General features: G+C 42.5%; 2 protein-coding genes and 1 long non-coding RNA gene across 4 annotated transcripts in view; 1 reads left to right on the plus strand and 2 right to left on the minus strand.

The window, feature by feature from the left end:
- Positions 1–638: 638 nt before the first annotated feature.
- UBE2QL1 (ubiquitin conjugating enzyme E2 QL1) lies at positions 639–18,709 on the minus strand. Of its 2 annotated transcripts, none has more exons than XM_069004084.1 (2): positions 17,286–18,702; positions 639–1,969 (listed from the first exon to the last, which is right to left on the minus strand). In XM_069004084.1, the coding sequence occupies exons 1-2, from the start codon at positions 18,075–18,077 to the stop codon at positions 1,838–1,840; spliced, it is 924 nt and encodes a 307-aa protein (XP_068860185.1). In that variant the 5' UTR covers positions 18,078–18,702; the 3' UTR covers positions 639–1,837. The 2 variants fall into 2 exon arrangements, with proteins under 2 accessions (XP_068860185.1, XP_068860184.1); XM_069004083.1 differs by lacking the exon at positions 639–1,969 and adding an exon at positions 14,035–16,930 and having other exon boundaries at positions 17,286–18,709.
- Positions 18,710–35,107: 16,398 nt separating this feature from the next.
- On the plus strand, positions 35,108–38,890 carry MED10 (mediator complex subunit 10). Its single transcript, XM_069004085.1, has 4 exons — positions 35,108–35,279; positions 35,463–35,546; positions 36,912–37,014; positions 38,104–38,890. The coding sequence occupies exons 1-4, from the start codon at positions 35,158–35,160 to the stop codon at positions 38,197–38,199; spliced, it is 405 nt and encodes a 134-aa protein (XP_068860186.1). The 5' UTR covers positions 35,108–35,157; the 3' UTR covers positions 38,200–38,890.
- A 22,678-nt stretch (positions 38,891–61,568) lies between these two features.
- The window catches only part of LOC138104851 (uncharacterized), a 12,100-nt gene continuing 1,948 nt past the window's right edge, over positions 61,569–71,720 (minus strand). Inside the window, exons 1-3 of the long non-coding RNA XR_011148310.1 lie at positions 63,079–71,720; positions 62,669–62,979; positions 61,569–61,656 (exon numbers count right to left, since the gene is read on the minus strand). The exon at positions 63,079–71,720 is cut by the window's right edge and continues 1,948 nt beyond it. This is a non-coding gene — a long non-coding RNA (uncharacterized lncRNA). The remainder of the gene's footprint in view (positions 61,657–62,668; positions 62,980–63,078) is intronic.

The raw sequence follows: 71,720 nt of genomic DNA on the forward strand, positions 1-71,720 counted from the left end.
AGATAAATGACAGCAAGATCTGGGCAGATTTGTGGTATGAAGCATTTCTCTTTGTAACTGAATTAAGGCACACCACAAATGATCAGAGGAGAAAGAGAAGTGACTACTGATGGAGATCAGAAGTGCAAGAAACCAAGTATGCCCACAAAACTGAGTGGCTCTGACCTGCATATTCCTTTTGGTGAAGGCTTTGATTATTTCTCTTTGTATCTAGCTGACAAAGCTTGACAGCCTAACTGAGCAGTGGTTTTGCACCAGTACAGCAAGAATATCTGCTCTGCTGCTTCTTCTCTTGTGCTTGAACTCCATTGTCCTCCTTTTATTCTTCTATGCTGCTTGTAGTTTTAAATCAAGCTCCAGACCCCCAAGCTCTCTGTATAGTCTCCAGTGTTGCTGTAATACAAACAGAAACTGGTCAACCATTTCGATTTGTTCTTGTGTTAGCCATATAATGGAAAATGCTTCCAAATACACACTGCTTCCCCCCTCCAAATCAGTCTTACAATCGATACTGTCCTACTTTCAATTAAAATACCACCACAACAGATACATCTATATGGTGCTTAGATTGCCACAGCAGAAAATCTATTACTTTGAATACAGAAGCTGGCCAAAATGATTGAATTCCTGAGGCAACAGAATGATACTGGTGATTTTATTCAGCACATGTCCAATACGATTTTCCATTCGGAATCCACATTTTTTAATGCTTTTCTATACCATTCTTAACATTACCTTCAGCTTTTATGGAGTCCCTTAGAAAGTTGTTTTTTTCAATTTGTTTACCAGAAAACTTAAATTTCAATGATTAAATAATAGGACATTTATATACATCAGTGGGTTTTCTCAGATACTGGGCTCTAAGTACATACAATGTCTATTGAGTGAAAATAAAAAAGAAAAATTCCAGTCATGCAAATCATCTTACAAACCATTATCCATTTGACTTGAAAATTTTTACTCTGTTACTGGCATATAATTTCAAAATTAAACAAATAAAATTTTAAGGTTGCTTTGTCCATTTCCACTCGTTTGTTTTGCTGTTTTGAAGAACTGACAGGCCACATGCTACTGCAGAAGGTACCGGCAGGGTAATCATTGTTCTGCTACCACCGACCAACCCCTCTGAGCCCTGGCATGGATGTGTTTTCAAAAACCACCTAACCTTCAGCTAACTGCACTGGTTTATTTCTGAACAGCACATCACAATATCAGCACAGAGAGCACATTGTAACCGGTTGGGTGATTCCACTTAATAATTTTTCAACACTAGGACCTTTCAGCATTTAAATTCTGGTTTCATTTATGAATTAAAGGTCATATATAGAGCACAAATGAGGTCTAAATTTAGTCACAGCAGACCACAGTTCCACATAAAGACAAATCTTCAAGTTATGTTGACCTGCTAGGAGACAAAGATAAACAGCACAGCAAACATGTACCTGCAATGCACTGCTTCCCTATTAAATATTAACTGTTTCATTTACATTTAAATGAACTGAGCAGTAATGGACAGACTTTCCAGTACTGCTGTTTGGTGCTGCTGTCATGGAAAGAAGCTGAAGACAATGTGGGCTGTATGGGGGCAAATGACGCAATCTCAGCATCCGCTCAAGTGACTTCAATGATGACCATTCTCCAGTCTTGAAATATAATCCTACACAGCATTTTTTTCTCTCCCTCTGTAAACACATCTGTTCATAAATAACTTAGATGTCTCCTTGACATTCATGGTATGTAACTGAAGCTGAAGTAGAAAAGGATGGGCGGTGTACAGCACTGAGGAGATGTCACAGTACTTTTGTTCAGCATTTTTGTCAAGTGCAGGTTGCTAACATCAGCCATCAGAGACGGGCGGGGTGACCCACCCATATTTTTCATGGGTCTTCACCAAACTCTTAAATGTTGCTTCAGCTTCCTTTCGACTGAATGACTTTTTTGATTTGCCAGCTTTTCTGCAGATACGGCCCTGCGCCAAACACAAAAAGAAAACCTTCATTAGAGATGTGAACACGCATCTGGAAACCACAGCTTAACTTTCCAACGCATCAGCCCGAGAGGCATCCACTTACGGGTACCAGCAAGCACAGTTCCCCAACTTGAGCAGACAAATGGATTATTAGAGATGATTTAAAATGATATTCAGTGAACGGGTAAAAAGCAAGAAAAAAAAAAAGGCATCTGCCGGGCTGTTTCCTCCCGGCGAGCCCCTGCGCTGGCACGCTGCCCTGCTTACAGCAACCCGCGGCTGCCGCTGCGGCCGTGCCTTAGGGCTCGCCTCCCTCTCGGCTGCACCGGGACCTCCAGCATTCCGTGTGTGGCGGGAGGACCCTCATGCCCACCCCTGCCACCCCTCCTGCCCAGCCGGGGGCAGCCCTGGCAGACAGAGACTGCCCGGGCACGGCTGCTCTCAGGGCTGCCCCTGCCTCAGCCCCGCTGCCACCGCGGAATCGCATCCATCCCGCGGAACAGAACTCCGCTCCTCTTCCTCCGACCTGACCCGTGAGAAATGAACAGCTCCGCCTTTTTTAAAACGAGTGCCTTAAACCAACTTGCTTCCATCTTAAATCAAAAGTTCTAGTTTGTTTATTACGCCTTCATGCCAAGTTTGATAATAAATGAAAATATACCCACTTGCATATACTGCATTTTTATTACTCTGCAATTAGATATTACCTCTAACTGCACAGCCGTATAAAATTCAAATCCTTGTTTGGCGGTAGAGACTTTTACCGAGTTAACAATAGCTTACTTTATTTTTCACATTGGTCTGTGTCAATTACCAACAGAGACAGAAGAAAGAATTACAGCTGCAGATTAATACCACTCTGCAACAATTAATACCTTTAAAAAATGAATAAAATAAAATAAATATCTTTATAAAGTATTTATGCCTACTGGATTTGTTACAAAATAGAGGTTTATTGAAGTCACTAATCTAGTAATTTTAGTAATTGTTTGATAGATAGCATGAAAGCCTTTTTAACAATAAATGGTATTTGATGAGCAGATACCATATTACAGTGTTACAATTATTAAGAACAAAGTTAGTATGTTCTCATTCTTTTCTGTTCAAGTCAGTATGTTGTCATTCTTTTCTGCTCTTTAGCTCAAAAATCATCTTTTGCTTCCCTGATTTTAGTGTCAATTTTGAATTCAACCCAAAAACTGTCATTGGCAATAGAATGCAACAAATACTGAGAAAATAGTCAGCTATATTGAGGGAAAAAAGGGTGAAAATGGGAAAAAAGAAAAAAAAATCTGTCCTCAGAATATCACATTTACTTTTACAGACTAAAAAGAGTGAGATTAGTCTGCAGCATGGACAAACAATTTCTTACTAGAAAGCTGTCACAATATTGCAGAGGCTCTTTTGTGTTCAGCACTGCTTCTGTTATAGCAAAACTATGCACACATGAAAGAAAAAAGCAGCTTCCTACTCCTGCTGTGACAAATTATTTTTTGGTGCAGTTTGAGTTCTCTCTCAGAGCATACTTTAACCAGAGATTATGAACACCCTCCAATTCCCACCTCAACTTATTCACAGTCAGTTTATACCCATTTGGTTTTCCCCAAAACAGCTATTTTACCTGTCGATGTTTTTCGTTGCCTTTCTCCCTGGCTGCCATTTACAGACTAGAAATGTATTTCCTCTTTAAATACCCCTTGGTAGAGCAAACAGCAAGACACCTTCTACATCTCACAGATTTAGCAATTAATATGTCCCAAATAAGGATGATCTGAATGGATCTCAATTGAGCCCCAATCATAAATTTTCTTAGAAAATGCTCATTTTTAGCTGTGACAGATGGAATAATTAAATAAAGCTGGGTAACATATTTTTAAATTTGTATTGAATAATTATCATACATAATTTATATCATATATAATTATCAATCATAGTTATTCTGCAGGAGTATTTTTGTTGTTACAAAACATTTTGTATTTTCTTCCTAATCTGAGGTTTTGTTGGAATCACACTTAGAGAAGCACAAAGATAAAACAAAGTGCAACAGAAGATTAAATCAGCACAGAAAATGCTGTCCTCAAAATCTCACTGATGAAATACTTTCGAAAGGAAATATAAACTTACTCTGCTACTTAATTTCTGGATTAGATCCATTTGCCATCTCCTGTGTTTTGCACATTATTTTTTATATTTTAAGGCTTTGATACCTTTCGGAATTATATGCATAGTACCTAGGACAGTATGATTCACATCTTCCCCAGCTTTAACAAAGTATTAATACTAAGCTGTACCTAGAAATAGAATCTTTGCATTGCAAACAGCTCATGTTTGGTGCTGACTATGTACAGCCTTCAAAGCAGAAAAGTAAGAATCCTCTGGTGCTGTAATGATGTGGTAAATATCATCACATCATGTAAAATGTTACTGGAGCCCTATCAGATGAAAGGAGCATAATTTCATGAGTTTATTCTGAGAGCTTTCTGTTATTAATGCAACGGATCATTAAATCCACTTCCACTCTGGTACCATGTGCAGGTTGTATTGTGAACTGCACCATCAAAGACCAGCTAATTCTACCCCGCTGTAGTCCATGTATTTCTACGCTTATACAGAAACTATGGGTGGTATGGTCAGCACTGTCTCTTATTAACCAATATCCTGTCAGCTGTATATAATTTGGATAAAATTTAACCTCCTGGATTGCAAGTTTCCCTATTTGGTGCCTCAAGTAAACCTGGGGTAAAAAGAAAGAAGGCTGGAATTTCAGCTGACCGAGTTCAGATGCTTTCAAGCCTATACTTGGGTGGCATCTACTGTCTTAATGAGTTTTAGCTTTTTGCCATTCCCAGAAAACTCTTCCCAAGTTTAAGAAAAAAATGTCATTTTGGACACAATTACAGAAGAAACTGTCAAACATTTTACCAGGCACCACTGCCAGCCCTGACTACAGTTTATTTTCAACCTGCTACTTAAACATGCAGTCATTTTAACTCTGGATAGGAGCCTGTGAGCTGCTGCATTCTGTAAACATGATAGTGATGGTAAATACAGTATGTAAATATGTGCTGTCCACAGCTCTGCTGCACACAACTGCATTTTGACCAATCCCCAAACCACATGCGTCACTACTGCCAGGGTAAGGAATACAGATCATTAGCATTGCCGATGTTTTGATGTGTCCAGCACCACACCAAGGAAAGATATCAAACTGATATCTGAACAAGATCAAAACATTCCACAAGAGGTTAAAAACAACAGAGAAAGCCCAAGAAAGCCTTTCATAAAGATATCAGTGTTGACTTCAGCTCCGAGAAGTCACACCAGGAGCTTATTTAAATACTTGCAATACTTTCAGACACTCGCAGAGTGTCTTTCATAAAGGGATAACTGAAAGCCTAATTAAAGAGTTGGAGAGAACGTTTCAGATTTTGCCATCTGCTGTGACTTCATGTACTTATCAAGATATAATTTTAACAAGCTAGAAACATATGAAAGGTGAAAGCAATGCCACAGCACCCAACTGGTTTTTGCAGCCGTGCTGAAGCGCAGGGGGACGTGTGCTGCGCTCAGCCTCCTCCCTCGCTCGTGCTCCTGCTGCGCCCAGCCAGCGCGGCACAGCGAGCAATCGCATGCCACTCATCCAGGCTTTGCCCCAACTAATGAGCTTGCACAAACAGCTGATAAGCATCCAGTCTCTAACCCTGATGATGGCGGGCAGAAAGACCTCCTGGAACACGAGCTGCTGTGGGCATCCTTCTCAGGATCCTGGCTGAACCGAGGGACCAACCACTCCCTCCTGCCACGTTCAGCAAAATACACAAGGAGAATCTCGTGTATGATTTGTCCCCCTGTCTTGGTTTCAGGTGCAATAGAGGTCATTTTCTTTGGTTTGGATTCAGCATGAGAATAATGTTGATAACACCCTGATGTTTTAGCTGATGCTGAGCAATGCTCACACTAAGCCAAGGATTTTTCACAGTGCCTTGTGCTCTACCAGTGAGCAGGTGCACAAGAAGCCAAGAGGGAATATGGCCAGAACAGCAAGCTGAACTGGCCAAAGGGATGTTCCACACCATAGAACATCATGCCCAGTATATTAACAGGGGACAGTTGGCTGGGAGGGGCCAGTCACTGCTTGGGGACAGGGCTGGGCATCTGTCAGTGGGTGGTGAGTAATGTTATTGTGCAGCACTTGGTCTTCTTGTGCTTTTTTGTCTCTCTCTCTCTTTGTAATTACAGTTGGGGTTTTTGTTGTTATTATTATAATTATTAGTATTGTATTTTACTTAGTTTCAATTATCAAACTTCTTATGTCAACCCACAAGTTTTTACTTTTTCTTCTGATTCTCCTCCCCAGCCAGCCAGAGGATGAGGTTGAGAGAGTGACTGCGTAGAATTTGGTTGGCAGCTGAGGTTAGACCATGACACATTCACATCTATGGACCTCTGTGGGCAAATCTGGGAGCTTTTCTACTTCCGAGTGATGCCACAGTAGTCTCTGTGAACACATCTCCCCTTCATAATGCTCTGTGACACTGAAGTGCACCCTCAAAAATACTCAACAACTATTAGCTCTTTAAAATCCGTCAGTACTGCCATCAGCAATGGGCCATGTCGATTCTTCCCCAGCATCGCCAGATCACAAATTAGTTCAAAGAAAGAGTTAAGTCCTGTACAGAATCCAAATATGAAGCCTGAAACTCTTGAGATCACTATGACCATGGATCTGCCAACACCTGGCCTATGGTGTCTAGTGTCATGAAAAGCAGTCTTGACATTTCTTCTGGTCTTTCCGGAGTCAGGACGGCCTGAAGAGGATTTCTCTGGACAAAGTCAGTTCCCTCTCTTGTCAAATCAATGACAGTAGTTCCCAGATCCAAACCCAACAATTTTAGCACAGTACCAGGTGTGCTTCCATGTGTGTCCTGTTGGCACTCCCTAGAAGGACAGCACTATGTAATGGAGGTCAGCTTTCCACAGGATCATACAATCACCAAAAGTATTGGCTGGAAGGGACCTGTGGTGGTCTCCAAGTCCAGCTTAGACACTTGGAGCTGAACTGCCAACACAGGTCAGCTGTGGCACTGCACGGCCAGCTCCTGAACCCTTCAAGGTTGTAGTCAGTCCTCTCCTGATGCCACTTCCTGCTATATTAGGTTCAAATTTTCAGAGATTTATTGTACTCAGCCATCAGCCCTTACAGGACTGATGTTATTGTGGAAATAATGTAAGCCCGTGTGGTATGGATCTCTGAGATGTCACAGCAAACCCTTCAGTCACATCCAGACTTTTTTACCTGGACCAGCCAACAAAAAGCTGTGTACATTTCCAGTAGTGCACAGCTAAGAGACTCAGAAGCAGGCAAACCATCACGTTGTTAGCACAGCTCTTAACACAATCTCCTCAGCCCTGTGTACTTTCATTAGTCCTGACAATGCAAATAACTCCGGGTTGGTCTCCCAAGGGCAAATCATATAAGCCTTCTGCACATGGGGCTAAACTTGGCCCATCCTGTAAGCCAGCATAAGGATACACGAATGGCTACAGTTTCCTTTTCTGCCTCCATCTCTTAACAGATCTCTGTAGCAGGCTCTGCTCACCCATCCCTAGGTAAATGTCAAGAGACAGAAAACAAGCAAAGAGAGAGAAGCACACAAAAGACTGCAGGAAGTCACTGTTCCAGACACAGTATCTGTGGCGATCTGCCCATGGACAGGACGATGATCCACAAGGATATGCCCATTTTCCAAGTCTGTCGTCCCAGGCCTCTCCATGGATGACACAAAATCTATGGATTTCCTAAATATTGAAGCACGCTATGAGTTTCTGGTACGTAGCATGTTCCATAATGTGCCAGTGACTAATGGCTTTGGGCCCCAACTGTTCTATGCAAACAAACATATTCTGATAAGGAACAGAGGTACTCAGTGCTTAAGCCTGAACCAGCCTTATCCTAGAATATTTAAACAAGCTTTCAGAGGAAAATATTTCCACTGGCTTTAGAGAGGCATTCAAAAGCAGAGTGATGCTAAAGTGAGCTACTGTCATGCTCTCAGTGCAGTGATTGCAATGTGTCACAACATTGCTCTTAGAGTGCAATATACACAGTCTCTCCCCCCAATTACATGGTTTATAATTTTTTTCCTTCGTGTACTGATGAGGCACAGTTAATCATGTCTCAAAAACTGCACACAACTTATATTGCACTGTATATGATTATTAGCTATAGCTAAGACAAAGCGGTATAGAACGCGATACAAATACTCATAATGATGCAGCAAAAGTGAATTAAAACTGTGAGGTTTTCCTGCAAATGTGTAATTTCCAAAGCAGTACTTCCATGCCTTTTTTGGTCTCCTTTTTAAGAATAATCCATAAAAGAAGTGAAAACTTAGCAAGTTCCAGCATTAAAGCATCCTATAAATTGTGCCTTCTGGGAGTGTAACTGTTCCTTGTCCAGGAAAAAGAAATCTGAGTTCCAGCTGAGTAATTATTTATGCTCATTTGTCTGTGTGCAGCCTGGTGCCAGTAGCTCTTAATCGATACAAACACTTACAGCCCCAGTCTCCGTCTGACAGCTACAGAGCACTGTGCTGCTCTTCCTCGCCTTTCCCTAAGTCAGCACTGAGCTGGCAGCACAATCTCAGCACAGAGGAGGGTTAAGAAACTCCCTCCCTGCATTTTACAGGTGGGACAAACTCTCTGCTGGCAAAAGAATAAGAAAATTTCTTATTCTCACTGGCCACATTTCTGGTGTCTCAAGCATTTCCAGGTATGACAACATGGTGGGCTTCTGTCAAAAGAGACAATCCCTGTCCCCTGCCACCAGAAGGGTAGTTGTTAGTCTAGGTGACAGAGGGATATTTTCTCTGCAATGTATTCTCAGTCTTTTGCTGAGCTCCCTGGACTACCTCTCTGTGGAATCAGGCACTGGCAGAGTTCCTGAGGACCACTCCATGTGAGAAGGCTGGGAACATGACAGCAACTCTTCGCATAAGCCCACAGGTCCTCCACATCAGGAACCTGAAGTTACCCAAGTCAAACACAGTCACGGGTGTGAACCCAACCAAAGCAAAGCCAACCATCCTTTGTGACAGGCTGTAAAGACAAAGGCACCACAACTATGTCTATCTTCACATTTCCCTAAGTTTTACAATGCTAAAACAAAAACAAGAACAAAACAGTAGTAAAAAGCAGGCTGCCTCTGGGTACATCTAGTCGAGTTAAACCCAAATTTAGTAAGATCAGAGTCACAAGTGGATGTGCTATCCCACTGCTATTTATATGAACGTGCCAATCTCTTGACTGCAGTATGTTTCATACTGATGCACATGGACATCTACTCAGAGAGCCCTCACTTCTGAGTGCTTTAAGCACATGTCCTCAAATGACCTTTGGGAAGACAGTTGTCTGTACTTTACATGTGGGAAAGAGGAATATAGTGAAGTTATATGAGTAGCCCATGACTGCACCTGAAGTCAGTGGCAAAACCTGGAAGCTAAACTTGGATCAGCTCTTCTCAGGCTAAGTGCTCAAACTGTGAAACAACCTCCTCCCGCAAATAATTATAGAACACTTCAATGCCAGGTATACTTTAATGGAAATAATACTGTCAAATTTACAGAAAATTTAATAATTATAGAAATTCACAGAAAATTTTAAAAACTAATAAGATAAATTTTTTTTGTTTCACAATGCTTTTGGTTTTTTCATGGGCATGTACTATGGGAACGAGCCCTATATACTGCAGCTGGGGGCTTGTTACCATTTGTAACACAAGCCTAGAAATGGGAGAAATACCTCCTCATTCCACAGCTCATAAAACCTGACTATGACAAGCATCTGAGCTCCAGGCCATTTCATAACGCAGGCTTATGTCTTCCTTCCTCGGGTTTATTTTCACTCGTCTTTGAATGCAGGTTTGGGATTATAACTGACTTGTAACTCTATCAAGGAGTCACTGCAGAAGTTCCATGGGTTTTGGAGAGCCTGCGCAGCAAAAGGATTAAATCAATGAGGATCATCAATTTTAACAAGGAAAACGCACAATATCGTGAAGCAGATAAAAAGACAGCTTCCAAGGACAGACTCTGCACGTGCATGAGGCAGGCACACATCTGCCACATATGGCTGAGGACAGGCACAGCTGATGTGTCCTTCCTCAGTGTGACTTTTAATGAGAATGGGGCGAATCAGACTGGCACCTTGATCCTGTTTCAGAAGAGGAATCACCTGAACATCTGAAGTGCGGTGCCCACTCACCTGCTCCGTGCAGACTGGACTACAAATTCATTTTCATCAAAGCACACCTATGCTTCTTCCTAGCTCAGGCTCTTTCAATTCCCAGTGCAGTTCTCATTTCACTGCAAGCCAGGTTAGGTAACAGTATCACGTCCTTCCTGTAAAGCTTGTCCTGAGACTTCCAGGATCTACTCTGTTACTCCTGTTTCTAGATGGAGTTAAACACCATAGAGTGCTCAGCACCCTCCAGAAATGACCTGTGGAGTACAACTCAGACCAGACCCTGCACTTCCAAAAAATAGAGTGATATCCAAGAGAAACCTGCTATTCCACTTACAAGTGCAACAACTGGGTCCTGAGCACCTTGCAACTAAGAAACATTCTGAGCCATTCAGCCAGCATAACTACCACAGCATCTTCTCCCTGTTTAACTGCAGAGGAATTGCACCCAGCAATCCTCCCACTGCCCATCTCCCTTTGCAATGAACGTCAGCATTACCTTTCTTGGCATTTACAGGAGAAAACTGGAAACTGCATGTGAAGGACTGAATACGTCAAGGAAAAGAAGAGCCCTTCACTGACTCCCACCAGTCCAAAGGAGCTTAGAGGGGAAAAAGAAACGCAGCAAATATTATGTTACCTAACCACTGTCCCACTTGGTGAGAGCAGATGCCCACAGGGGGACATGCCTCAGATCATGCCTGGCAATCAGACTCCCGAGATACGAGGAGCTGAATTACTGTGGAGTTACAAATCTTCAATCTGGAAGTATCTGGCCATGCACGGAAATCCCTGGGCATTGTGTGGATGCTAGGAAAGCTGCATACTTTCAAGGCTAGCCTGTAAAAGGAAGAGTAAATCCTCCTCACAATAGAAAGTGGGTTATTGAGGTTACTCCTTCAGGACATCACCCTTCGTGACTAGGCTTTCTGCATTTGAAAAAATACAATTTTCAATAAAGTATCTGACAAAGCACCCCAATGCTTCATGGTTCCCTCTGCCTGAACACTTACACTAAAGAAAATGAACATTTATATGATTCAGGGAAGAAGAATCTTGCTCTTTTCAGCAAATTCAATTTTCTCACAAAATCCAAAGCCACAATTCTTTCAAATTCTTATTTAGGAGATCAGCTAATTACTTCTCCCTCCATAAAAGCATGTTTTAAAATTAGTAATTTAGTTCAATTTAGGGATTTAGTTTATTTGATGACTATTTTAACAGTAAGGAGGACAGTTGAAAGTATTTTAAAATTTTCATTTTTATGCTTTGAAGAAGAAAAATGGAGATTATGTTCCCTCTGCTTTTTAAAAGAATTAAACCAACCTCCTATTTCAATGAGTTGGAATCCCTGTGTCTTCATTCCTCTCAGTAGAATACATTTGCATAATAATAGTGGATGGTCAGAACAGCAATATATCAGAGTACACATGAACAATTATTTTTTCCAGCCCGTTCATCAGGCCCAGCATCTCAATACACATGATCTCACTTAAACTTCAGCTTGACAATCCTAGGTTTCTCAAATGAAATAAAAGAGACATCTTAGAAGGCAAAAAAGATCTGATTTTCCTCTGTAGGCAAACAATATTCTGTTACCTCTTTGGCCCATCCATGGGTCATAAAAGATACCTTTTCATGGGAAACAAGTCCCCTAACACAGTCTTTGTCTCCTCTGTCATCTTTGTATATGAGTCGATGTGTTTTTCACCCATGGACCTAAAGCAACATTTCCTCCCTTGAGTATAACCATTATCACTTGCTCAGGCAATCAAAAGCAAAAAGCAAAGCAGTTCTATTTTTTAAGGCCCTAATAGGATACAATGACTCCAAATAATTCAGAGACCACTGTGTCCTCTGTACATTTCTGCAGCCTTTGAGATTAGCTGATTTATTCATGGCTACACTCCTCAAACCCAGCATCTGGAGTATGAAAACCCATGGATTTGCAATCAGTTTCTGCTATACATTTTTGAAAGACCTGGAATCTGCTGACCTCCTGGACACCGTGCAAGTCCCATCTGCTATCTGCTTGCTCACACTTTTGTTTGAAAGGATGAAGAGGGAGTAATTTAGACTATGATTAACAGCTACCTTCTGTAGCTGTTTTTCATAGAACAAGCCCATTTCTGCTGTTTCAATCTGGTAAAAGTCAGCTAGGATATTTGAATCTCTAAAATGGAAAGATAAATCCATTCAATAGTCATACAAGGCACACAGCATTTGAAGCAAATAAACAGGGTTCCACTGAGGTATTTATAATGTTACAATGTGAGGGATCAAAGTACCAGACACCAACAACTTTTATTCGAATTCAGGAACTTTTCCGAGACAAAATCAAAGCTCAACTACAAACTATATTTTGATTTTTATTTAAATCATTATATAGAAGCCCACAACAGCAATACTCAGAATTAGAGGTTCCCTGTTCCTACTGCAATATGTCCTGGAAAAATTTTTATGTTTCTTCTATTCCCTGCAGGAATCCTGGAAAAATTTTTATGCTCCTCCTATTCACTGGAAGAATAAGGGAGTATTTCCCTCAAGACAAAGACCTTTTTTTTCATGACAATCTGCAGAGCTGACAGTTACCTGACAGCTGCCTTTGGCCGGCTGTCCCCAGCCTCCATGGAGAGAACAAGGGACTTGTAAAAAAGAGGACAAGGCATCTACTGGTCAGCACTACTGCAAGCTTACGTCCAAAGTCCCCAAGGCATCAGGTGCAGCTCTGTTTGTTGCTCTCAAAAAAAGAAAAAAAAATCCTGATGCATTATTTGGATGCTGGTAAATATAGCTTTGTCCTCTTTTAAATGTCCATCAAACCACCAGCAAATCATTCCGTCCAGTGAGAAACAATACATATATTGGACAACACAAAAACCTCTCCTATTTTTGGACAAAGTCCGCTCCTTTTCCTTTGGGACCATATCATCTACTACATTTTCAAATGAGAGAGACAACTGCTCCTTGAAACATGGGCATTGGTGTCATCCATGTGCGTTGTCACACAAGGAGAGCCATGATGAACCTTCTGTCATGACATCCCTCTCCTTCAACTGGTACCATTCCCCCTTCCTTCCTTTCTTCAATTATTGATATAATTGTGACAATGACACAATTATCTGGGAGTGGAGAGCAACTAATGTTTAAACCTCTCTCCGAAATTATCAAAAAGTCATTTTAAAGGGCTAAGAAGGAGTAATACTCCAAGGGCCACTCCCACGGCCTGGATAGACACAGAGAGACAGAAAAGGGAAGCTCTGCCTAGACAGACATGTCAAACAGTTGCCTCCAGGATGATAAACAACCAGTATTTAAATTATTTCATTAGCATCACCCCACCTCCTTGGCTGGCACCCCGGCTCTGCAGCGGCTCACGGCAACTCTGTCGCCAGTTCAGCAGGGCCAAGCTCTTGCCTGTGATGCCAGGAGCTAGCAAGCAGCTGACTGTGCAGGAAGCAAGTACAAAGTCATCCCTTTGAAAGCAAGGCTACAGTTGAGTTAAGGACAACACCAAGTTTTTTAAAATAGGATTCTGGATCCCAGACAGATAAACAGTCTTCGGCCTTTGATGTACTGAGAATTCCCCTCAAGATACTGACTAGAGCTGTGTGAATAATTGATTTTCTCAGCTGAATAGCTGAAGCAACCAACCAAACAAACCCCAACTTGTTTGCTAATTAACATTTTTTCCTTGAAAACTGAGGGAAAAAAACCCTTAAATTTGGGACTGCTGAATTGTTATATTCAAACAAAAGTCATCGCTCTTCCATTTTAAACACTTTTATTTACAGACAAAAAATATCTAAAAATACAATGCTAGATTCACAATAGGAAGCTAGGGTGGGCATCCTGTAAGGTAGGGCATCTCTCAAGCAAGGTACCTGAAGTGTATGGTTCCTGCTTGGTGAAATCTAGAGAAACAGCCACCCTGCTTTAAAATCCAAGCTCTGGGAGACACGCTCAGGTTTGGGAACTTGGACACAGGTTTCCCCACATACAATGGCAATGCTTGAAAGTAACAGGGAAGTGGTAACTCTTAATTTCTCTGTTGCACATTTAAGTCTCTGTACAGACTCAATTCCTGAGTGATATCCCATGAGATGTCAGAATGACTTATCTCAATTTCTCTTCTACTCTGCTAAAATGTCTGTGAAATCTGTGAAAAAAAATCTGAGTTTGTCAAGAATCTTAACTGCCTGAAAATATATTTTCAATGTTAATTTTATCTGCTTTTGGATCACTTTGTCAAAAACCAGAAGGTCACACACACTCACAGTTACTATCAGCTCTACCAGCAGACCAAGAAGTGCTGCTTCTCTCTGAAGAACCAGCAGAGAATGACAGTGCCACAGTTGGCTCAGCAAACTGGGACTGACGAAAAATGTCTCATGGAATGAGCCACCTTCGTTCTGTCCCTTGAATTGCCCCAAGGAGGAAGGTGTGCCAGCAGAACATTCAGCCCTGCCCACTCACACTGGCACCCGTGCCAGCCAGGCGCACTCTTGGATGCGTCACAGGCTGGAGTATTCGCGGTGACTTCATGCTACATCATGGTGCTGGGAACCAGTGACATTTCTCTGGAAGGTCCCTTTGACTCACTGGTGGCGGCAGTGCCCCATCTCCCCCTCAGCCTGATGGCTGCTGCCATTTGCTCAGGCAGGTTCATTCTGAGGTGATGGAGAATGGCCCTCACCCTTCCAGCCTTGCTGATGAACAGCATCTTGAATATTTCATGCTATTGCAGGTTGCAGGCTGCTTACAGAAATTACACAATTAACCTGCCGACAGCCACGGCTCTTTGTTCGGGATGGCTCCTTGCAGGCACCAAGACTGCCCACGGCATGGCAGGAGTCACCCAAACCTGGCCACGCAGCGTTGGGGAATGCAGCACCTCAGCCCTCGAAGCTCCGTCAGCTCTGTTTTTAGTTTTAAAAACCAAATGGTCAAAAGTAGATCACCTGTAAAATGAAACGGGGATAGGGGAGTGCCAGTCGTATTTTGAGCCCTATTATGCAATGGAGTGGGGATTACATAACGAGAGGAGTGCAATTACAGAAACGTGGCTCCCATGACACAGAGCCCAGCTACGGTGACAGGCCCGCAAACCCATCACAGGCAACATCTCTCTAACCCAGAAAACAAATTTATTGACCATACTGCCTAATAACCTTTCCACTTGGAATGAACAATCTGAGAGATTGAAACGTGCCATGTTATATCTATTTAACTACTAAGTTACTGTCAGCAGTTTATTTCTGCCTTTTTTTTTAATCCCAGTTCTCTTTCTGTTGCAATTGACTTTGCAAACTTCTGGAAGAATGTTATTGAAACTGTTGCTTTTTAAATGTGTTTATTAACGATGCACACATAAACATCGTCTGGTAATCAAAAATTGCTACTACTTTCTCAAAATCTCTTAAGTGGTTTAGGGAAGAAAATTGTCAGATTATATAGCTGAGAATTTATTACTAATAAAACAATTCAGTGATTCTCTTCACTGAGCCATTTTATGATCCCAGTAAGTATTCATTTAACTCCTTTAAAATTCAACACTGCAGAAAGAGACTGAATTGTTACAAAATGAGAGAATTTAGGATTGTCCTTCTAACAAATAACAAGAACTACGACCTCTCTAAAAAGAGACAGGTTAGCAAACAGTGAGATGCAGCAAGAGCAGTTACAGAACTTCAACGTACCCCAGGCTCCCTGTTAATTAAATTTTTTTTCCTGGTAGATGTTTTTTTATATCCCAAGGTGACCTAGGAAACTTGACCTCTTGAAATGAAGTGCAGAGAAAAATACTATCTGATTTTAAAAAGGAACAGTAGACCCAAATGTTAAAAGGAGGAAAAGCCACTTACAAAAGAGCCTGTTGAAAAATCAAAATTAATTTTCAGTCTTAAGAAAAAACAAGCCTTTACTTCTGCTCAGGCAAGCAGTTCCATAGATGCAAAGAGGAGTAACCTCATTTGTAAGCAAATAAAAAGTATGTTATTATTTACTCTTTCCCCATCTCCTTGCCAAGATACAAATTTAAGAAGTTGCTTAGTATCATTTACTGACAGACACGGAGCTGTGCATGTCCCCCGAGTTCAAGGGCATTCACGAACAGGAAAACCACCCCGTCAGAGCCATGTGTGCATTGCCCACTATAAAAACCATAAAGAGGTACCGCTTACCAGCGCTATTTGCTCATTTATTAAAAACGGCTTATGAAATACTTCTCTTCTACAGATATTCTACAGAAGAAAAAGGGAAAAAAAAAAAAAAGCAGCATAAAATGCATCGATTCAGCTCAGACAAGATCCTCTGCCGAGGGAACCGATCACCTCCTTCGAAGAGAAGAGTTGGCAGGAACCGTCTGGCTGCTGCAGCTGCAGTACCTAGCCCAAATTACTTGTTCTTTCCGGGCCGGACGATTTGAAACCTGCACAAGTTTGCCAGCAGCTTGTGCTGCTGGGGCAGCGATTTCCGGTGTGACCCCACGGCACACCTCAGCGCGGTGTGCCAAGCCCCAAAGCCGGGGTCGCCCCTTGTCCCCGGAGGGATGCTATGCGGGACAGCACAGACAAAGACCTGGGGGCAGCAGCTCCAGCGTCGCGCCCTCCGCCAGCGGCAGCACTGCACGCAAGAGACCAGCGAGTATGGCCGACTGGTTGGGGAAGGGCAGGAGGCTCCAGTCCCAAACCCCACTGGAGCCCGGAGAGCCGCCTTTTGCTGTGGGGCGAAGGATGTGCCCATCAGGGGTAATGGGCACGGTATCTTGGTGTGCCACAGGCGGCAGAGCCAAGCATAGGGACAAAAGCCTGACGGGAGGACACGATGGATGCATGTGCTCCTCGTCCCTCCAAGCTGCCCCGCACCTCTCCCGCACCTGCCCGAGAAGGGACCCCGGAGCCAAACACGTGTGTCCCTGCCTTCGCCCCACCGGTGACACCAGGTCCTCGGGGAGACCGGGCCTGGCCGCGGTCAGCCGCGGGCTGGTCGCCTTTGGGGTTCCCACCCGAACACCGCTCGGACCCGCACCCCGAGCGATGGATGCGTGTGCTCCTCCCCGAGCAGGGAGCCCTACCTGCCCCTTGACCAGGCTGGCGGCGAACTGCCTCATGACGGCCTCCACGGTGTAGGCGCTGGACCAGCCGCGGGGGGTGAGCAGCTCCATGCAGATGGCCCCGCCGTCCAGGACGTAGCCGTTCTCCAGGCGGGGGCTGAGCACCCTCATGAAGGGAGGCGAGAAGGGGAAGTTGTCGGGGAAGGTGAGGTTGAGCAGGATGTACTCCGTGTTGGTCTCCTTCATGTCCTGCCACAGCACCGAGTCCTTGTCCACCTGGTGCAGCTTCACGTTCCAGTCGAAGAGGCTCTCGTCCACCAGCTCCACCGAGATGAAGCGGTCGCTGAGCCGCGCGATGTCCTGCAGCTCCTTCATCAGCCGCCGGGTCCGCACCTGCGTGCAGTGCTGCTGCCGGCCCGCGGGCACCAGCGCCGCCGGCCCCGACCCGCACCCGGGGCCGGAGCCGGGGCCGGGCCGCTGCGCCGCCTCCTTGCCGGCGCCGGGCTCCCTGCCCACCTCCCGCGGCTTCTCCCGGCCGACTCCCGAGCGCGCCTGCTGCGGGGGCTGCTTGGCCGGCTCCGGCGCCTTCTTGTTCTTGTGGTCCCCGGGGCTGCCCTCGCTGCTGCTGCTGCTGCAGCCGCCCCCGGGGGGGGCCTGCGGCTGCGGCTTGTTGCTGCTGTTCTTCTGGTTGCCCCTGCCGCGGAGTGAGGAGCCCTGCTGGCTGCTGCTGCGGTGGTGGTGGTGGTGCTTGGGGTCCTCCGTGTCCCGGCTGTGCAGCCGGATCAGCCCGATTTTCCGCAGCAGAGTGGCCATGTTGAGCGCCGCTCTGCGATCCCTCCCTCCTCTGAGCACCAGTGGGGCTCTAGTGTGGTTATTATCAATTTAAAGCCCGGCTCGGCGGGTTTGCTGTCGGCGGGCGGGCGGCGAAGCCCCTCTCCGCCGGTCCGGGGCGCGGAGAGGCGGCGGCGGCAGTGCCGCCGCGGTGCCGGAGGATGTGCGGCCGCCGCTCAAACGCCTCCCCTGCCTAGAGCTGCGTCGGGGAGCATTGCCGCAACGGGGCTGCTCCCGCGGACATCACGGCCCCGCCGCCGTGGCCATGATCCCGTGAAAAGGAAGGAGGAGGAGGGTTGGGGAGGGGGGGAGGGAGGGGGGTGGGAAAGGTAGGAAGAAAAAAAAGAAAAAAAAAAAAAAAAATCCCCCAGCCGCCCGCACGGGAGAGCCCCCTCCCTCCCCCCGCACAGCAGCGGCGAAACCGCCTGCGCTGCAGATGGCTTCCTCGGCACCTTCGGATCGCGCCCGGCCGAGCCAATCCCCAGCGGCTCCCGGCGGGCCGGGCCCCGCGCCGCTCCGGGCGCCTCCCCCCGGGGCGGGCAGGGGGATCAGAGCCCGCCCGCGCAGCCCCCCTGTGCCCGCGCTCGGCCCTTTGTTCGGGGAGAGCGGCCGCCCGCCCGGGCAGCGCCGCCGCAGCCCCGCCGCGCCCCCCGCGCCGCCTGCGTGCCTGGCGGCACCGCCGCTGCGGGGCTCGGCGGGGCGGCGGCCGGCGGGACCGTCCCGTTCCGCTCCGCCCCGCGCTGCGGCAGCGGCCCCGCCGGCCGGGCGGGCCGGGGGCGGTGACGGCGGGGAGGGGCGCCGGGACAGACCCGCGGGTGCGTGGGCAGGTGTTGCACACGTACGTGTGTGTGTGTGCGCGCGTGTCGGCGCCCACAGGGCCGGGAAGTGGCACCGCGGCAGCTCCGTGCACGTGTGTGTGCACGGACAGAGCCCGCACCTAACGCAGAGACAGAACAGCTCTGTGGTCATGTGTGAGGACACGATGGCATTTAAGTGCAGTTGGTATATGTATTTACACCTACCTGCCTAAACACATAATCACATATATAAGGCCTGTAAAAATCGATAAATAAACATGGTTGAAAAATAGTTCTAAGTACATAACGTGTATACGTGTGTGTGTGTGTGTGTGTGTGTGTGTGTGTGTGCATTTCGATATTTGTTATGTTGGGAATGATGTGACAATCCTGCTTTCTTCAGTACAGGAGATATATATATCCCATCGCTCTCACACCTGCTCCCCTCCGGACCAAGTAGGTCTGACCTCCTGGGACTTTGTATACAGGACGGAACACCTGATTCCCACCACATTCTTTACCTTCAGAGACTGGAAAATAAAAAAAAATACAATAAATGCTCTGGAGAATAGTGAAGGCAGGCCCAAAGTGTGTTTACGTCTGTTGTGCAGAGGATGTAAAGCCATAGGCAGTGTGTGCACATAGCAGCATTACATTCCGTAACACATTTCCCAGTGGAGGATCTGGAGGTTCTCCTCTTGCTCCCTGAAGACTCCACAGAGCAATGTCAGGAGATACTGGCAGAGTTGACCCATGTGTGACACCCAGTGCTTCTCCATCGGCCTGCATTGAACAGGGAGAAGGTGAAGAGCTGTGAGCAAACTGTCAGTGATGGCCTGGGAGGCCCAGGTGCCACAACGCTGTCCTTGTTTGCTCCTGCCCTCTGTCCTGTTGACCTTGCCAATCCAACAGAGGGATAACCCTTGAAGTTGCTCTGATCCATTCCAGTGTGCAGATACGCAGCCGGGTCTGTGCAGGAGGAGAGGTGCTTGCTAAATTGCCTACCCCTGAACAGATCTGTATTGTGAAGTACTGTTGACAGAGTGTTTCCCTGGAGGTCAGATATCCTGGGGAATGTGAAGTGGGTGGAGGCTGAAGTGTCAAAGATGGTTCTGTTCATTCCATGTTCATCTCCTACCTCCTACATTTGCCTGAGCAGTTGAGGCACCAGTTTATAGGGTATTGGAAAGTGTGTCCAAAACTCCCCTCAGCAGCCTTCTGGTGTGGCAGACATGCCACTCCCCTGAACTATTGATATCCCATCCATGGAGCTGGGAAATTTCTGGAGTGCAAACTGCACCCAGACATCTCGTGATGTGTGACGCTTCCAGGAAACACGTAATCTGTGCTTCATTGGGAAAATTACTCCAGCAGGACTTGCAGGGGGAGAAGCTAAGGCAGACATGGAAAATTCTTATTAGCATATGGAACAGGGCACTGAGAAACCTGACGGGACAGGTTGGAAGACTATTCCTGCTCTGGTGCAAAAGCTGGAAGTCACAGAATCTTCACCTGCAGCTTCAGTCCCCACAGGCAGTCAGGTGGAACAAGGCCCTCAGTGGTCACCCCTGGAGGAATACCTAGGGTAAGGCAGGTTGGTGTGGCACAGATGCTGAACTGAACCACACTGCCAGCCAGCACCTTGAGCCTTTGTGTCGGCTACATTAATGTTTTAAACTGAAAGGTCTCTGCATGGTGTTCCTGAGGCAGATGGCAGCAGGAGCTGTGATCATTAATTTACCATTATGGAAGTTACTTACCTGTCTCACATAACTGAGGTATCTACCCAGTGGTGAAGCCAAAAGAAAAGAGGAAGGTCTCTGCAAAGGGAGGCCAGAGCCAAGCAGCCCTTCTGTGGCCTTGCACCAGTGCTCTGTGAAATGGTACAAGATTAATGAAGGAAGCGATGAGAAAGCTGTTTCTGCGACAAGGAAGCTGTAATAGGTGTGCCTGGCCAAACAGGGTTCTGCTGCCACAGGGAGCTGCTCTGGTGGGGCTGAAAGTAGTGAAATTCATCACAGTCTCTGTCCTTACTGTCTGCAGGGTCAAAAAGCTGAAGTGATGGAGTGAACTCTTCTTTTTCATACCCAGGCTTCCTCAGCAAGCAAGTTATTTGGTAAGTCCAGTATGGACTCTGGATGGCTTGAAGTCAAGTCTTGAGGGAAAACAACAGGTAGTTAAACAGCTTGCAGGGGAGACTTCCCCTGTATCTAGACTGTCCTTATCCACATATTCCCTGACTGACAAAAAAATGAACAAATTTGGTCCATGACCTCTCTTTACACATTCCTAATAAATTCCTGTTCCTTAGTATCTTAAATAGTAGAAACATACCTATTAACTTTATTCATTATTATACCTTCTCAGCAGTTTGCCAAGTGCAGGAGTCAAACTGAACTCACCTGCTGTCTCCCCGACAAGACTCTCAGGTCCTTGTCTTGTAGCAGGACTGGCTGATCCACTTACAGTGCAGAAAGACATCCTAGAGTGGTGCAATGACTTTCAAATCAGAGAGACATGTGGTTAGGAAAAATAGACTGATCTTTGGCAGATATTACTCCTACATATTAAGCTGGAGATCTGCTTTCAGGCTTGGCCACTTATTAGTGACACAGGACAGCATTCAAAGCTCAGGTCTGGCAGCAGCCCTCAGCTCCATGTGGAGCAGCATGCAGCTGATGAAGGGCATCTTAGAATCTTCTTGTGGTAGAGAAGCATCTGCCACGAGCTGGAGATTCAGGGCTCTGAACTCCTATTACAATATCAATTTTATGTTGTTTGGGTCTGTCAGGAAGGTGTTGTTTTTTGTCATTTTTTTCCTAGTAGGATAATACTGGCCAGTGATTTTCTTGTTTTACTGAATTTGCAAAAAAGGACTTACCTGTGGTTCAGTAAAAAGTTCGTATGTGTATTGTTTACTTCCATTTAAATGCAGCAGAATTTTAATGCCAAGTGATAGAAAATGTTACTTAAACGGAACAAGTGCACAGAAGCATTTCTAGAATGATTAGAGGAACAAAAGTCATATCTTCAAAGGAGAATGAAAAGATTTTTTCTTGTTTAGCATAGCTCAGCAAAGACTGAATAGGGCCGTGATAACACTTTATAAATATATTTGAGAAGTAAATGTCAGAGAGGGATATTGACTTCATCACATGATCAAATGGCAGTACAGTGAGTAATCCTGAATACATCTGCAGTGGAAATCTAAAGGCTTCCAGGTATATGATGAAGGAAGCGTTTGAATATTCTCCTGAGCACTGGAAGGAATAGCCTGCAGTCTGGTAGCACGAAGCCTGAGAAGTTTATGGGCATAATTGTACAACACAATAGAATAGGAAAATGCCTGAAGAGAGAAAATTAAGCTTATATTATGAGTCCCTGGGCATCTGGTGTGTCAGTATCCCCAAGTGTGTGAGAAAATAAATTAGATCACTGTCAATTTGCATTATAATAATTCCATGCCTCAGGGCTTCCACTGGAGTTGGGAAAGATTTTATTTTATTCTTCCTGATGCATGATTTGTCCTCTACTGCTCTTTTTTTTGCCTTCCTCTGCAGGTCTGAAGATAGATTGTTATAGGTGGCATTAAAATCTTAGGGTTTGTGCATCCTGCGGATATACTCAGCATTAGGCCAGCCTCTAGGCCTGAAACTCTTTCAAAGGAGTTATTTACCTAGGTCAGCTTGGTAGGCTCCATTGATTTAATTTATAGCATGGGACATAGCCTCCTTCCTACAATCAAATGGAATTATATTTAGCTAATTCTTTGCAAACATGCAAACACACACTTTTTCAGCAAGCAAGCTATTTATTAATCTCTCCCTCTTTTGCCTGTCTGAGTTGTCCCAGTGCTTACTAGTATCTCACTGGACACCTTTGACTGTTCATTTTTTTGTTTGCCTCCTTTCATCCTCCAAAGTGACAACATCATTTATTTTTAGAAGGATATTCAGAAGAAAGGCATTTTCAGCAACAAACAGCAAGAATGAAGAAAGACACAAAAATGTTCACTCCTGGAATGTTAAAACCTACAGAGGTATATGTGTGATTCCTACATTCCTGTTGACACATCCTCTGAAATTACCTTCTTCTTGGTGCTGGAAGTCCATCTGGCAGTGTTAATCTCTTTTACTGACTTAGATACACAACATCCTTGTGGTGACCTCCACGCAACAGATATGATAAGCCCAGGTAAATGCAAAGGATACCTGGGTAAATGAATAGCCATTGTATCACAGTGATAGCCTTTAAGAACAAGAAATGTAAACAATATCCATGGAGAATATGGTTGGCTGTCTGATTTTTAAGTCTGCGCACCATTGGAAATGCTCAGGAGAAGCTTTTTATGTTCATGGTGTTCACGTTCATGTATTGCTACTTACTGACTGATAGACATTTGCATCTGGCAATTCTGAATCACGGAACTCTGTGTCAGAGGTGACCTTCTCATATATGAACACAAGTATTTTTAAATTCTTGCACTCATACACAAATTCAAGATGTGGCCAGTACTGTAAAGAGCAGAAATCCCTCACAAATTTCTCCCCAAATAAAGATACAACACATCCTTTACCTTGTTCCACCCTCAGCCTTGATACTGGGCCACATTTTTGTCTTACAGTTTCATCTGTGAAGTAATTCTGTAGCTGCTCAGCAAGGAAGCTGTATCTCATGGAATGGTTGGAGGAATGGCAACTGTATGATGGTTCAACTCCAGATGCAAAAAGTTTTGTTTGTGTGACTCGGAATTCTGACTAGAATTTATAAAGGTCTGAGACCATGAACTTTTCTAAGCTCCTGCATATAACCAGAGAGCCAGGGCTATAGGTGAGGCCTTGCAACAATCCTGCTTTTAACTGGGGGCAAACAATATGAATCTGAGCCCTAGGTAGCCCCTTTTTTGCAGAGTATCCTGTTCATGGACGGCTCTTTACGCCAAGGAAAGTCTGAGTGGTCTCCTCCCTCAGCTGGAGTCCATTCCACATGAAGCTGAGGGCTGCTGCCAGACCTGTCTCAGTGCCCAGCAGCTGAGCCTGAAAGCAGCACTCCAGGTGTTCCAGTACTCTGGTTCACAGCACAAAAAGGACACATGCTTGTCTCTTGTTACCTGCTCAGAGCACCAGATTAACCCCTGGCTTGGCAAAAGCACTGTAGGTCATCTAAGCAACAGCTGGATATCATTGTAAAGCACACAAAATTAACACAGAGAGACCAACTTTAGTTAAACTTTAAAGGCAGAATGCTGGAAATTCATTAACTTAGTCTCAAAGACCTTATGGTGCCATGAATTAAGTTTTGGATCCTGAAGTTTTTAAACTGCATCACAGACCTCTTGCTCCTCTGAAGTGACAGGAACATGATAAAGTTCAAGAGTACGAAGTACAAAGTGCTGAAGGGTCAATGATAAAGAGTTTTTACATAAATCTGGAGAAGCAGACAAAGAAGAAAGAGATAAAGAAAGAAGGATGTGTTGGTAGAAGGGATTAAAAAGATGTGCTGCCAGAGTGATGCAGATTTAAAAGAACAGGTTGATATGACTGAAGATGGCCCTCAATGAAGTATTTTGAGTAAAGACGGGAATGCATTAGAACCTTTGTATAAGATGATGATAAGATCACATTTGGATCCCGGAACAACTCACACTTCTCTTTGATGCCAGCTAAACACTTTTCCTTTGACCCCAGTCAAATCCTTTACCTTCATACTCTCTCAAATCTCAAAATATTCTCTCTTTTTCCTCTTTACAGCACACAGCCATAAGAAAGGTCACTTGCAATGCCTTTATGGGCAATGAACTCTTCCTCCTTTTCCTAAAGTCTTAACATCAGCCTGGTTATCACAACAGTAAGAGACATGTTTTAGCTTCTTGTTTCTCAGTGCCAATTATAAATCCCGAACTACTATGCAAAAAAATTCAAAAGGTGACAAAGCATTAGAGAAGCTAAGTTCTTTTAAAATAGTTAGATTAGCTGCAAGATTACAGATAACGGCTCAGTTTCTTTACAATGGGGAGTGTATATTTGCATACTCTCATACAGTGTTGCCAGGAACTGAGATCAAGTCCTGACATCCTGATCTTGGAGAAGCTGCTGCTGCCACCAGCTGGTAGTTCCCTGGTCCTTGGCTGGAGAGATGAATACCTAGCTTACACAAAGAACTCCCAGGGAGACAGGTGGGCCCTGAAGGAGGCCACGTTTACAGAAAGCTACAGAAGCATTCAACCAGCCCAAAGTATATTTTGGAATATGACAAAAGAGCTGTATTATGTGTAGATGTGGCACTTAAAGACATGGTTTCATGGTGGACTTGGCAGTGCTGCGTTAATGGTTGAACTCAATCATCTTAGAGGTTTTTTTTCCAACCTAAATGATTCTATGATTCCATGTTAACAGGACTAACTGATGATAACATTCCCAGTCCGCAGTTATTCATGGGCATGGCTACAACAGCAAGCCTACTGAATTCAGAGCATCAGGCATGCAACACTGGTTCTTTCTATGATTAGATGACATCATGTGCTTCATCACTTAGGTTCAAGAAATAAATTTTTTGGTGGCAGCTCCATTTGAAGTAGAAATGACAGTTCCTTGCATGATTCACTGCTGCTTCTGCAGAACCAATATAAGGTAGAATCCAGTGAGCGCTGAGTTGTACACCATGTGAAGAACAAATGGTTTGTCACCCTGTGGCTGCAATCATAGATGTAAAAGAAGGGATTTTGCCACGCCTGTGGGATCAGTGCAGGTCAGTGGTCCTTTGTACACATGAAGAGGCACAGAGAGATGGTTTATTACCAGAATCTGCACACAGTTGTAGATCAGCTGCTGGGTTTGTCATTAGCGAGACAAAAAGACAGAGTCTTTTCTCTGTTAGATTTAGGAGCAACAGGCACTTCCTCCTGCAATGTCATCTATAAGAGGATGACAGGAGTAAACCTGTGCTTGAGTCCTGGAAGCACAGGGAGGTACCCTAGCTGCTGGCTTGCTGTGCACTTCAAAGGGGGTTTGTCAGGGCTGGTATGGTTGTACTGTAGAACAAACCTCAGCTGGCTGTTTCATACCTGTTGTTCCTGTGAAAACTAATTTGTTGCAATTAACTAAATTAGAAGAAATCAGTAACTTCTTTTGTTTCTAAAGAATACTGATATATCTGGATTTATGAGACAGAGGATGACCCTGGACATCCTTGTTTCTAGACTGAAATATGGGAAACAGAAACAAAAAATCTTTTAGGGTTTAAGACATGCATTCATATCAAGTTAAATTAGGTCTGTTGTAGACCTAAACCACAACTACAGCTGTGTTGATGGGTAGTGCTAAACACAGCCACTCAGCCATAGCTGGCTATTGCAGTAGAACCCCATGCAACAAGATTCATACATATTCTTGAACCCTGAGCCAGTGGTGGCATTTGTATATGAAATGCAAAAGCAAAAAAATATGTGAAAACTGGAAACGGAGGATCTATCCAGGCATCTAGGTAGGGTGTGTTTGTTGTCAGAAGTGTCTCATGAGGCTTGGCCAAGAACTCATCCCTCTACCTTTGGTACTCATCCAAGGAGGCTGTAACCAGGTCTGACATTGTGGTTCTGGGTCTGGTGAAGGGAAGACAGAGAGTGGAAGGGCTGCTGCCAACCCAGTAGCACCAGGGCCTGGAGCCGTCAGGGGACCAAACACTTCCTGAAGCAGTTTAACTTACTTATTTCCTCCTGTTCTGAGAACAGATGGTCTCTTCCTCTTCCATCAGCCTTTCTCTGGCATCAGGGTAGGCTGTTCCCTACCCATGCACGATCAGTCTTCTCTGCCATGGCCCCTAGAACACACAGTGTCTTCTGTTTCTTCAGTAGATGCCTGCAAAGGTGAAAATCAGGGAAGATATATGGGGCCCCAGCCACAAAACCATGTTGAACTGTCCTCATATGGATTTTCTGACCTCCATCTCTAGGTCCCATTTTGTCCCAGAAGTGTTATTCCTAAACTTAGGGAAACCCCATCCCAGAAGAACTACTGGGGCAGGAGGGCAAACTGGCATTCCCCGGAATGGTGCTCTGAGGTTGTGTCTGAAGACCTGTGCTGGGGGGCAGAAGAGAGGCAGTAGGCACAGAGAAGAGCCAAACTATGGGGTCTGTGAGGTGATCATTGCAAGAATGGGCTTTTCCTTCTCTAGCTTCTCATCCTTCACAGTACAGAAAGCAGTCTTAGAGTGTGTGCTGCTAATTGTTTTGGAAAGTCAGGGGCACTGAAGGACCATGAAAATAGTGTTTTTATTATATGATGATAAGGCTGTGCATGGTACAGCCCACGCCAGGGCTTGTGGAGATATGCAGGGACATGATGCCTGTTGGAATAGCACTGGACTAGTGGCCTGAGCAAGGCAAATCTAACACAAACTCATCCATACAGTTTGTAAAAAGAGGACCCTGGGGCAATCCCTTATGCCAGACTTGACCTGAATTTGCCTCACATCAGGCTGGTCTAATCACTCCAAATTCAGTTTTGGGAGCAATATGACAGACCAGGAGATCTGTTTCCAAGTGGGACTTTATTTGGCAATATTGCCAGCAGAATTGCCAGGGGACTGCTACTGCCATAATTTAATAGTTGTATTGATGATAGGGAGGTAAATAAAAACCTGCAAATAAAAGAAGAGCGAACAGAAAGGCCAGCAAAGTGATAAATAGTGTGGAGGCAGACTGAATTGAATAGCTGTGTTTGTGAAATAAATGTGTTTTAATAAAAAAAAATTGTGAAGTCATCTTACTAGGAGCAAATCATGCAAGTTTATGTAACTGCAGACCATATTCCCTGTAAAAGGAAACATTAATGGAAATTAGGGGTCACTATGTACCAGATCATCACAATCTGGTGGCATTGAGGAATCTTGTGGCACAGAGGAATTTTGCAGCCCTGCAGTGCATAAATAGGAAAGGATACAGAAGAAGCACAAAACAGGGACCAATGCTAGATTGCAATGTGCAGGTCACCTTCCCTTTTCTGCTGATACTGAAAAAAATAGAAACACTGAAAAAGCTGAAATTCCTTAAAAAGGTGTAAAGAATTCATTGTGTTTAATTTACCATATAGAAGTCTGAGAGATGATTCAATTATTTGATTAAAGCACAGAATAGATATGTATACTATCTATATCTAAACTAACTGGGCAATAAAGCAGTTCTTCAGTTAGACAGAGGTGTGAAAAGAATCAATAGATATAAATTAGTCTTCTTCAGGTGACTTCTGTAAATAAAACCTATTTGAAGACTGGATGCTGGGCATGAACAGTGAAGTATTTCTCACAGTGATGCAGGCAGATTGTGGAGACAGTGGGATATCAACATGCAAGAGTGTGAAGAATGAGTTAAAAACTGAAGAGTCACTTGAACGCCCCTCCCAAATAATAGTAGAGAGGCTTTAGTGCACTGCCTGCCTGTCTCCTAGTGCCTTTCAGGAAGGAATTCCTACTGACATGATAAAGTATACTGGAGAACCAACTGGCTAGGACTGTGTCCAAAGAGTCCATGTGACAGGATAGACTGGAGGAGCCATATATTCAAGCCTTTTCCCTCACCATGTTCTGAATTCCCCCAGAGCCTACTGTTGCCCACATATTCATACACCATTATTGGTTTAAGCCTGTGCAGTTCAGAAATAGCTTGGAAGAACTGGTAGTTCCAGTTTGAACTGGAGGCAGCTTGTGGGCACTTCTGTGAACATGAGACGCTTTGTACTGATCAGGCTGAACCCTGTAGTGTTCACTGATTCCAGCCTCTACTACAGGACATCCCCATAAGGCCCAGGACTGTAAAAAAGAGGGAGAGCAACTTTTTTACCCAGGCAGATAGTGAGAGGTACAAGGGGAAATGGTTTTAAACTAAAGAGGAGAGATTTAGATTAGATGTTAGGAAGAAATTCTTCACTGTGAGCGTGGTGAGACACTGGAACAGGTTGCTCAGAGAAGTTGTGGGTGCCCCATCCCTGGAAGTGTTCAAGGCCAGGTTGGATGGGGCTTTGATAAAGCTGGTCTACTGAAAGGTGTCATGCCCATGGAAGGGAAGCCGGAACTAGATGATCTTTAAGGTCCCTTCCAAACCATTCTATGCTTTTATATTCTATCCTTCTATGATACTCCATCCCCAAGTTGGTGGTGCCAGTAGCTCCATACCAGCTGTGACCATGGCTCTGCTCAGTTTGCTGATCCAAACTCTTTTCAGGGGCATAACCCTGAATGCTCAGTAATTTTTCTGATTTTCTGATTTGTCCCTTGGTTTGAACCCATGTGGCCATTACTTCCTTTTTCTTGTACACTGTGACTAACAGATCTACCTTAGAAAAATGAGAAGGACAAAAACACAGGAGCACAGGCACCCACACTGTATAACAGTGACAGAGGTACATACACAGCTTTTTCATCTGGACCACCCATATTCTCCCAGAATTGCTTTCAGGTATATTTCAGGATTTGGAATACAACTAAGGGCTGCTCCATGCCAGCTGGACTCAGTACTAGAAAATGGTCCTAGGTCTTTTTCATTTGCTAGCACACATGTGGTCTGGGTGTCTTAGAAATTCTCACTGCCCAGGATATTCCTATACCTTCTTTCCTGCATCTTTGGTAATGAAAAAAGTATCAGTTTTAAATACAGGGTGCTGCTTATTCTGAGGTACAGGGGAGAAAATAAAAAGCAGTAATAGGCAAATCAACCTTACTTGTTAGTATTGCATAATCAGAAGAGCATTTTTCTAGGAGTATGATTATATATACATATATATATGTATTTCTCACACCTGTGGTAAAAAAAGGCTATTTGATAACTGTTGAAAGCAACTTTGCATTTCAGAAGAGAGGACCTTAATTTTGCTTTAAATGACATATGGCAGTAATACGGATGTAACATAAACTGAGTCTGATGAATAAGTTTAATATTCCAAGGGAAAAACCCAGATAATTCCACTGATTTCTCAGCACAGTTTTGAAAAACAAAATTAAGAATTAATCCTTTATGGAATATTAAAGGTCCTATGAAATAAAAGGTTTCAGTATTGCAGATCCAGATGAGTTATCACTACACTATGATAATAATATTTCTGTCCTGAAACATATATGTAAGTCCTTTGCTGTGTCTTGCTGACCTCCTTGGAGACAGTGTTGTGAGAACAGACTGTCATCCAATGTCCTTTACCATCAATAGAAAGAACCTCATGGGTCTCAGTTATCTTTGGATCAGGTCCCAGAACATTCCCAGATCTGCAGGCCTTGGAAGACCACAAAATTATCTTATGAACAAAATCCTGATCCTGCTGCTTCTTAGATAAATAAATTTAGGTGATCTCAGTAGGACTGAGATCCAGCCATGATGCATAAATGCATCATCCTGCTAATTTGTGGTAAGACGTGTATTGTTTCAAGTCATTAATGAGCACATTACTAAACACAAAATCTGTATGGAAATTATAATTACAGCTCTTATTCAGCTGCATAATTGATATTTAAGAATTGTTTATTTTATTGTATCACATTATTTTAATGCAGCAAAATGTGACAGTACCACATGCTTCTGAGTCAGTTGAAAAACATCCTAAACAAAATTACCATCAGCAGGTGAATGGTATCCTCTGTGCTGTTCACATCTATCTCCCCTGCTTCTCTTCTGCTTAGTACCTGTTTTAATTAAAACAATGAAGGGTAGATGACTTGCAGAATGGAATTCTTAGGCAGGTGATGCTCCCAATTAATGACCTGAAATTTCAACCTCCATTTCTTGGTCTGCAGAATGAGGAAGGAATGATTTAATCATGCAGAAGAAAAGCGAGAAAGACAGGAGAGAAAACATGTGCCACTGAATGTGTTTTACTTTCCTTATTCATTTTCCTCCACTTTACTGGCCAGTAGCAGAAAACAGGAGCTAGGAGGAGACTCATAGTTCTAGAGATGGACAGAGAAATTATTTGTTGCTTTTTGTATTCATGAGAAGCTGACTGTCTCAGCACTTCCAGTAATGAATCTTAAACACCACGTTGTGTCATATTATATTGGACAAGTCATTTTTCTGGAGTATATGTACCACTAAATAAGGAAACAGCGAGCTGAGCTTTTTCCAGACCTGAAGGCTGTATGAACAGTCTCAAATCAATCTTTTTACGCTCTGCTTGGTAAGAAACCATTATGCAATCTGTCTGCATCCTTCACAGCACAGGTCATCATTTGACATTCCAACCAGGGAGGACGTTATAGCAGTAAGCCCCCAGATTCAGATGAAGGCTCCATCTGGGTTGGTATCTGGTGCTCAGCACTAGCCAGAAGTAAATGCTGAAGAGCAAAACCAAGAAAATCATCTACGAGACCTCTCCTGACTACCCTCCTGGCCTCAGGCTACCTTCAGTTCATGGGATTTCCTGAGCCAGGTGTGGTTTACCTATATCTCCATGACTGTCTACCAAGCATTCGTTCCACTTTCCCTTCAACACAGCTAAGCTTTTCCTGTCCATAACATCCATCGACAAATACTCCCACAGGAGGGCTTATGAACTTTGTATGGCAAAAATCACTGCTTTTTGCATGTTTTGAAGTTGTCACTTCTTGGCTTTACTTTGATGGCCCCTAGTTTTTGTGCTGAAAGACAATCTAGGCTCCAGACCATTCATGGCTTTGTAAATACAGTGAAGTATTAGCCATAAGTTCATTAGTGGGCTCTCTCTCAAGCTGAAGAGTCCCTGTCTGTTCATGTTTTCCTCTTACAGAAGCCACTTCATATCTACCAGTCATATTGGCAGCCCTGCTCTGACTCCTTTCCAGGTCTGCTCCAGGGAATGAGAACTGCACACAGTATTTAAGGTTGGGCCAAACCATGGATTACCGCAGTAGCACAATGAAATTTTCTGCTTTGTTCTCACATTCCTTTCCTGACAATTCCTAAATCTCCACATGACTTCTGATCACTGCTGAGTGCTGAGCTGATGTTTTCAAAGAACTTTCTATTCTGATCCTCAGGTCTTGCCCCTGTATGGCAATGGTCAAGAGGCCATGAGTCTTCCTGTGAAACTAAGGGGTTTTTACTTGCTATGTGCATTGCTTTACCTGATCCATCTTAAGGTCTTTTCAGGTCCTTCTACAGTTTCCTACAAACTGCATTCATCTTTAGTCTGCCAAATAACTTTCTCATAAGCAAATTTTCTCATTGTGCCATCTGATCTCTTTTCTGGGTCATCTATGAACATAGTAAATGGCACAATTTTCAGCCTAGTTCCCTGTTGAACTCTTCTGGGATCAATTCTCCCCTTGCAAGAATTAAATGTTTGCCCCTGTCCTGCATTTCCTATCTGGAATTCAGTTCTTTATTTAGTTTAGGATTTCTCCCCTTATTCCATTGCTTTACTTCCTTAAAAGATTTTGTTTAAGGATTTCACTAAGAGTTGATGGCAAATCAAGTAGATTGTATCATTTAGATCACTCTTATCTACATGCTTGCTGACCCCCTGAAAAACTCATTAGGGGGTTGCAAAACAGGATTTTCTTTCATTTAATCTGTGCTGCTCTTCCCAAATGGGTCATATTGATCCATATGGCTCCTCATTCCATCCTTTATTACAAACCCTATTTAACTGCCAGTGCAGATGTCCAGCTTACAAGTCTGTAATTGCCCACTCCCTGTATGAAAATCAGGGTACGAGTGCAATATGGTTACTTACGTCATGAGCCATGACATTTTCTTTTAAAATCTTTCTGTATCTATGTACCTATTGAACAATTCAGTTATTTGTCAGACTGACTTTCTTTCTTTCTCTTTCTCTCTCTCTCTTTCTCTTTCATTGGAACACAAGTTTTTAATTTTTACTTTTTACCCCTGAACATGAAAATGATACCCAAGCTGGTGATCATGAGAAAAATTTAACAACTGGTAATATATTTACAGCAAGTTTTAAACTTAAAGGCACTGTATAAATTTATCTAACAAAATTAATTAATTAATTAATCTAACCTAACCAGGCTAGTAAAAATAGATTTAAAATGAGCTGGATATCTCTATATTTGATGTTAAACTTCCATTATTTTCTTCTGTTGAATATGTTCCCTGAGTCAGATGTGATAATGGGCACCTATAGGATTTATACCAAGCAAGCTAGAAGTCGTATTTGCTCAGTTCCAAGAACCAAAGGCTTTCACACAAAGAGGAAGGAGAGGAAGTTCTAACAGCACCTCAAAGCCCTTGTTTGTTCCTGAATCGAAAGCAAGTGGTTCTGCTCTGTACTTCCACTGGATGTGTTTGCCCACGTGCAAAGATGGACATAAAGCAACTCTCCTGTTTGAATCCCAGCCTCTTGTGCCTGCAGAGCCATGTCTGACACAATCGTTTGTATTTACACTGTTCTTTCAAAACTTGACCCCCTGTTCCTCATGTTCAGCTCTAACTTGATAAGTGCACCCTATTCTACATGCTTCCTTCCAGATATTAGAAAAAGTTATTATTTTCCTCAGACCAAGATCTCTCATGTGCGAAGTACTTGTCTTAAAATCCCATAATCCTGGGACTTCTGCTGTCCAGACAACATTCTGCCAAACAGAGAAACAGGATAGTCAGCAACTGCTGATCAGTAGACAGTGGAACTATTTTATTGTAGGATGACAATACCTGTCAAGGCCTAGAACTGATAAATTGTTTTCTGCATCCCAGGATTGTTTTTTAATTTCACATTTTCACAGTACTATATTTTCCTTCATATTCCATGCTCTTTACAGTCATATGCTTTTTAATTTTAGGTTAGCATACTTAAAGCTATGAGCTCCCAAATAGTGCTTTATATTTTCCAAAGACCCAACTTTCTTCTACTGATTGATCTAGCATGGTAACCCAGAACAGAAACTGACCATCTGATGGTGTTGTTGTCATGCTGTCAAAAATGAAAAAAAAACCCAATACATCCAAGAAATTAAGAATTGAAGATTTTGATGGTCCTCATGGTGGAGCAGAAATCGCCACAAGTTATAGCTACAAAATGCATAAAATACATTAAGTCTCAGTTTGGGATTTTGGAAGGTATCATCCAGTTCCAACCCCCTGTTATGGGCAGGGACACCTTCTGCTGGACCAGGTTGCTCAGAGTCCCATCCAGCCTGGCCTTGAACACTTCCAGGGATGAGGCATCCACAGCTTCTCTGGGAAACCTGTTCCAGTGTCTCACCACCCTCACAGTGAAGGATTTATTTCTAGTATCTAATGTAACCCTACTCTCTTTCAGTTTGAAGCCACTCCCCCTTGTCCTGTCACTACATGCTCTTGTAAAAAGTCCCTCCCCATCTTTTTTGTAGACTCCCATCAAGTAGTGGAAGGCTGTAATTAGGTCACCCCTTCTCTTTTCGGGGCTGAGCAATCCCAATTCTTTCAGCCTTTCCTCACAGAAGAGGTGCTCCATCCCTCTGATCCACTTGGTGGCCTCCTCTGAACTCTCTCCAAAGGTCGATGTCCTTCCTGTGCTGGGGACCCCAGAGCTGGATGAGTTATTTTCTGACATTACTGGACTGATCTGCTGAGATTCAACCCAAAACACACATACTGGAAACAAAGCTATTTGTAAAACATACAGTTATTGTGATGTACCATGGGGGTTTAAATGCTTAAAGATAACCTCTTCACAGGGATAAATGATAGCTGGATTATTTAATATAGACTAATTCATGATAGGACAAGAAGTAATGGGTTCAAGGTGAGAGAGTGGGTTTAGATTGGATATTAGGAAGAATTTCTTCACTGTGAGAGTGTGAGGCACTGGAACAGGCTGCCCAGAGAAGCTGGGGATGTCCCATCCCTGGAGGTGTTCAAGGCCAGGGTTGTTTGGGACTTCGTGCCACCTGGTCTAGTGGGAGGTTTCTCTGCCTATGGCAGGGGGTTGGAACTAGGTGATCCCTTCCATCCCAAACCACTCAGCAATTCTGTGTTTCTACGTTTTGCCATTCTCCCACGATTCCACTGGATGATTCCAGTGTGGGCTTGGCTATGAAGCAGAACCTCTGCCCGTCACCGCACCTGTTTCTTACACAGGCCCGAATCCCGCTCAGAGTTGGCAGACGCACAGTGTGGGGGGAGGTATGGGTCCTGAACCGGGGCTGTCCCGGTTCCCCCTCACGCTCCGGCGGCGGGATCCGGGCCGGCGCCGCCCGCGCGGGCGGAGGGGGCGCGGCTTGGCCCGGAGGGGGCGCGGCCACCGCCGCCCTCCCGCGCAGGCGCCCGGAGCCGGAAGTGGCGCGGGGCCGGGAAGGCGGTGGCGGCGATGGCGGAGAAGTTCGACTCCCTGGAGGAGCACCTGGAGAAGTTCGTGGAGAACATCCGGCAGCTCGGCATCATCGTTAGCGACTTCCAGCCCAGCAGCCAGACGGGGCTCAATCAGAAATTGTGAGGGGCCGTTGTCGGGGGCGGGCCGGGCTGCGGGGCCTTTCCCTTCCCCCGCAGGCCCCAGGGTGGTGCCTCAGGTCTCTCTCTCCCCGTCCCTGGGTGTCGCTGGCCTCGCACCTGCTGTCGGGGGCAGCGCAGCGACTCCTGAATCGGCTAAACCCGACCCGTTTTTCTTCCCAACAGGAATTTCATGGTGACGGGCTTGCAGGATATCGACAAATGCCGGCAGCAGCTTCACGATATCAGCGTGCCCTTGGAAGTTTTTGAGTAAGTCCTTGTGTGCCTGGAAGGGGAGATGCTGCAGTCGGTGACTCGAGGTAGCCTGGCTTCGCAGCGTGGGTATTTTGGCTGAGGGCTGTTTGTCTCTTCAACCTGGTCCTTCTAAATGTCTCATGAGAACGTGAGCAGGCAGGAGGTCATAAGTACCTCCTGCCTGTGAGAAGGCAGAAAGGTGGGAGAAGTGATAAATTATACACCTCTTTTCATAGAACCACTGGATGGTTTGAGTTGGAACGGACCTTAAAATCCATCTGATTCCAACCCCCCACCGTAGGCAGGGATGCTGCCTACTAGATGAGTTGCTCAGAGCTCAGTCCAACCTGACCTTTCAGATTTTATTTTTTTTTATTTCTAAATACGTAGACAGTAACACGAATTATGCCAAATTTAGTCATTTTATTGCATCACAGAATGGGTTGGGTTGGAAGACACCTTCAGCAATATCTGGTTCTAACACCCCTGCCATGGGCAGGGACACTGATTTAGTAAGTAAGCTTTCATTTTGGAAGTACACTTACACACAGATTAGGATGAGGATTTGAAAATAAAAGTGAAAATAAAGTAAGCGAGTACTCAGGTGTTTAGTTTCAGGAGTGGCAGTCTGTTGGCAGAGAATTAGACCATTAAAAGAAAAATGAACATAGAGGAAGAGCTGTACTAGAGAGCTTTTGTGGTATAGCTGACAATTTAGTTTACTAGTGTTTCTTGTAAGTCCACATGTTACTGGTCTGCTGTACTCCAGCGTGTTACTGGCTGTACAGGGCTTTTTCCAGTCGGGCTTTTACTCCAGCTGCGAATTTATGGTGATTGTCTGAAATGTTCTCTTTTCCTATTCATCAAGGGAGTTTCCCTTTGCCAGGACTTGTATTGCAAAACAAAAATACACATAGGTTTGCTGATGCAGTAGTGTTACTTTTCACTCTTTACTGTGATTTGTGCAGCTCCTCCTCATCCTTGATTTGCTGGGTGCCCTATTCCTGTGCTTAATGCTCACCATGTCCTAACTAGGCCACTTCCTGGTTAGTGCCCTTTCAGTTGCTTGGAAAATGACCATCTTCCTTTGATCATCTGTGCTTGTTGCCTGTGAGGAGCTGGTAGATATATTTTTTTTTGTGTGTATGCTTTTAATGCTTCCTTCACAGCTCTCCAGTCTTTCTGCAAACAGAGGTTTGCTAGCCATGGTCTCGTCCTTCAGCTGTCTTTTGGAAATGGCTGAGTTTAACTGTGGTGGTTTTTAAAATGCACGTTTCAGATAATAGTAGAAAGAAAAAGACAGCAAGGCGAATAATTCTGTACCTTGCAGAGCATGCTAGTAGGAACATGATAGTTTAGTAGAGTCTTTTCTACTTTCAGATACATAGATCAAGGCCGCAACCCTCAGCTTTACACCAAAGAGTGTCTGGAGCGAGCTTTGGCTAAAAATGAGCAAGTAAAAGGAAAAATTGACACTATGAAGGTAAACCAGAATTAATGGAAGTATAATGCAATAATGTATTTGATAAATTTTTACTTTTCTGTAAATATGTGGGCATTTTTCATTTGTGCAGTTACTAATTTCTGTTATTACGTGATTTGTCGTAGAAATTGCCCTGCACCCCTGTATCTTAATTGATGCTGATATAGCCTGTTCAGGAAAGGAAACCTGTAGTTCATCCCACAGTGGGGGATGCAGGTTTCACTGTGATTTTATATTGGTTAAAGTTATATGTAGCAGTAGAGATATTTTATTTGGGTTTTTTACAGGTGTGTAATTCTGCTGTGTGCAAACTTAGAAATAAGCAAAACGAAAGGGGTATTTTTCCAGTCTTGAATGGATATTAGGGGGTTAAAATGTCAAATGTGCTCTATAATCATCTGTTAATCTTTATAAAACTAGTGAATGCGTGCCAGTGTTTACGGTTTTCTAAACTTGTACTTAGTATGAATCTAAGCATTCTGTGATACTGTTTAGCTGCTGGAACTACTGCAGAAAAAACAGTCAGAAAAGGAAGTTTAATGAGTTCTGAGAATGTTCTTTGGCTGGGCTTAGTGTGGAGGATGACAAGTTGTACTGCACAATGTAGACATATGGAGATAAGCCCTAAGCTTCCCTTCCTTTTCTCTGTGCTTGTGAAATGATGCACTTCTAAGGCAGGTGGGAGTTGCTTTTTGAAGGTGGAGTGGATTCCGTATCATATCAAGAGGACGTGTCCTTAATCAGCTTTCCTTAATAAGGTCAGGCAGATATTGGTGCACCAGAGTTTACAAGAGAGGTCCAACTTATCTGTATTTCTTAGGAGAAAATGCAAGGGAATTTCTGGGAATTCAAGGACATTTTAGTTTGCCTGGTGCATTCCTAGTGGATTTCATTTGGGCATTTTCAGTGGATTTTGTAAACATAACTTTCTGTGTTTGTGTGGCTTTGGGGGGTTTTTGGGTACCATTCTCTTAGGTCATTGAGAGGTCATTGTTGGGTACAAATATTTCTGTTCATCGGGTAACACTGCTTGATGAAATCTAAATAAATTGTTCAGATGACATATATACATTCTTGTTTTCTTTCCAGAAATTTAAAAGCCTGTTAATTCAAGAACTGACAAAGGTGTTCCCAGAAGATATGGCAAAGTACAAAGCTATTCGAGGAGAAGATCCTCCTCCTTAAGTTGGCCTTTGATAGCTCTAAAAATGTCTCATAAACTGACACCACCTTATAAAAACATTGATTGGAGAGAGAGGGAATCCAGGCCCTCCTAACAACTGTACTAAAAATGGCAGTGGTGGCTGTAAAGGAGCTTGACGGTTGTTCATGGTTCTGGTCTGAAGCTATTGAATCTTTCTGAAGGCTTCTACTCAGTGACTGTGATTGAAACTTCCTATGGTAATCTGCTTTTCTTTCCCGAAGGGTTTGAGAGATGTAATTGCCTACAGGTCATCAATACAGAGCACCACAAAGTGCATTTCCATAGCAGAAAAACATGGTTTTTTGTCTTCTGATAAGTGTGCCTCAGGACTGTGGGCTCATCTGTTTTTGAGAGAAATGCATTTATTACACTTGATTATTTTTTATTTGTAAACTTCAGGGTTTTTTTACTGCAGTACGAACAATTGACTGCTTTTGTCTTGTCAAATTCTACCGAGCAGGAGCCTGTCAAGGGCTGCAGTTCTCATGTGTCATAATTAGTTGCAGCCAGGAAAACCTTCAGATCTTGTTCTGGGAGCTGCAGTGCAGATGGCTGAGGATATAAAAAGTGAGCATACCTGGGGACTAGCTCCTCAACAACTTTAATATTTTGTACAGTATTTAATGTAAGCTTTTGTTTATGCATTTCCTGCAAGCAGATTGTTGAATAAAAGTTTGAAAAAAATCTAAATCCTGATGTTTTTATTTTGTATGCTTCTCTTTGGAGTGTGACGTGGTAGTCTAAGTTAATCTAATTGCTGCCTGATATTACCCTGCCCTGCCCACTTGCTTTTTCTTGTAATTGTTCCACCTCTAATCACGTTTGCCTTCAGAATTTTACTGTACGAGCTTGCAAGAGAAGAGTGACAAGGAAAAGGTTCTCCATGTTTGTGTTTGGCTTGGCCTGGGTTCCCCCAGGGTCCCTAGGAGCTGTTGGAGCAAGGCCTGTGGCTGTCAAGTGGGTTGTATATAGGACACAAGTAAAGAAGGTAAAGAGTATGTTTCATGTGTGTATAATGTGGTAGGAAGAGGAGCTTAAGAGCAAAATTGTTGACAGCAGGCAGGTGAAACTGTTTAAATGGTAGTTGAGAGAACATTTAGGAGGCAAGAGGCCTGTAGATACTGGTTTGGATACTGGAATATTCTGGCACCTAGCACTGACACCAAGTTGTGTGTCAGATTTGGTGGAGTAGGACTCTTAAATAAAACTGGTGCTTCCAAGAAGTCTTATTTTTATCTCATAGATTCATAGAATCACCAAATGGTTTGCATTGGAAGGGACCTTAAAGATCTAGTTTCAACTCCCCTGCCATGGGGGAGTTGCTCAAAGCCCTCTCCAACCTGGCCTTCAATGCTTCCAGACAGGGGCATCCACAGCTTCTCAGGACAACCCATTCCAGTGTCTCACCACCCTCATAGTGAAGAATTTCTTTCTAATACCTCATTTAAACCTGCCCACTTCCAGTTTGAAGCCATCACCCTTTGTCCTGGGATTAGCCTGGAGTTAGAGAGCTGTGGGGGGGGGCAAGCAGCTCCACAGCCCAGAGGCCCTGAAAATGTGTGAAATGTCTGCTCTGTAAGTATATTAATTTTTTGTCATTAGTTAATAAATTAAGTACCCAAAGCTGGCCACAGTGCAGATGGCTACCCCCATAACACTGACACGCACACCTGCTGATGAGAAGAAGGTTCCAGACTTCCCCAGCTCAAAGGTGATTTCTGGCCAAAGCATGGATTGCATACTTTGCTTGGTATCTAGGTGGTTGTGGTTGTGGTTGTGGCAACTGGGATAGTTAGTGGACATGGAGGATTAGGGAATAACATTAGGTCACATCATCACGAGATTTCAGCAGCCTGTGTTTGTGAGGAACCTGTGTAAGAAAACATCTTTTTGGGTGGGGAATATATACACCAGGAATAAAAATAGATTAAAAGAAACCAAACCAGAAAATACTCTCTGTTAAATCATCAGATTTCCTGTTCTGCTCAGCTTCAGGTTCCAACTTTTTGACACATTATTTTATGCTTGCTTCACTTACTGTTTCTGGGCTGACCATGTAAAATATTCAATATTTAGCATAATATTGAAGAGGGGTAACTGTTGTAAATTAAGTTTGTTTCAGAGAAGAAAGGGTGGTCAGAATGAGTGTGCATGAGTTTATAATGTAGAATGAGAATTGCTAGAAACAATAGTGTCTTCCATTTCCAATTGCATATGGAACAGAAAAATCCAGCCTAGTTTTTCTCATTTGTTAATTGGTTCTCTGAAAAGGAGTCCATGTCTGAACTATCCCAATGTGTGCTTTGTTTGATGATAACCTTTAAGGCATTTGGTAAAGGAGACTGTTGGATCTTTCCTTTTTCCCACTCTTTTACCTGGATTGCATGGTTGGAGGTGAGATGGAATTTTATTTAAAGGTAACATTAAAACAACATCAGCCAGGTAGTGAAGCTTCTAAAATAGATTTGTGTTGCCCTGTAATTATCTCAAAGGAAAGTATGAAACCATTCAGGTTTCAAGTGTATCCTTGAATTTTTAGTAAGACTAATAAGATTTAGGAAGATTTTGGAAATGATAGGGAATATGTAATTACAGGTAATTATTTTTTTAACAATTATCTTTATTACATACATTGTGAGATGAGAAGATGCTAGATAATGCTGCTCAGTACACAGTTCCTTAAGATGGACTGTGTGCTCCTATACTCCATTTAGGATAAAGAAAGTTAGTGTAAAATTCTTTTGCTCATGCAGAGAAACAAATGGATCAAGAAGGTGCTAAGGATTTTGCTGCAACCTGTTAAGGTTCTGCATCCTCTGTGTCCCTTTTTTTACTGGAAGGAGAAGCAGTTGGGTGCCCAGCCTTCCCCTGTCCTTGAAACCTTTTTTGCTTAAACCTCCTTGTGAAGAACAGGTAACGCAGAGCTGTGCAGTCTGACAGGGACAGACATGGCTGCTGCAGGAGTTGGATACTGCAGCTGCTCAGCTGTTGGTTTATCCAACCTATAGCTCTTGTTTGGTTGGTTTTTTTTCATGCAGATCAAGGCACTGTCATTGTTAGCCAATTCTCAGCGTAAGATAAATCACCAGTGTGCCTGAGACAATCTGTTTCTCTCATACCACTCAGAAGAGACTCTCTTGATGGCAAAAAAAAGTCATGCTAGGCAGAGCAGTTTGGGTTTCAGTGACTGACCTTTCTAATTCAGTTGGATGAACTGCTAAGTGGTGAGAATGGTTTGATGATTGCCCAAATATTTCATATTGTGATAGTTTTATAAATTGCTTTCTTCGATGAGTGCAGTTCCCAAGTGATTGAAAGTGCTTACTGTGTGATTCTAGTAGTTACCCCAGGTACTCTCTAATCTCATCTCTGACTCTCCTCTGATCGCAGAAATAGAGCAGATAAACCCTGCAATCCACTTCGTTTTGCCCTAAGTGATCTTCGAGATTTTAACTAGATGAGTTAGAAACTACTCACTGAATTTGTAGTTTTACTGAAACCTCACTAAATAAATGTATTTAAAAGGTGAATTCTATAAACAAAGACTTAAAAAAATGCGTTAAGTGTTCCAAACAGCTTAACAGCAAGTTCATAATAGAGAAATATCCCTGCCAAGAATATTTCTGGATACTCATGTTTCAACACAAAGTCATTTCTTACTCTACTATGATTAATAGCTGCAGTGTTTCTGGGCAGGTGCCAGATGTCCTTCCAGCTCTGCAGAGCAGAGAGCCAAGGTGACACAAATATCTGCCCTGCTCTGAGAAAACTGTGCTTGCTTCATGTATTTCAATTACTTCCATATGCTTAAGATCCTTCTGTATATTTTCTTAATTAAAGTAATGGAGGAGCACACATTACAAGATACTTCTGTAACAGCTCTTGTAATGCTCTGAAATCAGGAATCTGTATTTTCTGTATTATGACATGTATCATACTGACAACTGGACTGTATTTAGTCTCAACAAGATGTAATGCAGACAGTAAAAAAGAAACATCTTTCTGCGCACTATGAAAAATTCCAAAACAATTCCTTCTCCTCTCCTGGCAGAAAAGTCCCTTCATATGCTAAGGAATGGCACTTAAAATTTCCATTCCTGGAGACCTGAACTGAGTCTACTTCACTTGCTGTTTGCAGTGTTATTACATTAAACAAATTCATCCAAATACTCCTCAAAGGAAGACAAAGCTACTTTTATATATAATATGGGAAAAGGTAATTCAGATTAGTGTCATATTATTTAATAAGTTACTTGGGTCATACTTATATAATTTCTGGAGCAAAAAAATAGCATTTATTCTTCATGTTAATTGTTGACATTCATAAACTTTTGTTTGGAATGTTACTCAGGATTCAAAATTCCTGTGTCTATACAAATGTAATGATATATACCAAGCCACTTCTGTACCATCATGGAAATTTTCAGTCCTTGTCAGTAAACAAACAGAAGCTTATAATTGTCTCTGAAATCACTGGTAGGTGCCATTTTTGTAGAGAAAATATTTTACCCCTAGTTGCCTTAGAAACACACTGCTAAAGTAAGAGATTTTCATTTAAATATATGAGAAATTCCATCTTCAAGATTATTATTTGTTTCAAAGTATTACTACCTTTTCAATAATAGACTAATATCTGCTGTCTTATTACATTTTACCTATACTTTTTTGAGACATTCTCTGATTTGGTCAAAGCTTAAGGCCCAAGAAGTTCCAGTAGATAAAAATGGCTTTGAATAGATCTCCAATCAAACAGCAGATGTCACTCGCTCTAAGACTATTTAATATAATTTCCGGTTATCACATACTAGGTTACAATACTTAAATGAATAATTGAATAGGCATCTGCTACTCAATAAAACAAAAGATGGATTCAGTGATACAGCAAATCCTATTTAAGAGAGGTATGTTAAAAGAACCCAACAACATTTCTTCTTTCAGAGATTTTAGGCATAAATTATGTGACATTGGTTTTTACCCAGCCTGGGAATTTCTCCTCTTATGCAGCACACTGCCGACGACACGTAACTTCACAGATGCACTGTTTCCATGGACAGACTTTCTGCTCTTACATAAATGGTCTTCCTAAAGTTGCTCTGTGTACACATAACCTCTGTCATCTCTAGAGGTTAATACTCATGGTTGCAGAGCATTAAGATACCAAGAAAAATCTAACTTGCTGCTCAGCAACGATGCTCTACTTAGATTGAGTGGAGGGGAAAGAACCCTTAGGAGTAGATGCTGGAACTCACTGAGATCATGGTGAAAGAGAAAGAAAGGAAGTCATTAGTAAACCTCTTTTTTCCTCTCATCTTTTTGGCTCCAAAATTTATCATAGAATCAGTTACAAAACTTGCCATGGAAATATTGCTGTTGCTGTTACCTTTTATCATTATTTGAGGAACACAAACAGCCTAAGGAAACATCATAGGCATGTGAAGAGAGGATTTGCATGCAGAGAAAATTGTGCCTCAGAGCAATGTAGCAGTACACAGCTGACTGGCTATGCTCCCCCAGTCTCCGCTGATTTAGGACTTGTAGATGTGGCACTTGGGAATGTGGTTTAGTGGTGAACTTGGCAGTGCTGTGTTAATAGTTGGGATTGATGATCTCGAGGATCTTTTCCAACCTTAACAATTCTATGATTCTGTGACATCATCGTCTTGATGTGTATTACCTTTGAGCTTAATAAGTCTCAATATTTTTCCTCCATGAATTTTTTGGGCTGCCCTCTGAACCCCTTTAAACTGCAACATCTACAAAATCTCACAGCAAGGAGTTCCATGGTTCATATTTGCATTATGGGAAGAAGTCTCTGCTTCCATTTGTTTTGAATCACTAATTTAATTCTTAGTGCTTGCATTAGAAGATGCATGGAGAATGCATCTCCTTCTCTTCACCTCACTTATGGTTGTATAGAATACTGCAATGTTCCCATCCCAATCATATTTTTTCCAGGCTTCAGGCTACTCTGTTTAGCTGTTCCTCATACAGAACTTAGCATACTTCAGATCATACTTGCCACTCTTCTCTGAACTGTTTCCAGTATTTACATCAGTCTTTTTAAAACCTGAGATGCTCTAACATTCTTTACACGGTATCTTGTTGAAGGCCATAAGGAATCCAAACAGATTCTGTCTGTGCATCTTTGATGTCCCACACTCATACACACTTTTAGGGAGCTCCAACAGTGCTCCCTGTATCTATGTAAGCCTTCCCTGCACCAAAAGCTGTGTTAGCTTTTCTCTAATACATACTTTCCTTAATATATAATCTTGCTTTTGCTATTCCTCGATGATCGAAGCATTCTTCCTTATCATTTCAGGATTACAAATGTAGCTGGCAAGTCAGATTCCTGACCTGCAAAGATACCTGCACACACTGCATTTATCCAGAACCATGGCATTTAAGGCAAAGACAATGTACACAGCTTTTAAGCAAACATTTGCATAAAGTATATGCCAATTTAGGTTCACATATAAAACCCTCCAGTATTTTTTCAGAGGATTTGTCAACATTGATAGAATGTTTAGAAATCCTCTTTTCTAAATGATGGCAGAGGACAAGGACCTTAGCCACATGTGTGTTTGCTGGATCAGGTACATGTGCTTTTTTGAGAGTAAATATTAAACTGGGAGTTACAGAGACATCCACCTTTGCACAAAGATCCTCCAGAATAAAATCATATTGCTTTGCCTAAGACCTCTTGCCACTCATACAACATTAAGTTTACTTTCAAAACAGCTTAATAGACTTAATAGGCTCAATATTAATAGAGTTTTAATATTGTAGCATGTTAACTCACCCCCGTAAGCCATCAGGAACTAGATCAAATGCATTTTGAAAAGTACAGAAAAAAAGAATTTCTGTCTCACAGCTTTGGCACTTCCTTTTCTTATCTTCTTATCTGCACCAGATCTGAGGCTGGTCAAGTAAACACAGGCCTGTTTAAATGAATATGTAAAAGTTCAAACTCATAGCCTGTGGTTGTACAATCATTTATATAGCCACAGATGCATGTTAGCAATTATATGTAAGCTGATATAAAAATGGTATTTAAATGTACAGGTATGCAGTCATGCAGCTCGACACAACCAGGAACTGCATCTTTCAGGGTCTAATGGTTCTGTACCCCACTGTGCATATCATACAGTACTGACATTTTCTTATGTAAGAATCCAGGAGCCTTTTTTGGAACTATAATTCTATATTCTCTACTAACTTATATTTTCATAAGTGAATATATGTACTTTGTGTAGTAGTATTGAACATTCTCCAGGAAGCCGTGGCCATATTGTAGCTCCATGAGCTGTAACAGCTGCTTTATTTACTCAGTGCTTTAGCAATTTCATACAGATTAAAGCCACAGCACAAGAGAGCTATTAAAAATTGAAAGGAATTATAGCAATTTTGCTGGTCTGTTTTCTCAAAGTGATCTGGTAAACTGCAGAGCTAGAAAACTGCAGAACAATTTCCACACAATTTTGTCCAGTTGTCAGTAGAATAAGAGGGGGTTGAAGTGGGTCCTAATAATCAAATTCATGGCTAATGGGATGTGTATTCCTTTCAAAGAAGGCAACCTGAAGACTCATCAATAATTAGAAATTGCTGCAAATTATTGAAGCTGGTTTATCTCTTGGGCATAGCAACAGAAAAAAGTATTGCAGAGGCAGCAGTATTTGGGGAGATGTGATGATGAGGCAAAAGGCTATTCTGATCCATTTTTATAGTAGTTGTCTTTGCAACAGTCCTGAGGCAGCCCCAGTAAGGGCAGGATGAAAGATTTAGATTTGCCTGAGGAATTGACAATATTCTCCCATTCTTCCATTGGTCTGAATTGACTCTGTTCACTAGAATAAAAATCTTGTTTAATTTTGCAGCTTTTGCAATAACTGTGGAACCCAGGGACCTGAGGGCAGGGATCGATTTACCTCCTCTTTAGTGTTTAGGTGCACTGACCAACAAATTGCTTTCTAATTTCAAAGGGCTGATGTATTTTAAAGGACAATGCTGCCCTATTGTTGCAGAGAGAATATGCAAAATTGACTGGATTTTTTTATACAGTTGAAGCTCTTACACAACAGTTGCCTTTAGTATTATTGCAACTAAGATTAAAAATAATTGCAAAACCAGAGTGACTCTAAATATTAAAGCCAGAGAATTCAAAAGAAGATAAAGAAGCTTAATAAAATGCTTATGTATAAGGCTAGAAGAGACAAGATCATCTTACCAGCCCCAATATATTTTTGAGAAATTCTTCATATTGGAGAACATAAGGTTTCGCTCAGGCATTCTTTGACTTAGTTATAAAAGTTGAGCTAGGCTAAAATATGTCACTAAAAAACAGGTAGAGTCCAAAAGTAGGTCTTAGACACGATGGCTCTGATGTAAAGTAAACTTTCTGACCCTCAAAGTTACGAGCAAGCTCTAGCAGTTATGTGCCTTATCTGAGCTATCAAAGTGATGACTCGTATCCCTCTTTTTTCTCTCTGCAAGTGACTTATCCATGTTTCTCAAGGCAGACAGGAACAAAGCCAAAACCGTAAGAGAATAAGTCTTGTTAATTGTGTGCTGGAATAGTCTATGAGGGACAGACTGGGAGTAGTGAGGGACAGAGGTCCATCCTGAGCTCCTTGTCAACATTCCAGGTGAAAACTGTCATAGAATTGTTTAGATTGGAAAAGGCCTTTAAGACCATTGAGTCCAACCACTAACCCATCACAGCCAAGTCCAGCACTAAACCATATCCTAAGTGCCACGTCTACACAGCTTTTAAATAGCCCCACGGCTGCAAATATTCAGCAGCCAAGTCCTCTCCTTGCAGAGCTGCACAGGTAAAGCCCAGGTGCAGTGTGCAGGTGCATTAGGCTGCAATTACCTGAGGGTCTCCCAAAATGCTCTTACAGTCCTGTCTGCAGTTTCATGTCCCCACAACATCTATACCCTGTATCAGGAATCAGCCCTGCTATGGTCTGAGTCTAACACATATACACCCTGTAAGGTTTTTTAAGAGTAAAAGCATCCTTGGTGCTCATTTATGTGAAGCAGCATTTCAAAATGGAACCCTACCATGTAAATAAACCACCAGGCCACTGTAATCCAGAAAATAACAAGAGTGACGAGGAGGCATCTCCAAAGAGCAGTGCAAGTACTAATTTTCAGAATATTCCTGTGGCAAGTGTGGTTCAAGTTGCAGAATTATAAGGTGAATGAGAAACATAAACACAGGCCACAGGCAGAGGAGATGTAGAAACCAGACTCCAGCTGCCTTCAGATCTGCTCCTCAGATAGCCTAGAAATGTTTTTTATGTGCAGTACAGATAATCAGAAAGCATGCCAGCCTTAAACTGAAGGAGTGCTAAACTGATCAATATGACAAAATGTTTTGAAGCAGCATTAGTTTGCAAAGCTGCTCAAATCTGTTTTGTTCAAGCTGTGTTAAAATTAATTTTAATGCATTTTAGCAAGTATGTCAGAAGAATTCTGAGGGGAGAAGTCTATTGAAACAGATCACTCACCAGACCCAGAGAGAATGGTTTTACAGCCTGGCTCATAAAAACAACTTTTGTCTGTTTAGCAAGATGCCCCAGGAACCGATTTTCTAGAGCCATTGTAATTTCTCACCATGAAAATTGCAGGTTGTTTTCAAGAAAGGCTAAACACCAGCAGAACCTTTGTGTGTTTGCTCCACTTTCTGCCGAGGAGCTTTGGCTGCAGCTTTCTGAGCATCATATCTCATTTACAAGGTGACCCAGAACACAAAACCTTGTAATTAGCCTGAAAACCCAACCTGCTTTCTCTCCCTGCCTGCCAGCCCCCTCGCCTTCTGCTGCCCGTGGTTGCGATGGCAGCGTTTTCCCAACAAAGGGGGGTCTCGTGCAGAAGGAGAACAGCAGAGCCAAGATATTCAGAGCTTTTGCATGTGGTCAGATAAATATTCATGATGCAACTGTGTGCTTAAGAGCTGCTTTTTGAATTAAGTTCTAAGGCATTGTTCATCCTCAAATAACACCCAGGAGAAACTTTTCCTTATTTAAAAATAAACACATTCCTAGATAGACTGCAAATGGGAAATCACTTTCCTTCCCCAAGCAGCAATAGGGAAGTGCCAAGTGAGGAGATTGCTGTACAAAGCAGGATGAATCAGGTGCTTGACCAGTGTAAATTGGTGTGTTGAGATCTGTAAAACCTCCCCAGTTTTCACTAGATGATGGTTATCACTTAGCCCACTGTGTTCATGGTACAGTCGAAAGCAGAATCATTCTGACTGATGATAAATTATGCAGTGGTCTATGTATTCCTCCTAAGTATGTGGCACGAATTTCTTACAGGATACTGTTCCGGTTTGGTCAAATTTAGAGATATATCCTCTGAGAGAGGCACAACCACACCTCCCCTGACCAGGTTCGGGAAAAATAAATTTTCCTTGAAGGAAAGTGAAGGAGATAAAATCTATTTATTTAACAAACACACGGGAAAAGGAAAATAATGCTAAATAATAAAATCTTTTGCTGTGAAGAAAAAAACCTGGGAAAGTGTTCGAGTCCTCTCTTTGGTCTCCTCGGAGCTGGGGCTTGGCCCAGGGCCAGGCCCTCTGTGCTCGGTGGAAAGTCCTCCCAATGTGCTCTGATATTGAAGCATTCCACAGAAAAAGGGAAAAAAATCCGAAATTCCAGGGAAGGAAAAAAAGTTCAACTCTCAGTCTCCCTCCGGAGAAAAAGAAACTGAAAAACTGGCTGAAAGCTGGCTGGGAAAAAAAAAAAGTCGCTATCTCTATGTGACCTTGAACAAGCTGCAAACTGCTTTGAAAAAGTTTTGCTCAGTTTTTTCCTTTCCCCTCTCAAGCTCAGTTTAAGGGCATAGAAAGGCACAAGAATTAATTTCTGAGCATAGGGCAACGATATGGGATACACATCATAAAGTCACCCCAAGACAGATACAAATCACAAGAGGTCATAAGTAAATACTTACATCTGTAAATGTATTAAGCTGTTGATCTTCTTCTAAATGATTTCCCATCTTATCCTGTGTGGCTTTCTCTTTTTTCATGTCACTGAATTTTTTTCTTTACCTTGAGATGGTATAACAACCAAAATGTCTGAATATGCTTTGCCACCTATTTCAACACTTCAAAAAAAAAAAAAAGTTATAAAAAAAAAAGTACTCTGGGATGATTTCAACAGCTTTTTTTGAAATAGTTAACATCTATGCTGACCAGGGCTTATTTTAGCTCATAAATCTTATAAGCGTCAGAAAAGATGCTGTACCTTCAGCAGAACACTGATTAGTATAATACATCTTTCTGTCATAAACTGACAGAGATGCAGATACAAAGAAATAGAAGGACTTGAGTGGTAGAGATCAACTTCAGGTTTGGTGACATTAAAACACCTCAAGGAAAGAAGGCTGCTTCTATCTGGGTATCCACATTTGGATTAAGGATTTTATATTTTTTAACCAGTGTATGGATATTATATGTATATGTTAGTGGCAGGCTGCTGTAAAGTGAAAGACTGAGAAGTACTCTATCACTACAAAGTACATTTTGCTTTCTTCTGAATAATACAAAGTAGACTGTAATTCATTCTTGAAATAACAGAATTTACTTGATGTTGAAATTAATAACTTATGCAGTTGCTTAGCAACTCAGACAATACTAACATCCTTAGCCAGGTATCAAGTTCCTTTTCTGAATTTCTGACAGTATCTTTCATTTAAAGCTTTGGAATAGCTTCCCTGCTTCTTCTTCTTCTCTAAACCCAAGGCTCTCCCCTTCCTTTTCTTTCTGTACAAGAGGTAGCCTTGATTTAGGTGAAGTGATTCCACAGAATTGGAAGCTGTGATGTATTTGATACATCTCTAAGAGCTTTGAACCATTTATGAGGAAATGCAGCTGACTTTTGTTTTCATTAAGTAATTTGGTTAATTTTAATTGATTTTTTTTAACCTGTTCTTTGTCCTGAACCACGTACATTACTGATGTGACTGGGATTAATGGAAAAGTGGACTTCATAGTGTACAGAAGCAAACTTCTCTGTCATGCTGTAAAAAAGAACTTTGCACCAGACTTGGGTCAGATGTGCACAGTGAAATTACAAGAGGAAAATTTTCCAGCAACAAGGCACGGCAATAGAAATGCCAGTGACATGTAAGGAAGGAATTCTTCCATGGTGAGAGTAGTTAAGCACTGAAACAGGTTGACCAAAGAAGTAGTAAATTTCCTTCCTTGGCAAGCCTCACCTGGATGACTTCTAGAAATCCTTTCCAATCATGTTTTCTGTGATTCCATTTAGGGGACAAGTTATTTGTGTTTTTCTGTGATTTCTGCACCAGGACACATTACGGATTACATTCCCCACTAAAATACATTATGAAGATGACTAGGCCCCATGGTGAGGCTTAGATAATGGAACAGACTATGAGAAAATAGGGAACATAACAAGAGAAACTGCCAAACATAACAAAGAGCAGAGTGAGCAGCTGGAAAACATTACAGTGTAACACCATGAGATGTGGCTGGATTTCACAGCTGGTTATGGGGAACTGTGTGAGAGAAGGACAAGCTCTCCAGGTAACTGTAAGAAAACTGGAGGGCAATACTGGAGTCTTTTTGGGGAGTACAATCTTGGAAAAAAACCCCACAGTGTCCAGGTTACCATATCAATAAATCTTGTAGAGGTTTGGAAAAACTTCTTCACAGAAAGGGTTGTCAAGCACTGGCACTTGAGGCTGCCCAGGGAAGTGGTAGAGTCACTATCCATAAAAGTTTTAAAAAAATGTGTAAATGTGGCACTTGGGGACACAGTTTAGTGGTGGACTTGGCACTGCTGGGTTAACAGTTGGACTGGATGATCTTAGAGGTCTTTTCCAACCTTAATGATTCTACACCATGTAAGGCTGAGATGTGATAGCTAAAGGTATCAGAAATGCCAAATGTGGTTATGGATGTAGCAAAACTGGAACCAATGGGGAAAAAGTAATTAAAGTGGTTTATTTGGGAGGAGACAAGGGTGGGAAAAGAGATGGATCAAGATGGGGGGCGGGAATTATAAGCATGGGAAAATGGAGAAAAGTGTGGATAGATGAGGACAGCCATGTATAAGCAAGCTGCTGGTTGATACGGCTGTCTGATCAAGCCCTGCATCAACTGCAGTCTCTCCTACCTTCTTCCTATATCCTATTCTCTACTATTTTTTCCTGTGCATTCTCAGTCTCCAGCCTGTGCTTGTGTGGAGAAGTCTAAGAGTCAGCAACCAGAGAAGGGGCCATGGGTCACAAGGGTTCATACTGCCAACAGCAGGGCAGCACAGGATGTAGACATCCCTCTGTGATGAGGGAAAGGAGATTAGGGCTGGGGCCTACGAGTTGCCTATGTGAAGTGGAAGACTTGGCAGAGCTGCTTCTGGGAAGAGCTGATAGGTGATATCCTGCCATTACAGCACTCACTCCATTGTCCCTCCTCATTCCAGGTGGGACAGGATCAGTCTGACAATCTTCAGCAAGGACAGGACTTTGAAGGGCTGGATATAAAATGTTTTGCCCTGTTCAGTCACATGACTTTTTTAACCTTGACATTTCTGGTCCAAATATCATAGTAGATATTGCTGGCAAATTACAAAAAAACAGGAGGAGGGATGAGGATAAGAATATGCAGCAGTAGATGTTTGCTTATTCCTTTCTTAATTGTTTGGCTGCCATGGAGATAAGCATAGTGCATAGTTCCAGTGGGAACTACTGTTATTCCTGCACATGCAATTCTGCAGCTCTGTGTATGTCTATCAAGCCTTAAAAATAAGGTATTTCAGGAGAGATTGAATTTAGGAATTCTGAATCTCACACCTAAAAGCGATTGTCTTTCAATGGTCTCTCAAAGACTTGAGACTAAGGACTGTCTGTCCATATCTGAGGTTTTTGTTGCGGTGGTTGATAGCTGCCGCCAGAGTGACTGGGGAGCTGCGAGGCCCCACAACAGCTGTTGACTCCTGGTTGGCCAGCTCTGAGGTTTAACATCTCCTCTCAGCTCACGGCCAGCACCCAAAAACCTGTGCAGCCTTATGTAGATTGTTGGGTTTTGGTTGGCCCGTTGGCCCTCCACCCCTTTTCGCTTTGAATATGTATGTTTCATCTTTAATATGTATGCCTTCTAAAATGTTCTTCGCTGTTCGATGCCCCATTGGTCCCCTATCCCCTCCTCCCTCCCCTCTCCTTCCCCATTGGTTTGTGGGTTGTCAGTCTGTACCGCCTCTCCTCCCCGCTATCAAACCCCTGGACTTTCCAGTACCCTTGGCTTTTGTCCCTGGACCCTTCCCACAATAAATCGTTGGAAACCTACATGGAAGACCCCTCTTGTCTCCTTTGTCCTTGGCTGACGCTTTTGGATCCTTGGTGCTTGTGGGTGTGTGTGCCTCCACCCCACAGGTGGTTAGAGTGCTTGTGTGTTGGCTTTGTGTCCCCACCGGGAGCCCCCAACGGGAGATCGGCTGCTCCAGGAGTGCCAGACCTCACACAGGGTGCTCGGGGAAGGCGCAGCACAGTTCCTACCCCCTTCACCTGTGAGCTGTGTCAGGTTTTGAAATGAGTTTTGAAGAACAGGAATTTTGTCTATGAGTTATTACAATAATTTATTTAGCTCTATGAGCTTTGTTCTGTGTTTTTTTTTTTTCTTGTATTTCAGTAAGGCTTAATCAGCTGAGCAAAAATGGGGAGATGGTGGCAAGCTATTGACATTTTATTTGATATTTCATTTCTCTTTCCATAGGGGACTCTTTCAGAAGGAAGATTTCTGCAGTTGACATCTCTGGTCTGATTCCACAGCTGGGAGGAGTATATCTGCATGTACAGACTGCTGTTCTTGTTTAAGTTAGTGCTTCTGGAAGGTTTAATGGGAATATACTCGTCCTCTTCATGCATTCTGATGCCTACAGATAAGAGAAAAGAAAGCCCAGCACCTTGAGAGCCTCTCCAGCTCATAAGAAAGATTGAGGCAAGGCACAAGCTTTAAGCACCGCTCTCGAAGTCTGTCATGCCTTCACCCAGGGTGGAGGAAAACATCTAACCCACAGTCAAAGAACAGAACTACACAGACTGAGATGACAGAACAAAGAGAAATGGATCTACATGAAGGCACCCCAAGAAGCACTAGAGCACAGGTTGGAAGAATGGCTGGCATCAATGGCCACTGATGTATGTGACAGAGATAAAATCAGTAGCAACTAAGGAAGGTGCTGCTTGCACCAAGGCAGCAGGACAACTGCCTCGACCGGCACTGACAGCAAGAGAGTGGCTGCACAGCTATGTCATGTGGGTTGTGCCACTCTCATCCTGAAATTCCAGTGGGAAGACAGACTGCAGCCACAAGACACACAAAATGAGGAAGTAACAGAAGATGGTCAGCCACCTTCCCTAACATCTTCGGTGGCTGTTGTAAGTCAACTCCTGAGGCAAAAGATTATGCTTCAATAACTGGGGACTCCTGAGGGGTACTAAATAACTGGCCCAAAGCAGCTACCAGCAAGGAGATTTCAGAGTACATAGCAAGGATTCAGCAGCTGGCACCTCTTATTCTCCATGTTATGCAGAAATGATCCATCCCATACTACCAGTGTACATGCTTATATGAGTAAAACTGAGGAAAGAATGATAGGATGGGTGGAGAATGGGTTTTGTTTAAAATTAATATCACCTTCCCTTCTCATAGGGTCTCATATTGATTTTCATTACTTTAATTTGAAAGGATTCCAGTCCTTGTTTTTTGAATATATCACTGTCATATTGGGTATTCAGCAGCTTCTAGGCAAGTGTTCTAAAATTTAAGCTATACTTGCCATAAATCTCTGACTCAATAATCATTAATTATTCCATACAAAGTAGGACAGGTTGGGATGTTGAGGGCTTTTCATCTAAGACTTCCTGGTATCAAGAATATTCCACCCTTTTATTTGTGGGGGTAAGGTCTGACAAATTAAAGGAAGGTGAATATGCACATGCAAAGGGTTGGATTGAGGGAGCAAGGATTGAGAAGTGGTACTCCAGTTCTACTTACTGCAAAAGCCTAAAAGTGATCTCTGGCGCTAACCCTCATTCGCACACATTTACCTCATCCTGTGAAGTTTGCAGAGAAAGTCTCCTGCTATCAGCAGGATACTTCTTGGTTGCTTGCAGTTCAAATTAGCCTGTGAGGTGCCACTTGAGAAACTGCAATACAGTTTCATGGTGAGAGTGTTCAGAAAGATCTTTAGATCCTGATTTCCCCAGGCAGAGAAACACCGTCTCTGCGGCATTGTCTCTGATGTCCACCTCAGGGCTCTTTTATAAAAGAGATGACAGCACTGCTTTCTTTACTCACCGTGTTCTCTTTCCTCCGTAGCTCCTGTCTGTGTGCTAGGTGAGACCATCCTCTGCAGGACTTTACAGAAGGAGAATTGCTAACATATAAACATTGACACTTCTAGCCAATTTTTTTAGGGCTTAGGCAGCAAGAAACTTTTGAGAATCTAAAATTTGAATCTAGGAACCAGGAGGGATAGCTAGACAACACTTGAGTGCATAACTCCTGTAAATCTTGCCTTGCTAGAATTGTCAACACCACTTCTTCCTTGCTGCACTTTGACCTTCTCAGAAGGTCATCTGGTTATTGCCAGACCAGTTCCACTCTTGAAACGAAGAGAAGCCAAGGTGATACATATGTTCATGCTTAACATGAATGCAGTGCTACTAACCCTGTAAATCAGAATACAGGTGGAAATTATTTGATTCCCTCCTTCTAATGAAATAACTCATTCTTACTTTTACTTGAGCACAAAGAGGCTGAAACAGCAGCTCTAGCTCCAGTGGTCACCTTGTTCATTACACTTTCCCTATGTAAGTAAGCATGCAAAGGGAACACCAGAGGCTGTAGCTGTAGAAATCACTGAATGGAACACAGCAACTTATTCTACTGCTAAATATTTATAATTTCATGAATCCCTAGCTCACCTTTGGGACACTCACCAGTTTTGTTGTAAATAGTAATTTGCTGGGAGCATGTCTCTGCTTTGTGATAGAAGCCAAATGTGGATTATAACGTAAGCCTTTTAATCAAATGTTTACAGAAACAGTAAAACAATCCAAGCAAGGAATATTATGTATGGACAAGCAAATGCACAAGCAAAAAAGTAAACATGTAAAAAGCAACACATGGAAAAATATCAGTGATTCTAATGGAAACTGGGTAGAGATTCCAGATCAAAAGGTGTCAGTGGAGGCTCTCAATACAGACAGATTCAAATCCACTCATGTAATGTTGCATTCAAGTCTATGTGCAAAGGGGAAGCACACCTTGTGTGCAAAGGTCAAGAAGTTATTGTTAGCAAAGGTAAAATTTTAAGTCTAATTCAGAAATCATTATTGGTCTAGATCTAATTATTACAGAAAAAAAATAATAATGCAGGTAGAATAAAAAGCCACAGTAATAGCAGTAATACAACTGTAAAGTGAACAACATATGGAATCCTTTACCAGGAGAAATATGATGTTCATTTTGACAGTATGATATATACATAATACTGTGTACACACAAATTGTATGTTTGCTAACATGCCTGCACACCTTTCTCTTTCATCCTTGGTCTGCAGCTCCAGGTTACACAGCACAATTTATATTAAATTTAGATTTATGTATGCTATATACTACTTCTTTGCTCTTCTTCCTGGCCCTAACCACAGTTTTGTCCAGCTCCAGGTCTGCAGGTTAATTGATCATTACTGATCTTTTTATAACATGGGGTCTTCAGTGCCAGTCCTGTGCCCCACCTCTTCTCATCCTGTAGATGTAATCCTGTCTGCCACATCTTGTGGTGTCATTGCAGACATGTATTTCTCCACTCAATAGCATTTTATTAAAGTTGTAAAAATTCTCAATCTGCCTGGAACAACTGTTTGTTACCGTCACCTATAGCAAACAACACTTCTATCCCACAAAGATAAACCAAACATATAGATACATCAGTTAAAAAAATTGCTGCCACATCCAAACCACATAAAATAAAGCTGCAGGCAGGTCACAAGACCAGACAAGCCTCAGTTCTGAGCCCTTGCAGACTCAATACCAGGCTTGTGGCATGTTACTAGCAGTGACAACATCACATCACAGGGCTACAGTTACACTGGCATGGTGCCCAAAGCAAAAAGCAACTAGGCAAAAGCAACACCAAGGCACTACCTGAACTCTTATCACAGTTGTGAAGCTTCACACCTGTGGCAGGAGGATGGCCTTGTGCCAGAGGGGCAAGAAGTGTGAGGCAGCAACAAGGAGAAGGCTTCTCCACAAGAGATGACTCAGGAGCTGAGGATGACCACCTCACAGGCAGGAACAGTGCCTTGTTCAATCAGAACAGCTTTGCAGCACCCAGGCCCAGTGGGTGGTAGTTTTCCTTCTTACCAGTGACATCTCCTTCTCAGGTCTTTCACTTCTACTCCTTTGCAGCCGTTCTTGTTCCTGGCTTAATGACATTCTTGTTTGTGGGAAATGACTGTCTGGTGTGCTTAGACTCTGAGAAGAATTTATCCTTTTTCTTAGGTTTGTGGGGGGTGTTTCTAAGGGCAGAAATTGACTTATGATGAGCTGCTAAGGACACTTTTCTTCAGAAATGGGTGGAAGTAGTGATGGAGAACATCATGGCAGAGAGCTGGTAGAGGAATAGGTCAGCATCAGCATGCAGAGGTGATAGAGTTAAAAGACAAAGGTGTGGATGGTCTACCAGCATGGGGAGAGGGTTGTTCTGTGGTTGTGTTTCCTGCTGTTTTCTTCAGGAATTGGATAGCTGGGGAGCTTTTGCCCCAGATGAGGGAATATTTTCCATATGCTGATGACAATGTAGGTCTTGCCACTCAGAAAGTATGTACCTGTGCCCTATTTCCACATCCAGCATCTCACTGCTGTCAAAAAGCACCCTGAAGTTGGGGGCTATTTCTGGAAGAAACTACTTCACAGAAACAGGAATGGTCTGTTCAGGCCCGTGTGAGGGTGCCTGAGGGCAGAGTGGAGTGGCTTTGGTGCCCTTCTGGGATGAGCGTGTTGCATCACGTATAGAGATCTGCAGCAGAAGACTTTGGATGAGTTTGCCTAGAAAGGGAAGACCTTAAAAGCAGTGGTGAAGGTCAAGAAGAGCGGTAAGTGTTGATGGCATGTGACAGAGCAGGTTCTCAAGATGTCAGCACATCTCCATGCAATGCCTTTAGTTACCCAGATGGGAAAGGTAAAGGAAAGACAAAGGGAAGAGGAACCTGCTCTCGGCTGAAGAGCAAGGACAGTCTGCAGTCTCCAGATAAATGCTTTAAACCTGCAGATGCAATATTGTTGGTGATTCCAGAGATGTGACCAGTTATTGTCAGGGTGAAAAGAGGCTCAGAAAGTTTCTTCTACAACTATTGCTCTGATATCTTCAGTTTCATGTCCTGTTGTTGACACTTCATTTGGTTTTCCTCTCCTCATTTGCAGTGTTACCCCAGGTGCTGTGCCAGCCCATATCCACTCAGCTGGAATGCAGACCTCCACCAAGAGATCTGGGTGTGCACCATTGTTTCTCTGTATCTGTCAATACAATGGAAATCTGTATTGTTTTTTTCATGGAAATAAGTATGAGCATATCTTCCCCATATCTGCAGCATGGCAAAGCCATAATAGACTCACATAACTCTTTGTGTGAGTTTTTCTTCCACTTCAAGTCACTGTGGTCAGAAGCTGCTAAGGACCCATGCATTAACTGGTAGAGATTCTACAGAAATGTATTGGTTGTAATTTGTATTTTTTTAAGTTGAGAGAAGGAAGAGTGTTTGAAAAAGAGCTGACAAGTGCTAAAGGCAAGGTCAAAGTCACCCACTGTTCTCCCTTTGTCCACAAGTCCAGTCATTTTTATCATAGACAGCAATCAGATTGTTCAGGCATGACTGACCCTTGGTAAACCCATGTTGATTCTTCCTAATCACTTCCTTCTTCATGGACCCAGAAATGTGGTCCAAGGGGCCTTGGTCCAGGATTTTTGCAGGCTGGCCAGCCTATAAATCCTGGTTCTCGGTCTCAGATCCTTTTAGGCACTCTTGACCCCACTGATCTCCTCTGGCAATGTCATTGGTGCCCATGTGGATAAGCAGCAGGGAGTGATAGCCTGAGATCCTTGGTAGTTCCTCTGCTACATCTTGGATCTGAGCCCCTGGCAAGCCATGAATCAATCTAGATAGCAAGCCAAGGAGGCAGATGGGGGCTTCTGTCCACCACAAATGGAAACCTACCACTACTGTCCCCTGCCATTGCCTCCTGTCAATTGTATGCGGTTTATGCATGGACAGCTCGGATGCTTCCTCAGGTGCAACATTCTGCTTCTCTCCTGCTACCAGGTCACCAAACCTGTTCTGCAACTGTCCTGCAAGTGGAGAAGGAGCCACCTTCCATGTGCCAGAAGTCAGGTTAGACAAATCAATTGTATTTAATTCAGTAAAAATTATTTCCTAATTATCTTTCCCTTTGATGTTTCATATTACAAAGACTAACTCATGCATTAATGCCTCACTGCTACTTGTGGCCAGTCTTGATTCTTCAGTCAAATAATAACATGGAAGTCTGTCTACAGTTTCCAGAAATGCATGCAAATCCTTGAATACCTGAATGTTTTGCTGTCTCTAGCATTAGAATGGTGGAGCAGGAAGATTATCCCAGATAATACAGGGTCTAAACCTGTATGTTTGTTTTCTCCTGCAGTAAGAAGGCTCTGAATACTTGTCAGAATGCAAGCTTAGTAAACCCAAAGTGCTAAAGACACTGAAGAGCATGTTTCAAATTTGGATGCTCTTGCTACTGTACTTTTCCATTAAAATGAGTTTGTGCAGTTTGGGGATTACTTTTGTTGTTTACCTGCTTCTAATTTAGTTGCTATATGCTAACTGTGTCATATTCTCCACATTGAGATATTTGTGAATTATTGCATTCATTTTCTATGTTATACCTGCTTTTAGGGGCTTTTCATACATTTATGTTCTTCACTAAATGAATAAGATGGGAAGATTTTAATTTGGATCCCAGGATGTGGGACTGGCCATAAATAAGTCTTGCAAGAGAATCATTTGAAACTGGAAAAACAAGAGAGAAATTTATAGCAAATAGATTTGTTCTTGAAATTTTCTTGCTTGTTACACAAGTTTTATCTTCCCATTTCGTAATACCACAATGTCTTGGGGTGACTTTATGATGTGTATCCCCTATCACCATTTTCCACTTCGTCTCACATGACTCACATGAACAAGACACACATGAATAAAAAATCCAACCCCATGCTGCATAGATTATACAGAGTGTTTTACTATTTTTAAAACCACAAGACCAGATTCATGGACCTCAATCATAACTAATGCCTGATGGTGAAAACAAAGCATATGAAACCCCAAACATTCTCCTCCCACTGGAGCAGGCAGTTTTTTATGGAGGGAGTGGGGCTGGTGCAGTCATGCCCCCTGCACAGCAGCCACATCCAGCTCTATTTCTGAAAACCTACAGATGCAGCAGCTAGCATTAAAATGCCTTTTTTTTTTTAAGAGACCTGAGATAGCAAACAAGGGTTTCGTGAAAAAGCCATGACCAGTGCCTCACCAGCCCAGTCCATCCTGTCTTCCCCTGAAATTCCACTTCTGTTTTCCTGGTTGCGGGGCTCCCTATTCCGTGTGTGTTTGTGGGGTTCTGCGTGCAGCAGCTGGGGAACAGCCGTGGGTCACAGGGGCCCCTGCGTGCTTGAGGCAGCAGCCACAGCAAGTGAGAGCACATGTCGGTGTTCTTCCTTCCGGCTGCCTCCCAGGCAGCCTGCAATTCCATTTCAAACAGCTCACGGTGCCAAAAGGTAAAGAGGGGATGTGGCGCTTCTAATCCAGACTTTTTCTCTTTGTCCCTGTCTCCCAGCTGCTATGTCCCAAAGAGCCTGTGGCCTGATGACTGCGAAATGTGTTGAGGAGACAAGAAGTTACAGTCCCCATTCTTGCACTCTAAGGCAGAAGAAAGAATGAGCCAGAGTGCTGAATTATGAGGGGAATTTTCTACCCACTGTTGCAGAAGAATGATGGAACACTTTTCAGTGGCTGAAGATCTGCTCTGGAAGCCTCCAGAGAAGAGTCACACTTAAGAGTCATACATGTACTGAATATTCTCCATCAGCTTACTTTAGGCAGACTGTAGCCATTCTAGGTAACCTTCATCTGACTAAAAGAAAATGTTTTCAACTTACATATTTGCATCCAAGCCAATCACATCAGGCTCCATGTCTAACCAGCAGAGAGATGGGTTCATGTTAGCTGGAAGCAAATATTCACAGCAGGTTGTCTGTCTGAGCTGGCTCTTTAGAGTCACATTTGGATGCACCTTAACTCTCCTCTTGTTCTCCGTAGGGAGCTCAGACAGCTCAAAACATGCTCCTCTCAGTTCTGTGTTGGAAATTAGATAGTTTTACTTGACTTGCTCAACTACTTTGGGGAATTTACCCATGCTTTTGTGTTCTGAAATCAGGCTGGTGTCACTTGTGGTCTCTTTGGGAAGGTGGAATGTGTGAAAATATTCAGGGCTGTGAGGAACAAATGTTACAGTTGTGTTTTAAATAGCAGACTAGAGAATCACTCTTTGCCTTGTAAAACTCAAGTAATTCTTGTCTAACAGCTAGAAAAACATAGTATTGTGCTGCTGTAGTCATTTCTCTTCCATCTCCTCTTTCTCTATTGCCTCCTCCCCCTGCCCACCCCCAAATTAATTCAAAATAATTCAGCTAGTAACTGCAAATGCTTTTCAGTGTTGAAGGAGGTGAATGGATCAAATCTACAAATGTCTGGGTTGTTTTATGATATATATATGTAGCTGTGGAAGCAGCTGTTCTGCTGCTCCTTCAGAAATGTCCTTGTCTTTACAAGTTATCTGCTTCTACATTGGAAGGCAAGAAAACTTTTTTTTTAAACTAAGATTTCAAAATATTGTGCCATAAGATTGTTTGAAACAGGGCATGTTACTGGACTGTGAGACCCTGTATCTTTAACCTTGTGTTTCAAGAGAATGTAATGATTCAGAAGTATGAAGAAAATGTAAATACAAAGAATATGAACAGCTTCAAATTTTTAATAACAGATGTGGAACAGAGGCAGTGGCTGAGAAGGCTATATCTAAAATCATAATGAAGTATAAAATTGGCTTCTTTCCATACAGTTCAGGTTCCTGTCTTCTTGCGTCTATCTCCGTGTCCGTACTGAGGCTGCACATTGCTGTAACTTTCACACTCTACAAATTCTGTAAGCTCTTCCAAGAAGACGTCACCCCCAGTTGCTTGAGCAATAAAAGTGCTTAAATAATGCTGCTCTGCTGAAGCAGATTTGCATTTCTGGAGAAAGCTAATTCTGCAGTGGATTAATTCTTTTTTGAATTGCTGCTGAGAGGAAATGAACCTGCAGAGAGACAGCTGAGTCGTAAATTTCTTGTCTAAGGTTACTTAAGGTCTCAATGTTCATTCCATACAACTCGCTTGTATTGGACAGATCAATATTTGCTTAACTGAGAATACACTAAGCTGTTACTATGATTTTACTAAACTGGAAATGTATTAGTAAGCACAATAACCAAGTTCAGGTTAAAATTTAAATGTAATCCATAAATCAGCAGTTTCAGTTAATCCAACACCATACAAATGCAGCAAACTCAACCTCTGAACCACAGAGATTGCAGTGTGCAGACTTGTCTTGGGTAACTGTAGATAGATTTCTTTCAGTACCTAGACACATGTCTTGGTTGATTTATGTCAGTAAACAGCTGTGCTATGTCAAAAGTGTGTGGCTCACCTCTGAAATAATGGTATGTGCAGTTTAATCACAGAGCAACATCATGGAATAGTTTAGGTTGGAAGGGACCTTTTGAGCTTATCTAGTTCAACACTCCTGCGGTGAGCAGGGATACCTTCCACTACAACACATTTCTCAAAGCTCCATCCAACTGGCCTTAGCTGTTTTCAGGGATGGGACATCTACATCGCTCTGGGCAATCTGTTCCTGTGTGTCACTATCCTCATTGCAAAAAATGTCACCCTTACAGCTAGTCTGAATCTACTAGTTTGAAGCCATCCACTCTTGTCCTATCACTTCATGTGCTTGTAAAAAGTCTGTCCCCATCTTTCTTATGGGCCCCCTTTAAGTACTGAAAAGCTGCTCCAAGTTCTTGCTGGAGCCTTCTCTTCTCCAGGCTGAACAATCCCAGCTCTCTCAGCCTGCCCTCCTAGGAGAGTTCTCCAGCCCTCTAATCTTCTTCATGTCCTTATCATCATGGCCCTGCACATTTAGCACTAACCTTCAAGAAATGATTAGTTTCTGCACACATAACCTAGGCATAATCTACTGGAACAGCTTTCAAATAGAACTACTTTTGAATCAATGGCTACATTGACTTTTTAAACAGCTTTAGACTTACCTTTAGAAAATTGCTAAACTCTGTGCCATTCCTTTACTTTTAATTCATTACCTTCAGCAAGTGGAAAGTACTTCACCACAGCCTGTAAGGGTATCAGGGTGCTCTGGCCTGTTGAGCTTCTGTCTGTTGAAGTGGGTCTCTCCAATAAATTGAGTCTTTCTTCTCATCTTTCTTCTCCAGACTTTCACAGGCAGGGAAAGATTTGGGGCTTCTCAGGTCTGTGCAGAAGAGTAAGAAAGCTACTTCTCTTCTGCAGGACCTTTGTTTCTTCTTTGAGTGCCAGTGTTTATTTTCATAAAGGAGTGACACCTCTGTGCAAATGGTATTAGAAATGTAACTTTTTATTTCAATGCTGCAGTATACCAGCTCACCTCCTTAACCTTAAAAAAATGGGCTTAAAGTACTCTTACCTCTCAACACTTCTTTTCTGCTTGAGTTCTGTTCATCTCAGATTGCCTTGTCTCAGAGTTTTGTTTTCCACTCCCTCTCTCTGGATGCCTTTGCAAGCAATCTCTGTGAATCTTTGACTTCAGTTTTAAGGCAGCCTTTTAACTTGTGTGCTGCTGATATGGCTTCAGTCTTCCCACCTGCTTTCAGACTGCTTACAACTAGATTGTGTGGGGCAGCTTGGATACGAAAACCATCTGTGCTGGTTTGGGCTGGGGTTGAGTTAATTTTCTTCACAGCGGATGATATGGGGCTGTGTTTTGGATTTGTGCTGAACACAAGGTTGATAATATAGAGATGTCTTTGTTATTGTTGAGCAGGGCTTGCTCAGAGCCAAGGTCTTTGCTGCTTTTTATACTGCTACGATGGTGAGAGGGGTGGGGATACATGGGAAGGTGGAAGGAGACACAGCCAGGACAGCTGACTGCAGCTGATGAAAGGGATATTGCAGACCATATGACATCGTGCTCAGTACATAAAGCTGTGGGAAGAAGAACAAATGGACATATATTTGGAGTGATGGTGTTTGTCTTCCCAAATCACTGTATAAGCGTCCCCTGCTTTCCTGGGGATTGCTGAACACCTCTCTGACCACGGCAGGGGTGAATGAATTACTTGTTTTGCTTGTGTGTGTGACTTTTGCTTTACCTTTTAAACTGTCTTTATCTCAACCTACGAGTTTTCTCACTTTTGCCCTTCTAATTCTCTCTCTGATCTCGCTGTGGGGAAGTGAGTAAGTGAATATGTGGTACTTTATTGCTGGTTGGTTTTAAATCCTGAGACCATCCTAAAACTGTAAAAAAATGTTGTTTGGAAGGGAATTCCTGGGGTCTCTACTCCAATCTTCTGGTTGAAACAGGGCTGTGGCTGCAGCAAATTAGGTCAGTCATGTTTATGTTTAAGAAGCCTTGAAAACTTCTAGAATTGTAGATTCTGGCTGCCCCATGAATAACCTGTTTCAGTGCTGCACTACCTTCCTGGTGAATGTATCTTTTCCTAACGTCCACCTTGAGCCTCCCAAGCTGCTACTCAAGTCCATCTCAAGCTTCTGCAAAGATGAGTGACACCCATCAGTTTTTAGCTGCCATTTGCACAGACGTGAGCTGATCACCCCTCTGAAAGCCCAGCCCCTCTGATAATCTCTTCACAAGACCACAGTCCAGCTCCTCACATATGTTCGGTGTCCCAAAGCATCTTAGCTTTTCTCTGCTGGACCCTCTCCAGTTTATCCATGGCCCTATCTAACTTAAGGACCCCTATCTGCACATACATGGGGATTCATCAATAATACTGAGAGAAGGAAGCTGAGAACTTCCCTCAGTATGCTCACCATGATCTTAACATGGGAGAGTCCATAACCTGCCCTGTTTACAGTAGTACCACACTGTCAGCTTGTACTCAGCCTGGCATTCCCTGCTCTCTCTGGGTTCTCTTCAGCAGGACTGCTGTTCATGCAGTCAGTTTCAATGCTGATTCAGTATTTTGCACTTCTTATTGAACTTCATGTCTCTGTTTTCCCGAATGATTAGCTCAGTGTTGGATTGCTAGACATTTGTCACAGTCAGCAAAAGTCTGCTTTCATAAAAATATCTAATGACTTGCTGAACACTTTATTATGCCCTCTTTTATGACATGCATACAAGCATGGCTCAGCTTTCTGGACTTCTAGCAATACAGCTTTTGGGATGCTAATAGAAATTAATGACTTTTCCTATTGGCTTCTACCTAAAAGACCCTGGACAACCCTACTTTTATATTCTGTCAGAACAAATCCTGTATACAATAACATCACTATTTGTCTTTGTCTACTTCAAATCTGTGTTCCTGACTGAACACAGTCTTCCCTACTTTATTTTATTATCATGAAACAGAGTGTTTCTATTCATCTCAAATACCAGTGGACTACGCAGAAAAAAACTGTGATGTACTGTACCTGTACTGATACACTTCCAAAGAAGCAACTAAACAGCTCCCTGCTGACCCTTGTAGACAGCAGAAATTTTCTGATGGTTACCAAAGACTTTCTGTCCTCGGCTCCAAGTGTGTCTTCGTGACACAACTGCATTTCAAACACATTAAATTTATTTTGAGCCCCATCTGCTACTTGCCTAGATGTGTCTATAGGGGCCACAGAAGTGGCTCCCTGTGACAATTTAGAAATATCTGCTCTGTTCTGTTTAGCAGATGGTCATATGAGTGTCAAAAGTTTTCTTGAAGTGATGGCACATAAACTACTCACTTCATCATAGCAAACTGGTATGAAAGTTTTCATTTAGTAGAGATGAACAAAACCTGCTCTTCAGAAGTCCAGCAATTATGCAAGAATTCTGGTTTGTAAAAGCAGTTGTGAATGTAAATACGTTATCAAACTCTGATTGTGACTATTTAATGAATTGCAAATATTTAGCGAAGGCATAAACAGAAAACAGGTGTTCTCTGCTGCCTAGACTTCATTTCCCACTTTCCTGAATCCTGTTTTATTTGCTTTATGGTTATTATAATGGCTGCCACCAAGCGCTGCCACTTCAGTGTGCTAACCGTGACTCACAGAAGTGCCTCATAAATTACATCAATGGGAAAGCAGATGAGCACATGAAGAGGAGGTGCAAAACTCATTAGTCATGCAGTCTCCTTTTCTGGGGACTGAATTGCCTGACAGAAAAGCATTGTGAGCGCCTCGTGCATCTGTCAAGTCCACCAGATGCCAATCTTACTCTTGCAGTTTTTGTGAAAGCTATGAATCGATATGCATTATTCAGCATTGTAAAACAGGACCTCAATTAAGCAGCCGACTAAAGCAGAAGGAAAGAGGTAATCACCCAATACACAGGGAGTTTCTTCAGACAAAGGGAATAATGTAGATTTTGCCACTTGAAGCAATATCTAGATCATAGTTCATTTATTTCTTTTTTGTATATTAGCTTGGATAGTGATTCAGTTGAGGACAGGTATTCTGGAGCAACCAAATGAAATGAAGAATCTGTGAGCTAGACATTGATTTTGATCAATCTGCACCAAATGAAGTGCATCAGTCTACTAGATCAAAATCAGAAAAGGACACAGTATAACATTCTGTCTGTATTTTTGGGGATGAGCCAGCATCTTCATTATAACCTGTGTGATATCAGGGATTTATAGCATACCTATAATAACTCACATACGGCTGAAACTGTGTAAGACCTTCAAATAGCTTTCCAGGATTTTTTTTCTTGGTTTATTTTCACAGAAGAATCCTAATACATTTACACAGGAGCACAGCACATTTAAGAAAAAAAAAAAGGTACAATTTTTTTTTATCTTACCAGCTGCAAAGGCATTTCCTCTGTGAAAGAGTCTCACTAAGCTTGACAGCAGAAAGGACTGCAATCTACTACAGCCATTCTCATAAAGTGATCTGACAGTCAGATCAAGCTCCCATTTAGTGATCAAGTAAAAATGAAACTCGAAGGCTTTACCAGCACTGGCAAATGTAAACATGAATCCACACCATCCTTTAGCCTGAAAAAAAAGAGCTTAAGAGACAACTTATGACAACCTGAAAAAATAAAATAATGACCATGAAAGTGTCAAAGGAACAGTAGATAGAATTCAGAAAAAAACCTCACCAACAGAAGAGCTGAGCCCCATGAGGAGGCATGACACAGGGTTTTGTCTATCCTGAAAATATTTGTCTCTCTGAACAGAGTGCAATGCAAGTTTTTGATCCCCGAAAAAGCCAAAAAATTATGACCTTTTCTTTCTATATGAGGATGCATTGAGTCAGAACTGTGTTTACTATGTCCAAATGATCTTATATTATAACCTAATATAGACCTGCCTCTCCTTCTCCCAGTTTTTCTCTACATTCAGAAAAAATGCAAATATAAACATGCTGAATCTGGTCCCTGCAGCAGGTCCCTGAATCTGGTCCCTGCAGAAGCTTCAGAAGTTCTCTGGTACCAATTTCTCCAGCTATCTGGCTCTGGTTTGTAGCTGACAAGTTTATCTTGTTTACAGCTAACAGGGATATGTCAGTATTTCTTGGCAGCAGAGCAGATGTACCCAAAAGGACAAAGCCATTTGAGTCTACTTTTAAGTACTCATTGTTCAGGTGAAGATCTAACCAGCTTAAATGGACTGAAGCACTAAGGGCAAGAAAAGAGGGAAATAATCAGTAAGCAGTGTTTGCTTCTGGCATCTTTTGATTCTCCCCAGTTTTCACTTTACTTTGCTTTTGCCTCTTGGGCACTAGTACACTCTTAAATTTGTTTCTGTAACTCAGGAACAGGATGTACACAGAAACTTTTGCAGGTCAATATGCCTCTGTGTAAACCAGTCAATTCTTGCATTCATTCCACTTTTTTTTTTTTCCCCAATGAGGATAGCAATTTATCTGCAAAATGATGATTCTACTCCTCATTGTAAGAAATGTTATATAAAAATGTTATGTAAAAAAATTCAGCGGTTGACCTGCACACATCTGATTGTACCATTAGGAGCCCTCAAGAGAAATGCACCAGTAATAGAGAATTGATCAAGGTAATGTTGCTATCACAATAATAATGATACTAAGAAAAATCTTGTTCACGAGCAGGGGACCTCTTTATTAATAGTCCACAAACGATAAGTGTATTCTGCATACTTTATGAGACTGCTTTTACCAAATTGGTATGTTGACTGCTTTATGTGCCATAACAATTAATAACATACAGATTAACAACTGCTACCTTTAGGAGCTAAAAATGTAAAGTAAACTTAGCTGCCAGCTAAAATGCTGTCTTGGGAGGTGGGATGTGTTGCTGTGAAAATGTTCACATTATACGTAGTTTCCAGCCCTTTTAAAAAAAAATACTTTTCCTCATGGTAACTGAAACTTGTAAGGAATTTTCAATGACTAAGGCAGGCGGCAGAAGGAGCATTGCTGTGAATGGATAAATCTCTGCCTTCAAAGCATTAAACAGTGTGAAAGCTTGATAAACACACACACTTTAGGAGAGTTCAAATCTGGTGGAGCTGGGAGAGGAGCGAGGAGCTGGGGCCTGCTAAGTCCAAAAGCATCTTGGGCTGCTTTAGGAGCAGCGTCATCAGCAGTCAAGAGAGATGACCTTCAGCTCTGCTTGGCATTGGTGAGACATATCCAGACTGCTGTGTTCAGCTCCAGGCTCCTGAGGATAAAAAAAGATGTGGGCTTATTGGAGCAAGTCCAGCAAGAGATCACAGAGATGATGAAATGTCTTCAGCATGAGGGAAGGGTGAGAGAGATGGAGCTCTTCATGCTGAAGACGAGAAGGCTCTGGGGAGTCCTTATAGCAGCCTCCCAGTAGCTGGAACTGATTAAATGGCTTTGCCTTCATCCATGACATTGTCCTTCACGTGTCCTTCAAATGCCCGTTCATTTCACCTCCCTGCCTGACCTGGCTTGTGTAAGTGGAACTGAGCAAGGCTGAGCAAGGCTCCATGCAGCTGAGAGCAAAAGGACTGGTTGGATGAACTCCACACAGCCTTTGTAGGCCAAAGGAGACTCAGGCCAAGCCCATGGCCCCAGGATGCAGCTATTAAGTGTTGTGAGCTTTTCATTCAAAGTCTTTGGGACCCCATGAAGAAATCTGTCACAGCCCATCAGAATGGGTATTTCTGTAACATTGGTATCGTGTTCCCATGTGCTCTGTGCCCTATGTCCTTGTGTCAAGATGGTTGAGTTTGGCAGAAAGAGCCAGTTCTGCCCTGCATTTACCCATATTTCCTGTTTCAAGTGGTGATGGGAATTGCATTTGCATTTTTCTCAGAGAAGATTAGTTGGACTTTGAGATAGTGCTTGGAAACAAATAAACCTACATGTGTGTATGTATTTTGAACAACCAGGGAAATGGCATGGGGGAAACCCCTAAGTTACTTGATTGGACAGATGTTTCCAGAGAATATTTTGGATTATCTAGAGTCAAGATTCAACATACACTGGATCAGAGATTTGGGTCCAGGAACAAAAGAAATTCCCGAAACACCATGAAAGTGGTTGATAATTTTGCTGATAGAGCAAGTCTATTTAGCACAGTGTATTTGAAAAATGGGTAGCACATTTACCTCAGTGAAGTTGCCATTTCTGACAAAGAGTCTTTCAGTGGTTAATGTATAGAGACAAACAGCAAAGTAAATGTTTAAATGCACATGAAAAGTCAGACCCTTTTTATACCAAATGTGAAAGAAAACCTCAGACTATGGCCTGCATACAAGTCAAGCACAGGCTCCCCCAGATCTATTAAGAAAAGCACAAACTGACTCCAAAGCTGTTCAGGTTTCTCTTTGGCTGTAGAATTCTGCCTCCATGTTGTCACTTGTTTCTCCTGCATGCCACACCATAAGCACACCCAGTTCTTCCCTAGGGAAGGAACAATCTCCAGTTCCTACCAGGAGATCCTTGCACTCATTTTTATAAGATGACAGTCAAAAACCAAGGTCGCACAAAAAATCTAGATATTGTGGTCATATCTTCTCCAAAGGGACAATCCAGACATGCATATAGCTCATTTCATGAGTTTAAAAACGCGTCTGAAAGTTGCTCAGAGCAATTTCTCTTTCTCAGGACTTTGGACTTTTTTGCTTAGAATCAGAAAACTACTTTTTGAAGATTGGTTTGGGGTTTTTTTTTGTTTGTTTGTTTGTTTTGGGTTAGTTTTGGTTTGATTTTCCTTTTTTTTTTTTTTTTTTTAGGGTTGTTTTCCTGTAGAAAGGAGCAGTAAGTACTGCAGTAGCCTTTGCACACGTTTCCAGTGAGGTACTTGTTATGGCTGTAATGTCTGACATGACTTTGCATGGACAATCAGCATGGGTGAAGTTGTTTACAAAGGTTGTTTACAGTTGTTCTGAATTATCTCTTCCCAAATACATGAATTTTCATTGTCAGCAAAATAACTGTAGTCCAGTTTGTGTTCTCGTGAGACTTCACTTTAGAGATGGAAAGATCTTTGGATGTTTTTGGTAGGATTTATTTTAGAAAAGGTGCCAAAAGATCTACCCCAAAGTTCTGGTCAATGTGATACCCCATCATTAAGGGAAATTTCTTGTAACAGGAGCTCAAAGACCAGGGCATGCAAAGAAAACCAGGCTAGATCTCCATCCAAGGGGTGGTGAATGAGTTCTAAGAGAAATGTTATGAGCACTTTAGAAGGAATGGCATGTGGAGAGGGACAGCCAAAATAAGGTAAGCCAGAAAAGAAAGAAAAAAACCCCATTATTTATCCATTGTAAAAGAAAAGCAATGCTTACTGCAATAGATCAAAGCAATAGAAAGGTGGAATAAAATTGCTTGGTTTTTTGTGTAAAAAGGAAGAAGCAGAAAAACTTAGCAAGATAAAAATGTAAGGAAAAAGTTCAGGTAGGTGCCATCATTGACAATAACCATTATGGTAAACAACTGTGTTCCTTGGGTATGTTTATAAAATAATTCTGGATACCTATAGTGGTCTGAGCTTCCTATTTTGCTGTCTAAGCATTAGCTCTTCATCAGCAAATTTATGTAAGGGAGAGGAAAATAAGATGAATTTAGAAGGTGATACCCAAGTAGATGATTCTGTGGTGGATATGCTTTACCCAGTTTAGCTTTCATTTACTGAATAAAAAACAAGGCATTTGCTGTGCCTGCAACACTAAATTAAGGACATAATCATTCCAAGCTGTTACAATGTTGGAAATCAAAACCAAATTCATGGTACTAGTTGACCTACCTTGACACACACAAGTTCATACTCCCGAGTAGCTTTCACTCTTTGCAGAAGTCTGAGATCCTTGTAGTGTTCCTGGAAACCAAAAGGTTCAGACTCAGTGTGCTGAAATGAGAAAGGACATTCTTATAAGCTACTGAAATCCAGATACTGTCTATATGGAGGTTATATACTATATATACCATATATATGTATATATTTATATATGGAGGTTATACACCAAAGCGTGAACCACTGTTTCTCACCTATGTCCTGCCTTGCAGTCCAGTCGCTGCTATTCCCATTTTTTTGCCAATTGTTAGAGACTTCAAGTGTTTTCCAGGTCTGTGTCAGTCATTTGTGAATCAAGATGCAAAACACGTGGCTTCCTATCACAACCAAAAAAGAACATGTGAGATACAGAATCCTATGAGAAGTTAGGAAAACCAGCAGGACTTTTGTCCAGGAACTTCCTGTGTCTAATTGCAGCACACAGGCAGGTAACCTACACACACATCAGGAAAGGTGAAGGGAAGGTGCTTGCACACCAAAGTACTAGAGCAGCCTGACAGCCTCTGGTGGTTGACTGGAGAGAATCACTGAAGGCAGCGAGCAAATGTAGTTTGCATTTGCAGAGTGGATATAGACTACATTTCAGGTTCTAGTGCTTGATTTATAGCTTATTAGTATCAAAAGTGGGAAGAAAATGTTGGTTAATTTCATAAAAAGCCGTATTATGGAGGTAAGACGAAGCTCTGAGGTATTAATAGATTGTGACACAGCAAAGTTGTGGCAATAATAACATGAAGTAAATCAACAACAATCTGTTTTGATAAATTCAAACTGAATTGCTAGAATGTGTTTAACAGGGGACCCATCTCATACTCTTCCTGTTTATTAAGTCTTTTCTTTGGGATAATGCCAGCCTT

The sequence above is a fragment of the Aphelocoma coerulescens genome, chromosome 2, assembly GCF_041296385.1.
Source record: "Aphelocoma coerulescens isolate FSJ_1873_10779 chromosome 2, UR_Acoe_1.0, whole genome shotgun sequence".
Taxonomy (NCBI): Eukaryota; Metazoa; Chordata; class Aves; order Passeriformes; family Corvidae; genus Aphelocoma; species Aphelocoma coerulescens.

Excerpts from the sequence above, each read along its gene's own strand:
- MED10 (XM_069004085.1), top strand. The coding sequence starts at position 35,158 with ATGGCGGAGAAGTTCGACTCCCTGGAGGAGCACCTGGAGAAGTTCGTG. Across the intron at positions 35,547-36,911 it reads GTGCCCTTGGAAGTTTTTGA|ATACATAGATCAAGGCCGCA; the intron begins GTAAGTCCTTGT and ends TTCTACTTTCAG. Across the intron at positions 37,015-38,103 it reads GAAAAATTGACACTATGAAG|AAATTTAAAAGCCTGTTAAT; the intron begins GTAAACCAGAAT and ends TTTTCTTTCCAG.
- UBE2QL1 (XM_069004083.1), bottom strand. The coding sequence starts at position 18,077 with ATGGCCACTCTGCTGCGGAAAATCGGGCTGATCCGGCTGCACAGCCGG. Across the intron at positions 16,931-17,285 it reads CCAGCCTGGTCAAGGGGCAG|CAAAAGGCGGCTCTCCGGGC; the intron begins GTAGGGCTCCCT and ends TTCGCCCCACAG.